Source organism: Rhizophagus irregularis, chromosome 18 (assembly GCF_026210795.1).
Source record: "Rhizophagus irregularis chromosome 18, complete sequence".
NCBI lineage: Eukaryota > Fungi > Glomeromycota > Glomeromycetes > Glomerales > Glomeraceae > Rhizophagus > Rhizophagus irregularis.
The window spans coordinates 1,483,103-1,547,500 of record NC_089446.1 but is presented as its reverse complement, the minus strand read 5'-3'; the positions used below and the strand labels follow the sequence as shown (position 1 = coordinate 1,547,500).

The following is a 64,398-nucleotide window of genomic DNA, read 5'->3' as shown; positions in this document are numbered from 1 at the left end:
AAATTACTCACTTATTCTTATCTGAATCACAAATTAAATAACAAATAATTATCGTTAAATACTTTACAGAAACCTTAAATTTTTGAACAATACCAAATTGATATAGTAATAATATTAAATATATATCATAATGATATCGATTTGCAAATAATATCATTATAATATTGCAATGATATCATTTCGATATTAATTTAATATACTACCCTCCTAAAAGTATCCGGTCAACATATAAAGATCATATTTTATTAATAATAATTAATATTTAGTTGGCTATCCATTGTTTTTAATGCATGCTTCAATTCAGCATGGCATGCTCTCAATTAGATTAATGTAAGTTTTGGATGGAATTCTTTCTTACTCTTCTTTTAGCCATTAATCCAGTATTAAAATTTTTGTATCGAATAATCGTGTCTGTAACAGTACTTTTTGGAAATTTTAGAACACGACTGATAGCTTTATGAATTCTCATCCTTTCTAAAGGCTAATAATTTTCTCACACTCACTCAATTCATAAGTTTTTCACATTTTAAAAGTAGCTGAATGGTACAGTAACAAAAAAAAGCAAATATCAGCATTGGCAAAATTGAGGTGTTATTATTTGTTTTATTGCAAAATCTGGTACAAGCATCATACACTGATCAAAATCAAAACTTTTAACCGTTAAGAGCTTTCAGCATAAATTTTGCCGATTGGTCATGTGATTCGTCACATTTTTTGACCAATGGTAAAAATTGGTAAAATCAATTACAAATCGACTGATACTGATTGTTAAATGAAAACTCGTTCAGTCTTTTGGTGAAAAATTAACTTATACTGATTATTATACCCCTATAAAAAATATGCACACTGTTTATATACTGTATATTCGCATCTTTGATACTGTTCGCAATTTTATATACTGCACATCAGTATTATGTATACTGTTCGCAAAATGCTAATAATAAAAAATGTAACAAAGTATACGGTGAATAGACTGTATGATACGGTATTTTAATTTCATACATTTGTAACGTATATTGTATAAATATATTTATACTGTATATCAGTATTTTGTATACTGTTCGCAAAATATGGATACAGTATATTAAATTCATACGTTTATAACGTATCATTCATTTCTGCTATAGATACGATATATTAAATCATACGTTTATAACATATTTTACTATGAATAATGGATACGGTATATTAAAATCCTTATATTCTACTACTTGATCTACCATTGCGCGAACTTTTCTTGCTATTGTTCAAAGTTAGTGCTCCTAACAGATCGGTTCAGACCGGATTTAGCTTTAAATCTGATCTGATCTGATTTTTATTTTAATAGATCTGATCTGATTTGAATCTGATCAGATCTGGTTCAATTTGATCCGAATCTGGTTCAGATCCATTTGAATCCGATTTGAATCCGATCTGAATCTGGTTCGGATCTGGTCCTTGTACTAAAAAAAGGAAAGGAAACGTTAATTATGTTCCTTAAAGTAAAAAAAAATAAAAATAAAAATAAAAATAAAAAAACGAACTTACCATAGTTCGTTCTTTTAAATCCTGGTCATTCAAGCTTCGTCTTGCGTCCAAGTTAAAGCTTTGAACGGTTCAGGCTAAACTGGGGAACAGATCTGAAACCGGCTCAAAATTCGGTTCAGTTCGGTTTGGGTATTAGAACCGAAAAACTGGCGGTTCGGTTCGGTTTAATCCGATTTTTTATAAAAATGCGAAAAATCGAATAGCCGGCCATCTAGTGATCGTACAAAGTCGAGCCATATATCATTGGATTCCTTTCAATGAGACGCGTCGAATGGTGGTAAGATCATGTCTCTAGCATTGATAGATCACACGTTAACCCACGCTAAATGATTTATAAATAATTGGAATTAGCAAGCTATCTATCGGTGCTAGAGACATTATTTTAACACTATTTGACGCGTCTCAGTAAGACGAATCTAATGAATATAAATTCGTTCGTGTATGACCACTAGATGGCGAATAATATCAAGTTTCACACTTTTTTAAAATTTTCGAGCGTTAAAAATTAAAAATTCCGATACATGAATTTATTCGTTGTCCAATGGTCGTACAAATATGAATTAGGACTCATTGGATTCGTCTCGATGAGACGAGTCGAATGGTGGTGAGATCATGTCTCTAGCATTTATGTTAATTCACGCTAAATAATTTATAAAAAATTAGCATTAGCAAGCTATCTATCGATGCTAGAGACGTGATCTTACCACCATTCGACTCATCTCATCGAGACAAATCCAATGAGTTCTAATTCATATTTGTACAACCATTGGACGACGAATAAATTCATGTATCAGAATTTTTAATTTTAACACTCGAAAATTTTAAAAAAATGCGAAACTTGATATTATTCGCCATCTAGTGGTCGTACACGAACGAATTTATATTCATTGGATTCGTCTTACTGAGACACATCAAATAGTGCTAAGATCATGTCTCTAGCACCGATAGATAGCTTGCTAATTCCAATTATTGATAAATCATTTAGCGTAGATTAACGTGTGTTCTATCGATGCTAGAGACATGATCATACCACCATTCGACGCGTCTCGTCGAGGCGAATCCAATGATATATGGCTCGACTTTATACAATCACTAGATTGCCAGCTATTCGATTTTTCGCATTTTTATAAAAATCAGATTAAACTGAACTGAACTGCCAGTTTTTCGGTTCGGTTCTTACAGATTTCGGCTCTAATCTGAACCGTCTATAATCTGGACTAAACCGACCTGTTCGGAGCTTTAGTCCAGGTTTCCTAAAAAAAGAAAGGGAACGTTAATTACGTTCCCTTAAGTAAATTAAAAAAAAAACTTAAAAAAAGAAACGAACTTACCATAGTTCATTCTTTTTTTAAATCCTGGTCGTTAACGACTTTATCCACGTCCAGGTTTCCTAAAAAAAGAAAGGGAACGTTAATTACGTTCCCTTAAATAAAAATAAAAAAAAAACTTAAAAAAAGAAACGAACTTACCATAGTTCGTTCTTTTTTTAAATCCTGGTCGTTAATGGCTTTGTCCACATCCAGGTTTCCTAAAAAAAAAAGGGAACGTTAATTACGTTCCCTTAAGTAAATTAAAAAAAAAACTTAAAAAAAGAAATGAACTTACCATAGTTCGTTCTTTTTTTTAAATCCTGGTCGTTAACATCTTAACGACTTCGTTCGTCCAGGTTTTCTAAAAAAAAAGAAAGGGAACGTTAATTACATTCCCTTAAGTAAATTAAAAAAAAACTTAAAAAAAGAAACAAACTTACTATAGTTCGTTCTTTTTTTAAATCCTGGTCGTTAATGACTTTGTCCACGTCCAGGTTTCCTAAAAAAAGAAAGGGAACGTTATTTACGTTCCCTTAAGTAAAAATAAAAAAAAAACTTAAAAAAAGAAACGAACTTACCATAGTTCATTTTTTTTAAATCCTGGTTGTTAATAACTTCGTCTACGTCCAGGTTTCCTAAAAAAAAGAAAGGGAATGTTAATTACGTTCCCTTAAATAAAAAATAAAAAAAAACCTTAAAAAAAAAGAACGAACTCACCATAAGTTCGTTCTTTTCTTTTAAATCCTGGTCGTTAGGCTTCGTTCGTTCAGGCTTCCTAATAAAAAAGAAGGAAACCGTTAATTAAGTTCCCTCAAGTAAAAATAACAAAAAAAAAGAAACGAACTTACCTAGTTCGTTCTTTTAAATCTTGGTCATCCGGCGGTCGTTCGTTCAGGAAAGGGTTTTTAAAAAAATGAATTTTTTTTTTTTAAAATTTAAAAAAAAAATCTGATCCGAAATCTGTTCAGATCGGATCAGATTTTCTCGTGTTTGATCTGATCCGATCTGAATCTGATCAGATCAGATTTTTTTTAAATTCGATCTGATCTACAGATCAAAATTTTGAAAACCGAACCGATCTGACTCAGATCAAATCTGCAGATCCCAGATCAGATCGGATTTTTTTCGGAGCACTACTTCTACAAAAAAATCATGGGCAACTTTTAATAGAAATTCGAAAAGTATTGCTGTAAATTTAAATATACAAGGGATAGTAGTTGAATTTGGTAATCGATGGGTTATATTTGTTATTAATTGTCGCCGAATCTATAAAAATTAATTTTTTTTAGAAATTTAACATAGTATTGTGTATTTTATATAAATAATACTTGCTATTTTCATTATTTGAACTTCAATATTTTTTTTATTACTTAATCGGTAGGGATTCTTAACGTATTCTTTGTGAAGGCTTTCGTAAGTCTCCGTAGTGTATCCATTAACTGCACCAAATGATCGAATCGAATCAATTATATGATATGCCCATGAATGCAGTTTTGGTAATTTTAACTCTGAGGGGGACATACATTGGAGAATTTTGATGAACATTTGAGACCAATTGTTTATAGATTCCTGAAATTATAATTTTAAGTATTAGTAGACAGCGTTGTTTTATAATAATTATGTAGTACATACCTTAAATTTGACCAAATCACTTTCTTTGAAATTTTTATATTGACTAATTGCATACATTTCATTCCAAGCTTCGTAAAGTTTTGCCAGATCTTCATTCTTTACAAAATTTTCATCATCCTCATTATTTACAAACAAATTGTCCACTACAAAAACCATTACTTTCATCAGATTGCAATACTCATTAGCTGTTAATCTGGCTATTAATTGTATGCCATTTGTAAAGATCTTCAAACTGGAAAATCTTGGTATTGCAGCTAATTAATGATCTACTTCATCAACTAAAGTTTTGCCACATTGCGCCCCTAAAAGTTTTTTCATATAATCAATTTGATAATGAAAGAGGCCTAAATCAAGATGATGCATTCTATCAGGCACTGTGGCTTGATAGATATTTATATTACTTGATATAAATTAATAAAAATAAACTCATGTTAGTGTAATGCTTGTAATGCTTACGTGCATTTAAACAATTTGCATACACTTTATCACGTGTACATGTATAAATAAATGTCAATTCTATTCTACATGCACAGGTCGAACAGATGTCATTGTCGCAAAATTTGCCTGGAATTTTTCTGGCAAATTGAGAATTATCCCAGTAAATTAGGGTAAATTGTGTTACAATTTTGGGATAATGGAGGTCTTACAATTTGGCAAATTTTGTCAAAATGGCGGAATTCCTACAGAATTCCTAATTCAAATGTTGAGAAATTTTTCAGTAAATTATCATTAAATTGTGGGAAATTTTAGGCAAATCTTTAGTAATGATATGCAAACGAAGTGCAAATTGTGGTGAATTTTGTTAAATTTTTAGTAATTTTATGCAAACATAATGTAAATTGGGGTGAATTTTAGGCAAATTTTTAGTAATTTTATGTAAACGTAATGCAAATTGTGGTGAATTTAGTTAATTTTTTAGAAATGTTATGTAAACGAAGTGCAAATTGTGGTGAATTTAGTTAAATTTTTAGTAATGTTATGTAAACGAAGTGCAAATTGTGGTGAATTTAATTAAATTTTTAGTAATTTTATGTAAACGTAATGCAAATTGTGGTGAATTTAGTTAAATTTTTAGTAATGCTATGCAAACGAAGGTCGTCAGGCTGGTAGTGTGTCTCGCTACGCTCACCCCACCTCGGCCTCACGGCCTCGCAGTACCTACATCCCCTTTCGTGGGATAGAGAAACCCCTATATATACTACCGCCATGGCCACAGTGGCCATGGCTGGTCACAGTACTTTCCAACTTCTTTTTTTTTCTCCATTTTTTCTTATATATAAAAACTACTATGACCACTATGACTACTATGACCAGACTACTAAAAAGTGGATAAAAACACGAATAAAGCCGAAATCAGACAGAATATCCGGTCATAGTACTGGCCATAGTTCGAAAAACTTATGATAATACTATGACCACCGAACTATGGCCACCGAACTATGACCACTGAACTATAGCCACCTTAGTAAGCTCCTTGGGCTCTAAAACCTGATTTATGCTATGATTATCCTTTATACACTTACCTAGATCTCCAAGTATAACCACCGAACTATGACCACTTGTCCTGAACTATGACCACCGAACTATGACTACTTGTCCCGAACTATGACCACTGAACTATGACCACTTGTTCCGAACTATGACCACCGAACTATGACCACTGAACTATGACCACCGAACTATGACCATTCTATGTCCTGAATTATGGCAGCCGAACTATGGACATCTTAGTCAGCCCCTCAGGCTCTAAAACCCGATTCAAGCTATGGACACCTGCCCCTCTATCTCACTCGAAAAAAAAAGTAATTGAACAATGGGTATACCATAAGTAATATACAATGATGAACTTACACGCAGCCACTTCTCTTGCCGAAGATCTTGGTCTCAATCTTATTGATATCTATGGAATCCATAAATGGGAAGCAATGAAAGCTTCACCCCTCAACGATCCAACATAGTAAGAGAGATGGTCAGAAACCTTCTGGTCAAAGAATTCGGAAAACATCTCAAGATTAACAGACTCTGGTACAACGGTTGTAAAGCCGAGTTGTGGAAGCGGCATAAAGAAGCTGAGGAGTCATACGACAGGGCGGTAAACCACTACAGGGAAGCCGTTGATGATTTCATTGAAGCCGATCAGAAAAAATACACCAAGTTTGCAGGAATGGTGGCAGTAGAAAGAGCCCTCCTCAGATGCGGCTTTATAACGCAAGAGTCCAACTGGGAGAAATGGACCCAAATGACATACAACATCCAATTGCTTAAAGAAGGTCATACTCTTGATGACTCGGATGATGAATCAGATGATGGAGAGGTATCTTTCGATGACTCAGATGGTGAGGAATACTTTTAGAAGGCAGTACTAATCCGTCTTCCTCTTTTTTGCCTCCTTAAGGCATTTATCAATACACTGTTTACACGCATCATCGGCCTCTAAAATTTTCTGCCCGAGTTTTTTGCATTGCCGATTGTACACCGTCTGATGTCTTTTAGCCGCGGTTTCTTTTTTCTTCTCCTTGATTTTCTTTTTGATAACCCAGTTTATCCCAGTAAAAGTATTCTTATGCATCCCACAAACTACACAGTCACCATGTAAACGATAGCAGCCATTTGTGGTCATATCTTGTATTTCACTAGCAGTCTCAGTTTCCTTCTTACACTTTAGGCAGTAAAATCGTGTTATCTTAAGATTTGAAGTCCGAAATCTTTCCTTTAATTTGTCGTAATATGTCGCATTTAGAGAATTATTACAAGTACTACAGTCTATCTGGAGTACCAGCACGAATTCTAAAAGGTGAGGAGCACTACAACCTATATAAAAAGCCCCTAAAGGAGAAGTCATCAGAGCGTCCACGAGTAGTTGTATGTAAAGTTGCTTGCCGAAATCAAGTAGTTTAGGCCAAGGCCGAAACTTTTTTAAAACCGAAAGTTTAGGCAATTAAAAGTAAATTTGCCGAAATTATACAATGCCGAAATTTTTACCGAAAGGCCAAAATTTGGCCGAAATTATTGGCCAACATTAATACTATAATTCTGGCCGGAATAATGATCGACATGTAAATTTCCTTTTATGGAAATTTGTGTAACATTTGTGTGACACATTTCTCCGATTTTACTGGGAAACAAAATTTCCTTTTTTGGAAATTTGTGTAACGTCACGTGACACAATATCATAATTTCGGCCGAATTTTAATTTTGGCCAAAATTAAGACCGAGTTTCGGCCTAATTTCGGCATTTTCGGCATTTGATTTGATTGGCCGAAACCTTTCAGAATTTCCTTTTTAGTTTCGGCAGGCAACCTTAGTTGTATGGAAACCAAATGCGACGCATCAGGCAGATCTCGCAGAGATGCCAGTCGACCCCAAAGGATTCCACTATTTCCTCGTAGTGGTGGAAGTCGTGGATAAACGAGTCGATGCAGAACCCCTAAAGGATAAGATCGCAAATAGGGTTCTCAATGGATTTGTTAAAATCTACAGAAAAAATCGTATTAAGCCACCAACACATTGACTGGAGACGGACTCTGGATCAGAATTTACTAACGACCAGGTACGCGATTTTTTCCTGAACAGCCTAGGGGTAATGATGAGGTTCGGAGAACCAGGAAGACACAAACACACAGGTCAAAAGATGTCAAATCAGTCATCAATCAGTCATCAATCGGGTATCCGATTTGTGGCTGATTGGCATCCGATTTCCGCCAAAATCTGACACCAACCGGGCTATACCGATTGGTGATCGATTGGTGAACGATTGGTGTTGGATTGGTAACAGATTTGTGACAGATTGGTGACCGATTGGTGACTGGTCAATCGATGGTCAACTTATGGTCAATTTATGGTCAATTTATGGTCAATTGATGGTCAACTTATGGTCAATTGATGGTCAATTTATGGTAGTCAATTTATGGGTTAATTTATAGTAGTAATCATATAACCAATAATAAAATTTATTACAGCATATTATAATATTTATTAAAATTATAAACTCTACAAACAATAAAATAATACATAGTGTTTTTATCTATTAATATTTAAAATAAAAACCATTCATAATAATCTTTTTTAAATACTTTATACTACAAAATGATGTAATATTTGATAAAGTTAGTAATATTTAATAAATAGTAAAGTGTAAAAGTTAGTAATCATAGTAAAGTATAAATACAAAATTAGTATTATGAAGAGTTTAATAAAAAAAAAAGAAAAATACGTGATGATGTTAGTAAAATATAAAAAAAAAGAATAACATTAGTAATATAAAAAAAAGAAATATATCATTACGTTAGTAATATTAAAAAGTGATAATATTATAAAATAAAATATAGTCAGTACAATAAATTTAATGACAAAAATACAATAATTAATATACCTGCAAAATGTAAAGAGAGTAAGAAAAAAACAGAAAAGAAAGAGCGTGTATATTTTTTGAAAAATAAATAAACTCTAGTTTGGTAATTTATATGCATGTTAAGATCAAGTCACGTGCATAAAGATCAGACCGAATTTTAATTGGTTAATAATAGATAAATATAGAATTTACTCGTCTCATAATTTTACCTTACATATAGTGACCTTTTAAATTTGACTTTCAGAGACCTAAATTTTTTTAAAATTGTTTAATAATATTAATTTATTTAATATAAATTTAATAAAAAGTATATTATTTTTCATTTAATATTACGAATTCTAAAAAAATTCTCTATTAAAAATATCTCATACAAATTCTTAGAAAATTTTAAAAAAAGAATCTCTATTTCCTATACGAATCTTAGAAAATCTCAAAAAAAAAATTTTCTATCAAAAACATCCATACGAACCCTAAAAAATTTCACAAAAAAAATCTCTATTAAAATATTCCATACAAACTCTTCCCATACGAACTATTAGAAAATCTTTATCAAAATATTCCATACGAATTCTTTCCATACGAACACTTAGAAATCTCAAAATCAAAAAATCTCTGTTTATCAAAAATATCCTATACGAATCTTAGGAAATCTCTTAAAAAAAAATTTCTATCAAAAAATATCCATACCCTTCCCATATGAATTCTTAGAAAATCTTTCAAAAAAAAATTTTCTATCAGATATCCCATACGAACCCTTCCATACGAACTCTTAGAAAATCTTTATCAAAATATCAAAATATCCCATATGAACTCTTCCCATGCGATCTCAAAAAAAAAAATCTTTATCTATCCTATCAAAAAAAATTTTTCTATCAGATATCCCACATGAACACTTCCCATACGAAATTTAGAAATCTCAAAAAAAAAACTCTATTTATCAAAAAATATCCCATACTCTTCCCATATGAACTCTTAGAAAATCTTTCAAAAAAAAATTTTCTATCAGATATCTCATACGAACCCTTCTATACGAACTCTTAGAAAATCTTTATCAAAATATCCCATATGAACTCTTTCCATACGAACTTTTAGAAATCTCAAAAAAAAAAAATCTCTATCTATTTATCAAAAAAAATTTTTCTATCAGATATCCCATATGAACCCTTCCCATATGAACTCTTAAAAAATCTCAAAAAAAAATCTTTATTAAAATATCCCATATGAACCCTTCTATACGAACTCTTAGAAAATCTTTATCAAAATATCCCATATGAACTCTTCCCATATGAACTTTTAGAAATCTCAAAAAAAAAAATCTCTATCTATCCTATTAAAAAAAAATTTTTCTATCAGATATCCCATATGAACCCTTCCCATATGAACATCTGATATCCCATACGAACCCTTCCCATATAAACTCTTAGAAAATCTCTAAAAAAAAAAATTTCTATCAGATATCCCATACGAACTCTTTCCATACGAAATTTAGAAATCTCAAAAAAAAACTCTATTTATCAAAAAATATCCCATACCCTTCCCATATGAACTCTTAAAAAATCTTTCAAAAAAAAATTTTCTATCAGATATCCCATACGAACCCTTCCATACGAACTCTTAGAAAATCTTTATCAAAATATCCCATATGAACTCTTCCCATACGAACTTTTAGAAATCTCAAAAAAAAAAAATCTCTATCTGTCTATCAAAAGAAAATTTTTCTATCAGATTCCCATACGGACCCTTCCCATATGGAGTTTAAAGAGTTTTAAAAACTGTATAAAAAAAAATATTTTAAAACATGTTATTAAACCCGTTATTGAAAAAATTAACTAAATATTATACAAGTTCTAAAATATAAACAATTTTACCTTAAATTACAAAACACCACTCCCCCTTCCCATATTCCTTACATTTCAAGTCCGGGTTCGTTTCCAAGAGTCCGGCGTCCTAGTTCTATAAAAAAAAGAAAGAAACGTTAAAAACGTTTCTTAATTACAAACACATAACCCCTTCTTCCACATTACCTTTATTATGTAGGTACAGTTTGACGGTTCGTTCTGGTCTCCAAGGGTCCGGCGTTCTACAAAAAATAGGACCTACAAAAAAAAATAAAATATATATATATATATATATATTTTTTTTTACTGTGTATCAACGAAATAAATGATCTGATCCTATAGCAGCGCCGAAGTCATATGACATACATATAGTTTGATAATCTGTAGATTATCTATTATAAAAAAAAGCCGCTGGATCAAACGTTTCCTTTTTTTTCAGGTTGCTAGACGAAAATTACGACCAGACTTTTGGATTATGTAAGTGGAAGGGGAATTATATTTTGTTTTTTTGAGAAATGTTACTAACGCTTCTCTTTTTCTTTTTTTTTAGGTTGCCGGACGAATAATACGAACCGGACTTCAGAATTTAGGTAAAAAAGGAGGTTGAGGAGTGTATTTTTTTCATTATATTCTTTAAGAAACGTTACTAAACGCTTCTTCTCTTTTTTTAGGTTGCCGGACGAAAACTACGAACCGGACTTTGGAATTTAGGTAAAAAGAAAGTCAGAGGTTTTTTATTAATTCTTTAAGAAACGTTATATAACGTTTCTTTCCTCTTTTTTTCAGGTTGCCGGACGAAAACTATGAACCGGACTTTAGAATTATGTAAGTGAAGGAGGGGAGGGATAACAATTTTTTTAAGAGAAACGTTCTAACGCTTCTATTTTTCTTTTTTTTTAGGTTGCCGGACGAATAATACGAACCGGACTTTGGAATTTAGGTAAAAAAGGAGGGTCAGGAAGTTGATTTTTTTATTATATTCTTTAAGAAGCGTTACTAAACGCTTCTTTTTTCTCTTTTTTTAGGTTGCCAGACGAAACTACGAACTGGACTTTGGAATTTAGGTAAAAAGAGGGTTGGAGAGTGGGTTTTTTATTAATTCTTTAAGAAACGTTATTAAACGTTTCTTTCCTCTTTTTTTCAGGTTGCCAGACGAAAACTATGAACCGGACTTTGGAATTATGTAAGTGAAGAAGGGGAGGGATAACATAATTTTTTTTAAGAGAAACGTTCTAACGCTTCTCTTTTTCTTTTTTTTAAAGTTGCCGGACAAATTATACAACCCAGAAATAAAAAATTTGTAAATCAGAATGCTATTCGTCTTTATTAAATGAATGTTTTTTTAAAGCAATCGGTCACTAATTAGCTATTCATTTGGTAGCCGATTTTCTTTCATTTTATATATTAAAGTAATAAATAAAAATCCTGAATTGCAAACCAATCAGTAACCAATCGGTCACCAATCGCTTATATCAGATTGGTGACCGATTGGTGACTAATTGTTAATAATAAACTTAATATATTTATCAGAACAAACTCAAAAGCTCAGATTAAGTATAATTTGACTTGCTTTACAAGACTATAATGCTAATTTTTTAACTTTAATACGTGAATCAAATATTGTAAATAAATCGGCAACCAATCAGTCACCAATCAGTCACCAATCGGTCATATGACCGATTGGTGACTGATTGGCAATTTATGCCTGATTTGTGACCGATTGGTAACAGATTGAAAGAATCGGTCACTAATAGGTAACCAATCAGCTTCCAACCAGTCACCAATCGGTCATATGACCGATTGGTGACTGATTTTTCATATTTCGACCTGTGACAGCAGTCATATGCCGAACGAGCTATCCAAGCTATTCAAGAACCTCTTCTCAAACGAATGGTGGCACAGGAGTTGAAGACCGGTAGGGATGGTAAAGTCCTAGGTCCTGGACCTAAAGACTTAGTCCTAGGACCGGGTCCGCAGATCTTTAGGTCCGGATTTAGGACCGATGAAAATCAGGTCCTAAAAAGTCCTATCCAATAGAATTTCAGTAATTATGAGATTTATAGTAATATGCCGATATGCTGATTATGCCGATATCTCATATCTTCAACACGTAATACGTAACAATGAGTAATTCTTTTAACAGCTCAGATGACGCGTTTATTCCAAATATTGATGACATAGATGATATAGATAATGAAATAGAAGAGCCTGAGCCTTTACGTAAAACTGCTTCAGTATGAAACTATGTAAATTGTAAAGATCCATCTCACACAGGAGTACCAGTATGTAAAACATGTGGTTATGTATTTTCTATTAAGTCAGGAAACTCTAGTATTGAACGACATCTTTTGAGTAAACATTGTATAGTAATCCAAAAAGTTCGAAAGCAAACTACCCTAAAATTTAAATGCAAGGATCCTTGGCCTGAGAAAGAGAAATTAGAGCGGGATGACGCTGTTGTTACTTGGATAATTGCTGACCAACAGCCCTTCAGTATTGTGGAGAAGGAAAATTTTATCAAAATGATGAATGTTTTTGATTCTCGTTATAAGGTTCCTGACCGCCACTAAATTAAAGAAAAGGTAGTCCAAGAGTTCAATAAACGACGTCTAAATATTCGTTATGATTTACTAAAAATACCTGGAAGAGTCTCCTTTACTGCAGATATGTGGACGTCAACATTAAGCAGTGAAGCGTATCTTGGTTTAACTATTCATTATGTTGATGAAAATTGGACTCTCTGGCATTTTTTACTTGACATTATTCCGTTTAAAACTCGTCACACTGGAATTAACATGGCAACTGCAATTAATAATGTTCTTTGCGAGTTCAATTTAGCAGGTAAAGCACTAGCACTTACTACCGACAATGAGTCTGCAATGCTAGTATGCGGTCGAAAGTTATCAGAAGAATTTGAGAGTGCTTTAGATGGTTTTTCATTTAGTCATTACCGCTGCTCAGCACATATTCTTAACCTCGCAGCTAAACAAGGGATGGAGATAATTGATGAAGAAATTCTTAATGTGCGTAAGTTGATGATAAAGATCAAGAATTCAGTTTTATTATGTGATTATTTACGCGAGTTATGTTCTATGGAGAAAATTGAATATCTTCGGCCTGAAGTAGATATAGAAACTAGGTGGAACTCCACCTACTATATGCTTTGTAAATTTCAAAGAATGGAAACGGCGTTAAAGATGCTTGCAATTAAACATGAAAACGTTCGAGATTTAATGCCATCTTTTATAGCATGGACAAAGATTAAGGTATGTTTGATATTATAATGATCAAAGATTTTCAGGATAACAGTAAGGATAGGAGCTCCCGAATCTTAGGGGAGGGCCAGAAATGACATCATTTCCTAAGGGGAGGAGGGGGTATCATGCCATGATGACGTTACACAATTCCTTATTAGGAAATTTCATAATTCTGGGCAACGTTAGGTTAGCCATTAATTTTACTGCGCCATAGTCTTAAATGTTCAGATGACACCGTTACTTAATAATTTACTGCGCCATAACCTTAATTTTTAGTTGTTACAATCTTACCTAATAAAATTTACTGTGCCATTTTAGTGTAACAACTTTTTAGAACAACGTTGAACAAATGTTACAATTTTAGAACAATGAGCATTTCACATGTTTCTAAAATAAAAATGTTCGCCTCACTTTGCCACTTTCTTCTTCACGTCAAAATCAAACATTTCGTAAAAATGTAGTTACGTCAGTACATTTATACTTAATATTTACAATGAAGCAAACATATTTTCAGGAACCAAAATATTCCAAAAATTACCTTATTTCGAACCCCCAAAATCTTTATGAACAGTATGTGAATGCTTTTGCATTCAGTGAAATGGTAAAGAGTCAGAGTTTGATGCCAAATAAGAAGGAACTACAATTACAAGCACAAAGTAGTTGGCGAAAAATCAAGTCAGAAAATAAAAATATTATTCAGAACTATATTTCTGAACTATTAAAGACTCCTGTTCAACCTCCTCCCTTCACTTTTTTTTCACAACAAAATTCAGTAGTTAAACCTTCAGCCCCATCTCCAAATATTATTCCTGAACCTTCTGCTAATATTCAACCTTCTAATAATGCAACAGCACAAAAGCAGTCAGATGCTAATCTTCAAAAAGCTAAAGCTGAATTGTGTGAATATGCTAATCTATCAAGAGTAACAACATCATCGGAACTTCATACACAATTTTCTTCAAAGATTAAGGATCTTGAGAAATCTATATTTTTAGAAGAAAAAACACTCAAGCGGTTAAGAGGTAATGCAGAAGCTCAGAAACGGGCTAGAAATAAAAAAAGGGAAATGTTAGAAAAGGAAAATATTGTGGAAGTGTATGATACACCTGGGCGTCCATCATTTCTAATAAATGAACCTAATCTTTTGGAGAATATGCACAATAGCATTGAGTTTGGAGCTGCAGATCATAAACGGCGTAAAGAAGTAATTAAAGTCCGAACAATTAAACATCTTCGTGAAAAAATGGAGGAGAATTATGGGATTTATATGGCAAATTCTACAACACAAAATTATTTGCAACCCCGACATTCAAACACAAAAGAAGCAAAACGGCATCATCATCCTGCACAAATACGTCTGGCAGCTGTTGGAAGAAATGAGATGAGTGATCATGTTGATGAACACTATTGCCTGGCATCAATAAAAGGCATAAAATCATTTGCATTAGCTTTCTCACAAAATGTGGTCCTGATTTCACAGGATGATAAAGCTAAGGTAATTACATTTATTTATTAATTATTTATAGCTATAAACTGATAATTAAGCTGTTTATATTAGGTTCCATTAGGAATTGCAGCAGTTGGAAAAACTTTTAAGGCTATACAAACGGTAAATGAACCTGTATCTGTGCCTGATCATGATTTCCCAAAAGGTTCTAAACATAAGCTAATACCGTTTGTCTACCTGGTGATTAATCCTGATAATACAAATGATTCCCTACGTTCTGGTAAAATGAGAATCTTTGGTTGATCTTATGACAATTACTGAAGAAGAACCCTTTCACGAATTCACACATCATGAAGGTGCAATAAAACCTATTTGGTGTTTATTAACAGATGGTGGGCCTGATGAAAACCCCCGATTTCTTGCAAATATTTTAAAATATTTGCTTATTTTTAAAAAGCTTGATCTGGATTATCTTTCAGTGAGAACACATGCACCAGGGCAGTCAGCTTATAATCCAGTGGAGAGAAGTATGGCATCTCTTTCTGGCAAATTGGCAGGCATTGTATTAAATGCTTTTAATTATGGCAACCATCTTGGCAATATGAATGGGCAAGCTAATACTGTAATTGATAAGGAGCTTGGACGTAAAAACTTTAAACATGCTGGAGAGCATCTTTGTGATCTTTGGAGTCGTGATCCTATTAATGGACAACCAGTTATTTCTACTTATATTGAAGAACATGATGATACTATATTTTCAAATGTTCAAGAAGAGGAATGGGAATGGATTGATCAGCATTCGCAAATTTGTAAATATTCTCTTGATTTACGCAAATGTGAAAATAGAAGTTGCTGTAGACCACCACGAGCTCCTGATGCTTTTGAACTGCTATCATTAAATAATGGCTTTCTTCCTCCTGTTGTGCAAGGTCAGGATAAACATTATCTCAGTTTGTTGCATACATTGGAATATTTTTGTAATCAGCTTCCTGGTTATGATGAGCATTGTCCAAGCATTCCATCTGAATTATATCATGAACTAGTATGTCAAAAATGTGGTAAGTATTTTCCAACAAAAGCATTTATGAAAAAACATGCCAAAGTTATGCATTCAAATAGAAAGGAGAGTGGGGTGCAGGGAATACAAAAAGATAGCCAATCTGCAATTTTGGAAAAAGGTCATGATATAGCAGAGGAATTAACATACAATGCAGATCAATCTAAAAATGATGGAACTGCAATAGTAAAAAATAGTAGGCAAATCAATAGAAAACAAAGTGGTAACAATGGGCATGTAAATGGTGATGTTAAGAATTTACGTCCTTGGAAATTAAGATCATCTAACGTTTCAGATTAATTTCATAACATGTAATTCTATAGCATAAAGTATAATAAATCTTGAATAAATGTTAATTGAATTAATTAAAAAAAGAAAAAAATCGTTTATAAAGTCATTTTTAAATTTTATTAAAATTTTTATCATTTAATTATTGATCGAACATATTAAAATAATTGATCACGTGATTAGTTGCACAATTTCTATAAATAGAATTGATGACAAGGGGAGGGGGTGGGCAAAATCTCCAAAAATAAAATGACGTCATTTCTGGCCCTCCCCTTATTTAATGAAATATCATATGAATAGAGGAGGGCGGAAGGTGATATTCTTCAAAGGAACGAAACTAAAAATCGAGAATATTATTATGTAAAATATTAAAAGATATTTCATGTAAATTAACAAATTTATATTTTAAAAATCAATAAATTAATTACATTTATTTCTGTAGTTATTTTAATAAAATCTACTATTATTTTGCAGGAAACAATAATCGTTTTAGAACCACTTGAAAGAGCCACCAAAAATCTTTCAGGTTCTAAATATCCAACCATTGCTGACGTACGATTCTATTTTAATGAAATTCGGGACCATCTAAAATACTGTATGGAAAGTGATCAATATTTGTTAGCCGATTCGATAAATCAAAAAATTGAAGAATACTGGACGATTCTTGATGATGCAACTATGATTGCTACAATCTTGGATCCACGAAACAAAATTACCCTCTTTGAATTAGGTGAATCAACAATGAAAGCAATTAATACCTTAAAAGAAAGGTTTTCTTTTTATTATAGCAAAGTTCCACGATCACGAATTTCCATACCTAAAGAAAACAATAATGTATCAGGAAGAGAATATTTCTACCAACTAAAGAAATGGCGTTTAGGAGAAACTACTGAAACAGCACAAGCTTCAACCCCGCCTTCAAACAATCCTGATTTCACAGAAATAGAACGATACCTAGCACTGCCTTGTAATGGGAATGTAGAAGTACTACTTTGGTGGCAAGCTCACACTGTTGAATTTCCAGTACTCTCATTAATGGCAAGGGATTATTTGGCGATACAATCCACAAGTGTTGCATGCGAACAGGGTAAGTTTATTAATAATAGTTGGCAAATAAATAACACATATCCATTTGAAATAATCAATAATTAATTGTTTTAATTGATTAATTCATTAATTTTGTGTTTATTTTTTTTTTTCTTATTTCAAAATTTAGCATTTTCTGTTGCTGAAAATACAATTACGAAAACTCGAAATCGACTGCAACCAGAAACTGCAAGGGCGTCATTATGTGCTAAGAGTTGGATAGATAATAATATTGGAGAAAAAAATGTGGCTTAGCCGTTTATTTAGAATTTTTGTAACCGATCAACAGTTCTAAACTAATTAAGGTTTTAATATGTAATAATAAACGGTATAACTAAATTTTGCTTTTTGTATTACTAATTTACAGCATTATTTAAAATTTTTGTAAATATACGTCAAGTTTTTAATAATTAATATGTAGTTTTAAATCGTAGTAACACTAATAATAAAATTTTAAGTCGTTTGATAATAAATTAAATGAAACCAATTTTTATATATATGACAAAAATTTATAAATAATTTAGCCCAGGATTAGGTCCTGGGACCAGGTCCAGAACCGGACTTAATAAAACTCAAGTCCTGGGACTCATTCCTTTAGGACCTGGTCTGCAGGTCCGTTCTATAGGACCTATAAGTCCCAGGACCAAGACCGGACCAGGACCGACCTAACCATCCCTAAAGACCGGGGTGACATCCGTGAAATGGTCAGAAGATTTCCATGATGTGGTTAGTAAAATAGATGAAATCTGGCAAAGAAATCTTCCAGACATTCCAACTGGGTTACCAAAAGTGTCAAAAAAGACGGACCTTCTCTCTGAAGGAACGCGTGTCCGAGTAAAGTTAGATGAACCTATCTCAGTACTCGGTAATAAACTTCATGGAAAATTTCGTACAGGAGAATAAGATGGAATCCCAATATCCGTGTCATCAAAAAAATGATACTCTCACCTGAACAGCCTCCTACGTATCTTCTTGATGGGCCACACGGGCGTCTAGGTGTATCCAGATGTGCGTACACCCGAAAAGAGTTGCAGATTGTTCCAGAAAATAAACATCCCCCACCTGACTCCGTGATAATAGGGCAACCCAAAAGATTTGTACCTGAGCGGATACTTCAGCATCGCATCAGGAAGGGTCAAGACCAGTATCTAGTCAAGTGGGAGCGTTATTCAGATACTGAAGCCACTTGGGAACCTGCTAACCGGTTGGAGGAGGATGTCCCCGATTTAATCCGCAAGTTTTGGGAATAAAAAATAAATATTCCCTATTTTTTGTCTCCTCGATTCACGTCAGAAACTATTGGGATAAAAATATTCTTTCCATTACAAGTAAGGGCAACATGTTCACGTGATTCATGGACATCATAATTGTAACGTTTCAGACACGTCCGGCTCAATCCAATCTCCCTATGCTTGTAATCGCTTAAAACCGCGAGATTCTCAGTGATTACACAATCAGGGGTTAGTTTGATTGACACACCTTTTACCATGCTGAATGTCCTACCAGATCCCGGAGCGCCAGATATGTTATGTGTAATACTCTTGTCGATATCCAACCCTAATTCCTCAGCGGCTTCCCTCTGAATAAAAGACGCATTAGCACAAGTGTCAGCTAAACATTGAATTGCTATCCCATTAACCTCCCCATCCAGTGCTAAAAGATCTTTAGTATTCTCCAAACGAGCTATGTCAATATCCATCGGGTCGTCTTCCCTGATATCCTCTTCTTGTTTTTCCTCAACTAGGTCTTCTGGAATCTCCGTACTTTTACGAGTAGACTTTAATTCTTCCCGAAGAATCTCGCGGAGTAATTTTCTAAAATCTGCAGACCTTAATAAACTTAATGAATCATTTTTGGTAACGGCTTTTATAAGTGTGGACTTACTACTAGTAACTTTCGCAGGAATCTTAATAGGAGTCATTTTAACTGATTTTTTTGGAACAGATTTAAGAAGTTTCGAGATACTTACACCCTTATCCGAGTTTACTTTTTTTTGTACTTCGAACCACACAAATCCGAAAACCACCTTCCTCATCGGGAACAAATTTCAAGTCATCAAAACTCGCGGTATTAGTATCAATATCCATAGCATCATCATTAAGATCGAGGTTTCTCATTGCTTGGGCTAATTCCAGATTATCGCGTCTATCTTTAGCCTTCTGAAGTCGCTTTGGAAATCTTTTAGACGTCTCATATCCCAAAATAAGATCAATAACATGTTGATCATCCTCCCTAGTCCACTCAGGAGCATCAGGGTCATCACCAACATCATGATCTATATAACCATCATCCCAATCGGGATCAGGATAATCATCATCTTGTTGGACAACGCGTGGCCGTGACTTCGGCCGAACAGGTTTAATCTGTTGTCTATAGACCGGTGGTTTACGAACTGGCTTAAATGCTTGTAATTGTTTAAATTGCGCCTGGAAATTCTTGGTAAGTTCCTCGGCCTGCGCCTTGAGCAATTCGAGTAATCGTTCTTGAGTAATAATGTCTGTTGACCTTTGTATTACAGCACCTTCGTGTGGAGTCACGGGATGAGTATAGCCAGCCAATTCCTCCTTTTTAGCTTTTTCAATACCCTGGCGCCTTTGTAATCCATAGAACATTTCACCCTTTCGTCACTCAAGATCACTCAATCTATCGATTAATATATTAAGAGGTGCTGCCCCGATTCTGGAAGCTTCAATAACGTTTTCTGGCAAAAGTCCTCTATAGAACTGGTCAGTAACCATGATTTGATTATATCCTACAATATCTCCAGTCCTCTCAACTCGCTTATAGTAAGATCGAACAGGTTCACCTTGTTCCTGGTAAAGGTTACTAAATCGTATCTGAAGTCTTTCTTCCACGATGGTTGGAAAATTTGTGCGCATATGCATAAATGCTTGATCCAGGAGAATCCCCTGTAAGACTCTCGGTTGATTCTGGACAGCAGCATTAAATGGACCTCTATGATTTCCCAACCCATTAACGGGTTGATAAGTAGGACGTCTACCCGCACGCCTCCACCGCTCTTCAACTTTAAAATTCGTTCTAACGATATCAGCGCGTGACGGGAAAAATGCATCTTCAACGGTTATCACCGCATTAACTGCAACCCTTGAATATGCATCAGCATCAGACCCGGATAAGTAAGTACCAACATGTAATCCATTAGCAACCTCAGGAACAGCCAAAGCTCTGAATGCTCGGCGAGTAGCACCGGCTCCACCATTTGCAGCAGCCACTAACCAAATATTCGAGAGTTCCCAATTTTTTCCAGTAAGTTCCGCATCAAACCACCTCGCCGCTTCATCTCTCATACAGCTACGAAGAACCCCCATCGCTCTCACTCGATCAGGAGGCGCACCGGCATCGTCCAATGGATCAATACCAACGGTATTAATATACCCTAAAAAGTTATCAATAAAAAGATTAAGATCTTCATCTTCCCGACTATGAAATATGGGGGCAGCTATACCAACGGCAGCCATATCGTATTTTGTGGATGGTTGAGAGGAGGTGGAGGAGGGTTCAATTGTCTAATTCGAAACCATTGTACTTGGATACGCAGAGCGGCTATTTGTTGAAAAAGTCGATTCCTAAGACGTCCCAATGTCCGAATTCCAAAAAGAACCCGATTATTGGCATATACAAGCCGATTTTGTGCCGCATTATGCTCGCCTATAGCTCTATTACGTTCACCTATAGCTCTATTACGTTCTCCTCTCATAAGATTATATTGCTGCTGAAGACGACGATTAGTCGTTCGCATACCACCAAACTCACGTTCCAATTAAGCCAAATTAGCTTCTAAACCAGTAATAGTATCTTGTACGATATTTAGCTCATCTTGTGTAAGACCTAACAAACCTGTTTGAACCTCGAGTTCGTCTTGTAATTCATCACGTTCTTTTCGAGATCGATCGCGTTCCGCTTTTAATATATCACGTTCTTCGTATGTTTCTCTACAGCGATGAATTAATAAATCAAGAGCATGTTTAAGACGATGGTTTGCATTTTGTACATCTCAATTAACAACCATGCGATCACTGACAGTTAAAAAATCTGTTAGATCCTTAATTACTGCAACTAATGGTATATTATTCATATCACGCAAATCTCTAGGAGGCGGTCCAGTAGGCTCTGAAGGAGTATAAATTGCAATTGGTATCGATGTCGACATCGTATTTAAACTAAGTTAGAATAAAATTCAAATGGATCTTTATGTATACAATTTGGACGAGTACACGACCGACTCGAGACAGGGTAATGAATTTGCCCTATCATGGCCTTTCCGTCTTGCCGTAGCAGGAAGTTCAGACTTGGGTAAGACAACTATGATCATTAATTTATTAATGGGAGACAAGAAGGTAAAGGAGGATGATGAAAAGTACATATTATGTGATGCGGTAATTCTAGTTGGCAGATATCTCGATAAACCGAAGTGGGCAGTCGTACGTGATTTCTTTACTAAAAATGGCCAATTTTTTGAAATGATTTTGTAATAATTTTGAAATACTACAAAAATACATTTAATACATCAAAATGGTTTTATTATATTTTTGTTATTATTTTGTAATTATATTGTATCTAGGTCTATAAAAATAACTCATAATAATATCACAATAATTTTTTAATGTTTTTGTTATTATTTTATTATTATAATATAATTAACTTTGATATTATTTTAATATTTTAATCTCAAAAATACCTCAAATATATCTTGATATATTTTAAAAATTTTACAAAATAATTGCACAATTGTTTTGAAAGCCATTGTATCTAGGTCTATAAAAATATTTCAAAAAATTGGCCATTTTTAGTAAAGTTTTTCAAAGAAGAAGAAATTCCGTTTACCGCAGTATCCCATAGTGAGATTCCAAATGTTAAGGACTTCAACTCCACCCAGGCTACTGTAGTAATCTTCGAGGATTTGATGGATGCGCCTAAAAAAACCCAGGATCTCATCACTGGATTTTTTACACACGGACGACACAAAAATATTTCATGTATCTATGTGGCCCAAAGATTCTTTACCATTCCCAAGGCTATTCGTGAAAATGTGAATTATATTTCCCTACATGGAGGTCACAGAAGTTTGACCGATACTAAGAGGATCATCCGCCAGTATACAGAAGAATCGGAGTCACTAGCTCCAGTAATCGATGACCTTACTCTACAACGCGAATTTATAGTATTTGATCTTAGAAGATCCAAGAGCGATCCATTATCTATTCGGGTTAAATGGGATACTAGTCTCAGTTCGATCACCGATCAATCTCAGTTTGATCCTAGTTTGATCTCAGTTCAATCCCGTTCGATCTGAGTTTGAACCCAGTTTGATCTCAGTTTGATCTGAGTTTGAACCCAGTTCGATTCCCATTCGATCTAAGTTTGAACCCAGTTCGATCGAAGTTTAGTTCTTATGGCCAGAAAGCTGTAGCTGAAGCAAAAAAGTCCTCCCAGCTAATTGAGTTTGCTCGGAAATATCTATCGCCTAAAGAGAGAAAACACCTCCTCGTATCTGGTGTTATAGCTAAGAACGCAGATACCTGGATTAAGTATGTCTTTCGGGAAGCCTACGGACTATCTGGTAAGACCCTGGAATCAGACTTCCAAAACTTCTTAGCGAAAGTACGGGATAGGACCACGAAAACTGAAATTCCAAAACCTGAGAATGTAAAGGAGTTATTCTCCCAGTATGAAACCCTGAAGTCTAGTCACCCTTTGGATAATAAAAAAATAATAGAAGACATCGGGGTTCTTTTACAGATCTTTTCTAAGGGTCATATGGACCGTCGAGCATTACGAGTAGGGATCAATAGTATTTTGTAAGAATCTGGTTGCTTTAGCAACCCATCTCGCGAAGTTCTTTCGCAGAAGCCCTAAGAATCATGGCACTTTTTTTACGTCCTTCGAAGTCAATCCGTAGCATCCTAGCTTTTAACCCAATAGCTCCTAAGGCTTGAGAAGCAAAGTTCTTAGTCATCGGATTTCTTACATGACTTACATAGTTCTCATAGAATGTAGTAAAGGGTTCGTCAATACCATCCAGGTATGTATTCCGTAAGAACTGATATAAGGCAATTTTCCCACTGTCACATCCAATGGCTATAAGTTGTTCAAGAAGCCACTTCCTAGTATCCTCGTATGAATCTCCATCCATAATTTTCATATCCAGTCTTTGTGTGAATAATTGCGTAAAATCCGCATTACTTACCCGACGGATAATCTGGACCAACTTATTCCTGGCAAGTCCCAAGGCTTGTAAAGGTTCACTCTCATCACCAATCTTCTTTATAATCTGTCTATACAACATGCTGGATAATCCTCTATATGCCGCTTTCGCAGAGAATACTCCACAGTTCTGACACTGGTTTATTACGATTGATGTTGACATGGCTATCTTTCTTTGATTATTCGCTCACTTAGTATTCTTCACAATCTTTTTTATATATTGTTATCTTTAAATACCTGTCATTTGTAAAAAAAAAAATAACTGGCATTAAGGGATCAACCGTTGGAAAGACCAGAAGACCGGAGGACCGGAAGACCGACCATTAGGAAGCGCAGTCCTTGCACAACTTGTCCGTTAAGTCATTTGGGCTTACAGGCATGAGACATTCCCTACACAACTCAATATTAAGCTCTGCAAGTCTCAGGGCATGGTCCTCCAAAGTTTGTGGACAACCGGAAGGACCGGAGGAAGGTGTCCCGTTAGTCGTATCTTGGTTTAAGATAAAATCATTATATTCATCTTGGTCAGCCTGAATAGCGGCCCTGATTTGTTGTATATCATTGAAAATTAACCGCTGGTCATCAAGATTTTCCTCATTATAGCGTGTTTCATTGATGATTTTCTCTATAAGCTTTTCCTCTTCATAATGAACAAGGTAGTAGTCCTCGACTACCTCGTAGTCACTCTCAACCAGTCTATGATACGTTCTAGTACCGTGTTGAATATAGCGTCCTGTATCTGTATTTAAATATACAGGTTGTTCCTGAAAGCTGAAGGCGGTGCGGTTTGTGCTCGATAAGCCTTCCATTGATATAATCATGGGATTCCATAACTATTCGATTAAAGGTATCTCCACCAACACGGATTGGACGTCCGGTTATAGGATTAATTATATAAGGCTATGACATGTCTTTTTTCTGTACGTGTCTACATACCTAATTGTTATCTTCAATTTACAATAACCAAGTGACATCGTCATCAGTCCTTATCAAAAAATGCAAGAATACCTGATGATAAGGTTACGTGGTCATCAGTCCTTGTTGCAAAACATGAAGATACCTGATGAATAAGTTATTGGATTATTGGCCTAAAAAGCATTCATGGAAAAACCGTGGAATTTTTCACAGTACCGTGTATAAAAAAAGTGCTAAACTTTGAGATCGGGACACGATGTCTCGATCTAATAATTTCGATGTCATGTGACTTCATGCGGGTACGTAGATCATTTCCTTTTTGGGCGATACACATTTCACAAAAAATCGATTTTGGTAAAAATGCGTTTGGAATCTTGTGTAACACAAATTTCCTTTTTCGGTAATTCGGGATTACGCGGTAATGCCGGCCGGATCTAAAAAATATGACTCTGCAGGGTAATTCCTACGAAAGTCAAGTACAAAATGCTTACTCCTGTTGAGTCCATTCATACCACTTCCAGTCCCCAAGGATCGCCTCCCCAACTTTGTTCACTTAATGCATACTCTATGGTTTCCTCTCTCAAGTGGGGTCCACGACCATCCCATTCCTAAGCATTTTCTCCATAATATAAAGCTGATCCTCGGTAAGGCGGTTTATCCATTTTTTATAGAGGTCGTTTACATCTTCAAACGTTATCCAGTCAATTTCCCTCTTTATATAATGCTTTCCGAGAGCTCGGATTTCACAGTACACATCCCCGATCGTAGTGGCATAATTTTTCCACCTCTTAAATGCCTCTCGATGAACTTCCTGCCACCACACTCTATCTACCTTACTCGCTGCAATAAGGTCAGTATCCGGGATCTTTGCGACAATGCGTTCGACTATTTCTACTGGTAATCGGTCCAACATGATGTTATGTTACTTATACTATAGCTATCTTCAATTACTGTATGCCTATTACACATGGATAAAAAATATAGACTAAATTCGTATAGGATCGTAGGACGCAGAAGCCGCTTATGCAAGAAGTTCTGTTAAGGTTTTCTCAGCCTCGTTTTTAGTAATAGCTCGCTTTGGGGGACCGGTTGATGAGTCCTTAGTCGCATTATAATACAATTCGAAGAGGGCCTCAAGCTTATCTAGGAGAGCTTGTTTATTCTTGTATGATTCGCAGATTTTTGCTATCTTAGCAGTATATGCCGCATTATCTGGGAAGAGTTTTCTGGCCACGAACTTCACATATGATACAGGAGAATTTGCCGTTTGGATTCGCTTGATATACTTCATGTGGTCCTGAACAAGGTAACTGGTTTTGCTAAACCCAGATATTAATGCGATTACTATAGTATCTTTTAATGCGCGGATAATCTTGGGGACAGTTTCGTCAGAGACAACATTAGGCTGAATGCGCGATGCCTCGTAAATAACCTCTTCACTAGTGCTGTCAGTGCTGTTAACAATGCTTGCGAATTCGGTATATGTCAACATGATTCTTTGTACTTTATAATAAATATGAATCTTCAGTTACCTGTTCATTAGAACGAGAAAAAATAAATATGAACCTCGGGGTTTACACTTGGGATACTGCAAGGCAGTAGAAGCGTTGCTTGGCCTTTTGTATCAATGGAGAGCCTGGTCTATACAACCAGGGGATAGCGACTTTCTGGATAATCCTAGCCACTTTATTGTTCCTTTTTTCTATATATCTCCTAAAGGCTTTCTGGATCATTTCAGCATGATAAGTATAATAGTCAAAATTAAAATGCTTTGGGCAACTATATAAATGTAGTCGTACTGCTTGATCCATGGAAGCGTCGGTTTCCCATCCGCGATCAATAAAAGATTTACAGTAGGTACAGTACCACCTATTTGGTAGTCGTGATACTATTCTCCTAATGTGCACAATATAAGCATATACATCTTGACGAGACCTTGGATAAGGTGGCCGCTTATGAAAACCTATTCTACTACAAGTCTCATAATATTGCACAGCATTCTGAATGCGCCTAGCCCACGTGTGGAAACTTTCGTCGTCTTGTCTACCTAATCCGTCAGTGTTTTGCATTTGGGTATCTCGTAAGATTACATGTTCTATAGGTTTATTCAATTATGCCATCACGGTATGTCAGTAAAAAATATACATACCGGTCCCTAGCAATCATGTTCAGATAACCTTGTTCACATTTTTCACATGGCAGTATCCCGCGGTTTCAAACTTGAAAGTCTTTAGAGTCGTATCTGCATTCTCTGAACAAGTGAAAAGCGTGAAGCTATCTGGCTGCTCTTCTAAAATAAATCCGTCTGTATGGATACGTCGTACTTTATCCTTGTATGGTTGAATTGCCTCAGATGTGATTTTGCGACCACGTGCTAATAAGAATGGGGCGATTCTGGGATACTCACCTTTGAAGGGATTACCCAGGTTTGTAAACTAGAATTGCCACTGGTCAGATCCTACTGGTATGATAGAGTCGAGTGTATGGCCCTCTGGAAATGTAAATGGGTCTGTTTGATCTGTGGTGAGTGTCTTGTAATTACGCTTCCTCTGGCATAATGCTCCCCATAATGTGTTGAGGACTCGCTTTGCCACGCGGCCAGCTACGCCACCCTGGTTTTTAATTTTGAAGAGGAACTGTACATACTCACCGAACATTACAGTCTCAGGGACTCTCGTTTCTCTATCATATATCAATGCATTTGGCTTCCCATCCTGTATTAACTGTATATTGAGACCAAGTTTTTTTGCTCATTGTAAGTCGATGAATGTATAGATTCCCCTTTTATTCTGTCGGAAGAGAATATTATTCCCACTTACCTTAGCACGGAATAATCCATACAAGGCATAACCCCTGTGGTCAACAAAGTCATTAAGTGTCTGGAATTTATCCCGTCTGATTGGAAAGTTTGCATTTGATTGTTGAATACTCGGATATAAACTTGTTGCGTCGTACTGTCTTCCATAGCCCTTCCACTCGTTATCTGCCCAGATTAATCCTCCCATCATTGCATCACTTAACCACTCTGCTTCTATCGGGTCAAGAGGATCATTGGCTGGAATCCCTACACTTAATCGTTCGAATAACCAGAAAGCCGTTCTTTTGTAAGACCAGTTATGGTATGATAAGTCAATTCCTAAACCGAACTTCTTTGTAGTCTGTAAGAAGACATCCCGCTCCTCGTGGATTCTCTGATATGCTTCTTCAAGAGTTTCATATATTCCCGTTTTACGGTTTTTCTCAACAGAGATAAAGGAACTCTTGAAATTCTTAGTTTTTTGAAACTGCCCAATTGTACAAGACTTAACTGTTTTGCCGTTGTATATTGTGACTACATTATTGGTCCCATCTTCATGGTATACAATAGGTAAATTACGCTTTCTATCTATTTTACTGGGGTGGAGTCTTCCGGGATTTAACGCGAGGGAGTAATGGCCTTCTGATAGGATGAGTGTTACATGTCTATCGGACTTACTCTTAGAGATTCGGGTAATGTCCCCCACAATATTAATTGCGAGACTTCCTGCGAGTTGTTCGACCTTGTCCATGCATGAAACTGGGATGGGAGCATCGCGATTGAGACCTAATGCCTTTTTGATATACTCGGGCTTTTCGATTGACTTTGGCATTTTAGAGAATGTGCTGTAAATATATTTCAGGCATTCATACAGGCAATCATTTAGCTCCCCGTTGCAACCCCCTGCAACCGGTGGGGCATCTCTCACATAAATTATGAATCGTTCAAAATAATCAGGGTCTGCGTCATCCGGTAGTTGTGCTTCGTCGTAGTGGTCCAAGAGTGAGAAGAGGCTGGCTGGTTGGTTTCCTGATGTCCATCCACTGGGTTTCCAGTTTTCATAGGGGAGCAGAATCTGAAATTTATGTGTCGGATACTGGGATTGGAGTCGCTGTCCAAGTCTTGCTATTGCTCCTCTGGAAAATCTTGCGCCTGAATACTGTAATTCTTTGATATCCGGTCTTGTAGGTAAAGCACAGACAATCTCTGAATAAACTATTTGATGTATTTATGAATTGTGTTCAGTTGTAATATAGGTTTTTTATACAAAAAATATAAGATAACTAAGAGGTGCTTATTTTATTAAAAGGAGTCAATCTTGCTACATACACGATCAAGATCCTCTTCATCCCAGTCATCGACGATTCCATTGGCGGCTTCCCATTCACGTTCCATATTAGTTTTTGAATATTCCTCGGGGATCTCTCGCGCTTTTCCCTTATCTGCCTTCATAGTTTCGTAACCAGAGGATTGGGGATAATTTCAGCATTACGATTCTCCTTGTATGCTCTTATTAAATCCGTGAGTTCTTTACGGCTAGATGTTTTAGGTAGGTTTCCATTATATTCGATCCAGTCTTTAAAGTGGTCTACTACCTCCCTAAGGTAGTACTGGTACTTGTTCTCAATACGCGTTGTGGGACATTCTTCTACTTCAAACGCGAGTATTTCCCAGTCATATTCGTCTGACGCGTCTTGGCACTTGGCCCATAATTCCTTACCTGTATTGTAGAGATCATCGAAGGCCTGGTCCTTTGAATTTTTAACCCATGGCTTGCGGTCCTATCGGTGTTATTCTTGCCAAGTCCAGTGTGCTTGAGTGCCTTCCTTTGGTTCAGGATCCCGGTCGACTTCTAATTCTGTGTCGGGTTCTGGGATAGGTAGCTCAGAAGCCGTTTCTACTATAGGTTCTGTAGAAGATTTGGAATCTGCGAGGGATTCTGATTTTGTGGAAGATTCTGCAGGTGGCTCGGGTTGTTGCTTAAGAACTGGGTCCACGGTTGTAGAATCCAAGTCTGATAACAAGTCGTCTAAGACGTCGTAGTTATCTGGCTCGAAGCAGACGGTTTTTCAGGAACTAGGTCTGCGGTTATAGAATCCGAGTCTGATAACAAGTCGTCTAAGACGTCGTAGTTATCTGGCTCGGGGGTAGATGGTTTTTCTTCCCTTAACTTTTGTAGACGTTCTTTTAAGTGATCAGGCTTGGGTGGAAGCGGTGGAGGAGCCCTTTTGGAAACCGGTTGCTCTTCGATAACAGGTTCAGGTTTTTCTTCAGCGGGTTTCTCAGCAACTAACTCTACTTCCTCTACTGGTGCTTCCTGTACGTCTTGTACATCTTGGATTACTTTACTAAAATTCTCCACGATTTTTGCTTTATCTAGTATGTAATAGTTTATTCAGGCACCTGAACGTCTTGGGCGGGTTTTAGGAATGAATTGTTTAATCTCCATGCCAAACTTATTATCACTAAGTATTTTGTTTTCACCCTTCTCACTGCACCAATTCTGGTAAGTGCTATAGAAATTTGTACACGGGATTTCAAGTGTGTCGCAATTGTCGGGCTACATCATTTCAAGGTAATATTGTATAAAACGCTGGGGATTTGGGATACTTGCTTCGATTAACTCCCGTTTTATTTGAGTATCAGGAATAGATCGGGGATTGAAGCTAGTTAAGTCTCGGCTAAGTAGATAGGACATGAAGGAACTGGCTGTATCCGGATTTTCTAATACTTTTACAAGAAAACCGAAGTATTCTCTATTGCCTTTATATTTGGCTGAAACGTTGAGAGCTATAAATCTTTCATCTCCCATTTCTATGCGGATTGGCATAGCATGATTACTGAGGATCATGTAGCCAGCAAAGTCATCAATAACCTTTACATCTATTTCCTTTTCCTCAATAGAGATGTAAGGCTCGGTGATTAAACTCTTGAGTCAGTTGTTTGCCCCGTGCCATTCCTTGCCTGACATATCGCATTCATTGAGGATAATAAGTTTTTTGGCACGAACAGCCGCATTGAACCTTCCCATTACATCTTCAAGACGGGTAGTGGAGAGGAAGTTTTCACGGCCGAGAATACGTTCTCTGATAAAATTGGTTAAGATATTCTTACCACATCTGGGGGACTGCGCATGATAATTGCTGTACCGGGTTTTTTGTCTGGATTTTGAATTAGAAATGCGAGCCAGTTGAGGATGTATATGGTTAATTGCTTGTTCTCTGCACACCATACCTCATGAACGTGTCGGATGATTGGATTAACTAGATTTGGTTTGATGCGCTCAGCGGGTTGGGCCCTGAAACCTAGGAAGAGATTGAAGAATTCAGGATTATACTTTGGTGCGTTTGGGGATAAGGCATGAAGTTTACATCTGTATAACAGATCTTTGCGATTGAGGCTTGGAGAAGAAGATCCTTTAATTTGGTGGATGTGGTCACGTCACTGTCTTCTTCGGTATCTGACCGAATAATTACCTTGTGCTTAATAGAAATCCCTTTGAGATCTGCGGCAAACTCGAAGTATATGCTTCCATTGTAAGCCTTCTTTTTTCTAATCCACATGCCAGATTTTGTGGTGATAAAAGCCACAGAAGCCGAGATTGCTGAATTGATGCTTTCTTTCGTGTGTGTACCTACACATTTTTTAAGAAATTCATCGTAGAAGAAACGGTTGTTGGGGTTAAAGATTGCTGGAACTTGAGCGGCCATTTTTTGTTCTATCAAATCGAGTACTAATTTATAGTTACCTAATCTTCAATTGCCGAATATATTTTTTCGAGTGAGATAGAGGGGCAGGTGTCCATAGCTTGAATCGGGTTTTAGAGCCTGAGGGGCTGACTAAGGTGTCCATAGTTCAGCTGCCATAGTTCGGGACATAGAATGGTCATAGTTCGGTGGTCATAGTTCGGGACAAGTGGTCGTAGTTCGGTGGTCATAGTTCGGGGCCAAGTGGTCGATTCGGTGGTTATGCTTGGGGATCCAGTGATGTATAAAGGATAATCGTAGCATAAATCAGGTTTTAGAGCCCGAGGAGCTTACTAAGGTAGCCATAGTTCAGTGGTCATAGTTCGGTGGTCATAGTATTATCATAAGTTTTTCGAACTATGGCCAGTACTATGACCGGATATTCTGTCTGATTTCGGCTTTATTCGTGTTTTTATCCACTTTTTAGTAGTCTGGTTATAGTGGTCATAGTGGTCATAGTAGTTTTTATATATAAGAAAAAATGGAGAAAAAAAAGAAGTTGGAAAGTACTGTGACCAGCCATGGCCACTGTGGCCATGGCGGTAGTATATATAGGGGTTTCTCTACCCCATGAAGGGGGATGTAGGTACTGCGAGGCCGTGAGGCCGAGGTGGGGTGAGCATAGCGAGACACACTACCAGCTCGACGACAAAAAATGGTTAGTAAACCATTCGTAATAATCAAAAATAAAAAAAGATTGAAGATTCGTACTTACTAATCTTTGGGTTTTCGTTCTTCGGAAGCCCACCCGAACCTATAAAAAAAAAGAACGGTTATTAGTTACCGTTCATATATTAAAAAAACAAAAAAATTAAACCAAGATTCGTACTTACTTACGAATCTTGGTTTCTTGGTTTTCCATTCTTCAGAAGCCCATCCGATCCTAAAAATAGAAAAGAATGGTTATTAGTAACCGTTCATAATATTTTTTTAAAAAAATAAAAAAAAAAATCCAAGATTCTTATGAATCTTTGGAATTTTCCCGTTCTTTGGAACACGGAAGTCCACCCGAACGGCTGAACCTAAAAAAAAGTAAAAAAAGAACGGTTAGTAACCGTTTATATTAAATTAAAAAAAAATAATAAACCAAGTTTTACGAAACTTGGTTTTTCCATACTTCGGAAGCCCACCCAAACGGTCAAATCTAAAAAAAAAGTAATAAAAGAACGGTTAGTAACCGTTCATACTAAATTAAAAAAAAATAAATAAATAAACCAAGTTTCGTACTTACGAAACTTGGTTTTTCTATACTTCAGAAGCCACCCGAGCCTTTTATATGGGCGTCTTGAATCTAAAAAAGAAAAAAACGAAAACGTTAATGAAACGTTTCGTTAAAAAAAGTAAAAATTCGAAGGTATATGTATACAGTCAACTCCCTCTATAGTCACTCCCATTATAGTCACATTCTACTATATAGTTACACCAGTTAAATGTTCAAAACACTTTATTATTAAAATCTATCCTATATAGTCACAATCTATCTATAGTCACTATCACACCTATCCTCAAAAATCTTATATTAAAAAGAACCGTTTATAATCACAGTTATATAAAGAATATATTAAATAACTTGGCATCTAATAATCGTACAAAGATGTATCATAGCTTGTTAGAATCGTCTCACTGAGACGAATCGAATGGTGGTAGTTTTATCCTTTTCCTTTGTTAGTGTTTACGGCCAGACCACCTATTGCCTCTTATGAGACTAATCTCGGGTCTGTGTTCTATCATCTTCACTGGGCAACCATTATACCGAGTACTTAATTCCTCAGGTAACAGCACCACTTTAGAAGACATCCTCCATCAGGCCATTTTAAGCTGATCTGAAGCTAGGTACACGCCGCCTACTCATCCTATATCCATTGCATGATACTGATACTCAATTTATTTTACGACCTTTAGAGAGCATCTACTTTCATGGAGGACTTTCGACAGGTAACATCAACCATCTAGTACCCTTCCATACCACCATTTTAGGTACTAAGTCTCACTCAAAGGCCACTACAGCCCGCGATTACCTAGCACCGATAGTACAGTTGTTTACCCCAAGTGGTATACTTTGTAGTGACCACTCAGACAGGAAGTAGCAGGCATCTGTCCAGGATCAAGTTTTATCCTTTTCCTTTGTAAGTGTTTACGGCCAGACCACCCATTGCCTCTTATGAGACTAATCTCGGGTCTGTGTCCTATCATCTTCAATGGACAACCATTATACCGAGTACTTAATTCCTCAGGCAACAGCACCACTATAGAAGACATCCCCATCGGGCCAAGTTTTATCCTTTTCCTTTGCTAATGTTTACGGCCAAACCACCCATTGCCTCTTATGAGACTAATCTCGGGTCTGTGTCCTATCATCTTCAATGGGCAACCATTATACCGAGTACTTAATTCCTCAGGTAACAGCACCACTATAGAAGATCCCCCACCCCCATCCGGCCATTATAGGCTGATCTGAAGCTAGGTACACGCCGCCTACTCATCCTATACCCATTGCATGATACTGATACTCAATTTATTTAACGACCTTTAGAGAGCATCTACTTTTATGGAGGACTTTCGACAGGTAACATCAACCATCTAGTACCCTTCCATACCACCATTTTAGGTACTAAGTCTCACTCAAAGGCCACTACAGCCCGCGATTACCTAGCACCGATAGTACAGTTGTTTATCCCAAATGGTATACTTTGTAGTGACCACTCGGACAGGAAGTAGCAGGCTTCTGTCCAGGATCACCCCTTATGGTGGGTATCAATCACCAGGGATCACCAACCAGGACCCAAGAAGTGGGGAATCGAACCCCATAACTATGCTACCTGTTCTGTGCACGAACACCTTGGTTGGTCTAAGACCTAACAGAAGGTCAAACTACCACTAAGACATTGCACCCTCAGCTTTACCATCTAGGACGACCATCTAGCCATTACTGACCCCAAGTGGTATCGTGGAGTGACCACCTGAACAGGAAGTCCTCCCAAGGTATAGTAGTGACCTCAAGGACACATACCAATGGCCTCATAGGAAACGTTAGAAGGACACCATGACCCTTAGTTGAAATGTGCGGCCTAACCGTACACACTAATTCACCATGATGCAGTCCAACTACACTAATCCCTGTACCTTCACGCTATTGGTTGTAGCGTTCGCAGTAAAATTCTTTTTATTTCCGTGGTCATAGGAATCGAACCTGCGACCTCACCATACTCAGGCTTAATGAGGGTCTCAGTGACTAACCACCGAGATAGGGTGACCAACCCTTAAGTTTTATTGTTTTCCTTTGCAAGTGTTTACGGCCAGACCACCCATTGCCTCTTATGAGACTAATCTCGGGTCTGTGTCCTATCATCTTCAATGGGCAACCATTATACCGAGTATTTAATTCCTCAGGTAACAGCACCACTATAGAAGACATCCCCCATCGGGCCATTTTAGGCTGATCTGAAGCTAGGTACACGCCGCCTACTCATCCTATACCCATTGCATGATACTGATACTCAATTTATTTAACGACCTTTAGAGAGCATCTACTTTCATGGAGGACTTTCGACAGGTAACATCAACCATCTAGTACCCTTCCATACTACCATTTAAGGTACTAAGTCTCACTCAAAGGCCACTACAGCCCGCGATTACCTAGCACCGATAGTACAGTTGTTTACCCCAAGTGGTATACTTTGTAGTGACCACTCAGACAGGAAGTAGCAGGCATCTGTCCAGGATCACCCCTTATGGTGGGTATCAACCACCAGGGATCACCAACCAGGACCCAAGGAGTAGGGAATCGAACCCCATAGCCATGCTACCTGTTCTGTGCACAAACACCTTGGTTGGTCTAAGACCTAACAGAAGGTCTAACTACCACTAAGACATTGCACCCTCAGCTTTACCATCTAGGACGACCATCTAGCCATTACTGACCCCAAGCGGTATTGTAGAGTGACCACCCGGACAGGAAGTCCCCCACAGGTATAGTAGTGACCTCAAGGACAGGACTGCGCACATGCCAATGGCCTCATAGGGAACGTTAGAAGGACACCATGACCCTTAGTTGAAATGTGCGGCCTAACCGTACACACTAATTCACCATGATGCAGTCCAATTACACTAATCCCTGTACCTTCACGCTATTGGTTGTAGCGTCCGCAGTAAAATTCTTTTTATTTCCGTGGTCATGGGAATCGAACCTGCGACCTCACCATACTCAGGCTTAATGAGGGTCTCAGTGACTAACCACCGAGATAGGGTGACCAACCCTTAGTTTTATCCTTTTCCGATCACTGGCTGACGAGTTATTCGACAAAATGTTAAACATCGGCATTATAATATTTCTTGATTTACGTTTACTGCGCCATTTAACATTTTGCTAGATTTCTCGGTACCTAGTGATTGTAAAAAGACGATTTATAGCTCGTTGGAATCGCCTCATCGAGACGAGTCGAATGGTGGTAAGCTCATCTCTCTGTGATCAATATTGACGGAGTTATTAATTAAAAACCATTTAATATTTTTTAATTTCGGAAATTGATCTAGTGATTGGATTTCGATGTATCTTATACCATTAGATTCGTCTCATCAAGACGAATCGAATGGTAGTAAGACCGTCTTTTTAGGATCAATATTGACAGAGTTATTACACAAAAACCATTAATACTTTTTAATTTTGGAAATTAATCTAGTAATTGGATTTCGACGTATTTTATACCATTAGAACCGTCTCATCAAGACGAATTGAATGGCGGTAAGATTATCTCTCTACGATTAATATTGGTGAAGTTACGACACAATAAAGTTTTAAGTATAATTCTGACTAAAATTATGTTAATTTTTGGCCGGAATTATGATATACAAATATAAGAAATTTTTTATATAGTCACATCTCTTTATAATCACCAAATATGAACTGTCCCAAATGTGTGACTATAAAGAGAGTTGACTGTACCTTCGAAAGAGATAAGTGACGAAAGGAAAGGGGAAAGGGTAAGGAAGGGAAAAGCGAAGGAAGGGAAAGGAGAACGAAGGGAGGGAAAGGGAAAGAAGAGAAACTGGGACGAAGGAAAAGGGGAACGAAGGAAGGGAAAGGGCGAGGAGGGAAAGAAGAAAATTAAAAAAGTTTAAAAAGGATCATCCTTTTTTAAACTTTTATTTTAATACGCATATTGCGTAATGCGTAATGTTTGATTAACATAATTCAACTAGGTTGAATATATGTCTAATTGTAGATCTTTACTAATTGAAGTTGAATTTTATTAATTCTAGTCGAATATAGGCCAAATTGTATTAAGGCCGAATATTCCTTTTTCGACTAGTGAAAGTAATATTTCAAAATTGTAAACAAAGATATTCTTCGAAAACTACCTGAAACCTATAAAAATAATAAGAACGGTTAGTATACATCCCATAAGATTAAAAAAAACAAAAAACTAAGATCCGTAATACTTATGAACCTTTTGTTCTTTCCTGTTCTTCAGAAACCCACCCGAAACTATAAAAAAAACAAGAACAGTTAGTAAACCGTTCCATAAATTAAAAAAAAATCTAAGATTCGTAATATAATACTTACGAATCTTAGTTCTTTCCATTCTTCGGAAACTATCTGAAACCTATAAAAAAAAGAATTAGAACGGTTAGTAAACCGTTCTATAATATTAAAAAAATCTAAGATTCGTTAAAGATTCGTAACAAATCTTAGTTCTCCTTTGAAATCATAAAAAAAATGATAAGTTTCGTAATGAAACTTACCATTTCCACATTTCAATGGTACCCGATCTAGCAAATCCTCAAGAACCCTACAAGAAAAGAAAAAGAAACGTTAGAAAACATTTCTATTAACAAATAAAATAAATTAAATTAAATTATGTTTCGCAACGTTTTGTTGCGAAACTTACCATTTTGGCATGTTCGATATTCTGAAACCGAAATCTACAAAAAAAGAAACGTTAAAAAACATTTCTAAGAAAAAAAATTAGAAAATGTTTCAAAGTTACAACTTCAAAACTTAATTTCCAAAATACCAGATACCGAAAAAACCTACAAAAAAAGAACACAAAACGTTAGTTACGTTTCGTTAAAAAAATTAAGTTTCGAAGTTGCAAATTCGAAACTTACCATATCTAATGCCAAAATTCGAAGCCGAAACCTAAAAAAGAAACAAAAGAATGTTAGACGTTTCTATTTAAAAAAAAAGTAAGAATTAAGCGTTGCAAAACTTACCGTCTTTATTTCCAGTAGTATCGCTCATTCACAAAAATCCAAACCTACAAAAAGGAATAAAAAAATGAAATGTTAAAAAACGTTTCGATAGAAACAATAGCTCATTAACAACATTCCTCCATCCTTACCGAAATCCATCTCCGAAGATCTGAAGTGCTAACCATCTGAAAAAAAAGAAAATTAACGAAACGTTAAGATCATTTCGTTAAAAAAGATGTTTTTCTTCTAAAAAAACAATATTCACCTTTCGAAATCCAAAGAACTGACTCGCCTACAAAATAAAAAAAATGAACTGTTAGTAAAGTTCGTTAAATTAATAAAAAATAAAATTACAAAAAACAAACCTTCTAATATTACCATCAGAATCCCACGCGCCTAAAGTGAAAACGCATAACAAAGTAATTCATTATTAAAAAAGACAAAGAAATGAAGTTCACATTTCTTTTTCGAAATTTAGGTAATAAATTCTTTCTTGCTCCAATAGAGCTCAATCCGACGTATTTACCTAATAGTCTGATGTCACATTTATAGTCCTCGTTAGGTCCTATTAATTGCGACATACGCCAATTCTCTAAGACGTCACTAATTGTTGTACCTTCAGTGATTTTTTAAATAATCATACTTTATGGTCACTATTCGATAATTTCAAGGTCGACCAGATCCACTGGCCTCTCACTCAAGCTTGGCTACAGCATAACCACACAGATGACATCTGCAGTTCAAGAAAGTCTGCATATGACGCTTTCAAGCTAAAAAATCTCAACCACATTCTGCCTTGTGGCGATATTCTATCATAAACACTATCCCAAGTTAAACCCTCGCCCGTTTTTTACCTGTGAAGTGACATATTGTATGGTGTATCGATCACCTGAAATGTGCAGAAAGATATTCTTGCTGAAATAATAGTGATAGTGTTGTACATTGAATTAATACCCGTGATTTCTTTTCTAGGTTTTGCACAGAATATCAACCAGCTCGAAAGGTCGTCGGGCTGGTAGTGTGTCTCGCTACGCTCACCCCACCTCGGCCTCACGGCCTCGCAGTACCTACATCCCCTTCGTGGGGTAGAGAAACCCCTATATATACTACCGCCATGGCCACAGTGGCCATGGCTGGTCACAGTACTTTCCAACTTCTTTTTTTTTCTCCATTTTTTCTTATATATAAAAACTACTATGACCACTATGACCACTATGACCAGACTACTAAAAAGTGGATAAAAACACGAATAAAGCCGAAATCAGACAGAATATCCAATCATAGTACTGGCCATAGTTCGAAAAACTTATGATAATACTATGACCACCGAACTATGAGCACTGAACTATGGCCACCTTAATAAGCTCCTCGGGCTCTAAAACCTGATTTATGCTATGATTATCCTTTATACACTCACCTGGATCCCCAAGTATAACCACCGAACTATGACCACTTGTCCTGAACTATGACCACCGAACTATGATCACTTGTCCTGAACTATGACCACCGAACTATCGACCACCGAACTATCGACCATTCTATGTCCCGAACTATAGCAGCCGAACTATGTACACCTTAGTCAGCCCCTCAGGCTCTAAAACCCGATTCAAGCTATAGACACCTGCCCCTCTATCTCACTCGAAAAAATATATTCGGCAATTGAAGATTAGGTAACTATAAATTAGTACTCGATTTGATAGAACAAAAAATGGCCGCTCAAGTTCCAGCAATCTTTAACCCCAACAACCGTTTCTTCTACGATGACCTTCTTAAAAAATGTGTAGGTACACACACGAAAGAAAGCGTCAATTCAGCAATCTCGGCTTCTGTGGCTTTCATCACCACAAAATCTGGCATGTGGATTAGAAAAAAGAAGGCTTACAATGGAAGCATATACTTCGAGTTTGCCGCAGATCTCAAAGGGATTTCTATTAAGCACAAGGTAATTATTCAGTCAGATACCGAAGAAGACAGTGACGTGACCACATCCACCAAATTAAAGGATCTTCTTCTCCAAGCCTCAATCGCAAAGATCTGTTATACAGATGTAAACTTCATGCCTTATCCCCCAAACGCACCAAAGTATAATCCTGAATTCTTCAATCTCTTCCTAGGTTTCAGGGTGCAACCCGCTGAGCGCATCAAACCAAATCTAGTTAATCCAATCATCCGACACGTTCATGAGGTATGGTGTGCAGAGGACAAGCAATTAACCATATATATCCTCAACTGGCTCGCATTTCTAATTCAAAATCCAGACAAAAAACCCGGTACAGCAATTATCATGCGCAGTCCCCCCAGATGTGGTAAGAATATCTTAACCAATTTTATCAGAGAACGTATTCTCGGCCGTGAAAACTTCCTCTCCACTACCCGTCTTGAAGATGTAATGGGAAGGTTCAATGCGGCTGTTCGTGCCAAAAAACTTATTATCCTCAATGAATGCGATATGTCAGGCAAGGAATGGCACGGGGCAAACAACTGACTCAAGAGTTTAATCACCGAGCCTTACATCTCTATTGAGGAAAAGGGAATAGATGTAAAGGTTATTGATGACTTTGCTGGCTACATGATCCTCAGTAATCATGCTATGCCAATCCGCATAGAAATGGGAGATGAAAGATTTATAGCTCTCAACGTTTCAGCCAAATATAAGGGCAATAGAGAATACTTCAGTTTTCTTGTAAAAGTATTAGAAAATCCGGATACAGCCAGTTCCTTCATGTCCTATCTACTTAGCCGAGACTTAACTAGCTTCAATCCCCGATCTATTCCTGATACTCAAATGAAACGGGAGTTAATCGAAGCAAGTATCCCAAATCCCTAGCGTTTTATACAATATTACCTTGAAATGATGTGACCCGACAATTGCGACACACTTGAAATCCCATGTACAAATTTCTATAGCACTTACCAGAATTGGTGCAGTGAGAAGGGTGAAAACAAAATACTTAGTGATAATAAGTTTGGCATGGAGATTAAACAATTCATTCCTAAAACCCGCCCAAGACGTTCAGGTGCCTGAATAAACTATTACATACTAGATAAAGCAAAAATCGTGGAGAATTTTAGTAAAGTAATCCAAGATGTACAAGACGTACAGGAAGCACCAGTAGAGGAAGTAGAGTTAGTTGCTGAGAAACCCGCTGAAGAAAAACCCGAACCTGTTATCGAAGAGCAACCGGTTTCCAAAAGGGCTCCTCCACTGCTTCCACCCAAGCCTGATCACTTAAAAGAACGTCTACAAAAGTTAAGGGAAGAAAAACCATCTACCCCCGAGCCAGATAACTACGACGTCTTAGACGACTTGTTATCAGACTCGGATTCTATAACCGCAGACCTAGTTCCTGAAAAACCGTCTGCTTCGAGCCAGATAACTACGACGTCTTAGACGACTTGTTATCAGACTTGGATTCTACAACTGTGGACCCAGTTCTTAAGCAACAACCCGAGCCACCTGCAGAATCTTCCACAAAATCCGAATCCCTCGCAAATTCCAAATCTTCTACAGAACCTATAGTAGAATCGGCTTCTGAGCTACCTATCCCAGAACCCGACACAGAACCAGAAGTCGACCGGGATCCTGAACCAAAGGAAGGCACTCAAGCACACTGGGCTTGGCAAGAATAACACCGATGGGACCGCAAGCCATGGGTTAAAAATTCAAAGGACCAGGCCTTCGATGATCTCTACAATACAGGTAAGGAATTATGGGCCAAGTACCAAGATGCGTCAGACGAATATGACTGGGAAATACTCGCGTTTGAAGTAGAAGAATGTCCCACAACGTGTATTGAGAACAAGTACCAGTACTACCTTAGGGAGGTAGTAGACCACTTCAAGGACTGGATCGAATATAATGGAAACCTACCTAAAACATCTAGCCGTAAAGAACTCACGGATTTAATAAGAGCATACAAGGAGAATCGTAATGCTGAAATTATCCCCACCCTCTCTGGTTACGAAACTATGAGGGCAGATAAGGGAAAAGCGTGAGAGATCCCCGAGGAACGTCCAAAGACTAATATGGAACGTGAATGGGAAGCCGCCAATGGAATCGTCGACGACTGGGATGAAGAGGATCTTGATCGTGTATGTAGCAAGATTGACTCCTTTTAATAAAATAAGCACCTCTTAGTTATCTTATATTTTTTGTATAAAAAACCTATATTACAACTGAACACAATTCATAAATACATCAAATGGTTTATTCAGAAATTGTCTGTGCTTTACCTACAAGACCGGATATCAAAGAATTACAGTATTCAGGCGCAAGATTTTCCAGAGGAGCAATAGCAAGACTTGGACAGCGACTCCAATCCCAATATCCGACACATAAATTTCAGATTCTGCTCCCCTATGAAAACTGGAAACCCGGTGGATGGACATCAGGAAACCAACCAGCCAGCCTCTTCTCACTCTTGGACCACTACGACGAAGCACAACTACCGGATGACGCAGACCCTGATTATTTTGAACGATTCATAATTTATGTGAGAGATGCCCCACCGGTTGCAGGGGGTTGCAACAGGGAGCTAAATGATTGCCTGTATGAATGCCTGAAATATATTTACAGCACATTCTCTAAAATGCCAAAGTCAATCAAAAAGCCCGAGTATATCAAAAAGGCATTAGGTCTCAATCGCGATGCTCCCATCACAGTTTCATGCATAGACAAGGTCGAACAACTCGCAGGAAGTCTCGCAATTAATATTGTGGGGGACATTACCCGAATCTCTAAGAGTAAGTCCGATAGACATGTAACACTCATCCTATCAGAAGGCCATTACTCCCTCGCGTTAAATCCCGGAAGACTCCACCCCAGTAAAATAGATAGAAAGCGTAATTTACCTATTGTATACCATGAAGATGGGACCAATAATGTAGTCACAATATACAACGGCAAAACAGTTAAGTCTTGTACAATTGGGCAGTTTCAAAAAACTAAGAATTCCAAGAGTTCCTTTATCTCTGTTGAGAAAAACCGTAAAACGGGAATATATGAAACTCTTGAAGAAGCATATCAGAGAATCCACGAGGAGCAGGATGTCTTCTTACAGACTACAAAGAAGTTCAGTTTAGGAATTGACTTATCATACCATAACTGGTCTTACAAAAGAACGGCTTTCTGGTTATTTGAACGATTAAGTGTAGGGATTCCAGCCAATGATCCTCTTGACCCGATAGAAGCAGAGTGGTTAAGTGATGCAATGATGGGAGGATTAATCTGGGCAGATAACGAGTGGAAGGGCTATAGAAGACAGTACGATGCAACAAGTTTATATCCGAGTATTCAACAATCAAATGCAAACTTTCCAATCAGACGGGATAAATTCCAGACACTTAATGACTTTGTTGACCACAGGAGTTATGCCTTGTATGGATTATTCCGTGCTAAGGTAAGTGGGAATAATATTCTCTTCCGACAGAATAAAAGGGGAATCTATACATTCATCGACTTACAACGAGCAAAAAAACTTGGTTTCAATATACAGTTAATACAGGATGGGAAGCCAAATGCATTGATATATGATAGAGAAACGAGAGTCCCTGGGACTGTAATGTTCGGTGAGTATGTACATTTCCTCTTCAAAATTAAAAACCAGGGTGGCGTAGCTGGCCGCGTGGCAAAGCGAACCCTCAACACATTATGGGGAGCATTATGCCAGAGGAAGCGTAATTACAAGACACTCACCACAGATCAAACAGACCCATTTACATTTCCAGAGGGCCATACACTCGACTCTATCATACCAGTAGGATCTGACCAGTGGCAATTCCAGTTTACAAACCCGGGTAATCCCTTCAAAGGTGAGTATTCCAGAATCGCCCCATTCTTATTAGCACGTGGTCGCAAAATCACATCTGACATCGGGAAATTTTTTGGGGAGCAGATCTGCGCAGATTTTCAGAAATTATATCTGCGCAGATCTTATACCCTGGCGCAAAACATTAGAGGAAAAATCCAATAAAAAACTGCGCAGATTTTATAAATAACAAAGTTCTGCGCAGATTTTTAAATAAAAACCTTCGAAATACCTCAACAATTTTTTTCAGTAAAAATCTGCGTCACAATAATACAAATTAATTTATTGCATTAATTACTAATTTATTTATATAATCAAAATTACTTTTTTATTATATATTAACAAGTTTACAAATACAATTGAAATCTATTACTAGTCATTGCTATTCATCATCTCTTTACTGCACATTTACATGTTGTTAATAGTTTGGACATTGTTCCAGTTGGTTCGATTCCAACAAACAACGGATACCTACAAACGAAAAAAAATTTCGAAGTAAGCAGCTTCGAAATATCTAACCCAGCAGTCTGGGACCTAAACATAGAAGAAAAAATGATCATTAGTATAACGATCGTTAAAGAAGTAAAAAAAAGAAACTTCAAAGTATTTACCTTTGAAGTTCTTTAAATGGGAACCCGGGACCTAAAATAAAAGAAATACGAACGTTACTAACGTTCGTCAAATAAATTAATAAAAAATAATTTTGGAAGGTTTTACCTTCGATATGGGAGTCCGGAATTTGTCTTTCGGCTTCCTTTACCTAAAAAAAGATGTACGAACGTTAGTTAACGTTCGTCAATAAATTAATTAATAAAAAATAATTTTCGAAGGTTTTACCTTCGATATGGAAGTCCGGCAGCATCCTGGATCTACAAAAATAAAAACAAACGTTAATGAACGTTCGTTAAAATAAAACAAAAAAAAATTATTTTTTCGAAGTTTTACCTTCGAAATTTCATCCAGGAGGCATCTGAAAAGCCGTAAAAAGGGAAAATTGAAACGTTAGTAAACGTTTCATTCAAATAAAAAAAAACAAAAAAAGTAAAAGAATTTCAAAGTTTACCTTCGAAATTCATTCCAGAAGACTCAACTTCTAAAGTAATAGTTTTTTAACAAAAATTTGCATATCGCCACGAAGACGGAGAAAGATGGAAGAGTGGATTCTTTTTGAATGTTGTAATCGGAAAGGTTCACAGGAAGCCGTCAACCTACAAAAAAAAGAAAAACGAAACATTAGTAACGTTTCATCAAAAATAATAAAAAAAGTAAAAGAATTTCGAAGTATACCTTCGAAATTCTTTTCAGGAGGGTTACAGGAAGCCGTCAACCTACGAAAGAATAATATCGAAACGTTAGTCTACGTTTCGTTCAAATAAAAAATGAAAATACAATAATTTCGAAGTTTCACCTTCGAAATCCCGTCCAATCCAGGTGGCTACCAGAAAACCTACAAAAGAAAAAGAAATCGAAACGTTAGTAACGTTTCGTTTAAATAAAATAAAAAAAAATAGTTTCGTAACGAAAAGTTTGTTACGAAACTAACCATGTTGAAAATTCTGTCCAGGCTGAAACCAGAGAGCCGAAAATCTAAAAAAAAAAGAATAAAGAACGTTAAAAATGTTCTTTAACAACAATAAAATAAAAAAAATAAAAGAATTTCGAAGAAATACCTTCGAAATTCCGTCCAGGAGAATTCAGGAGAGCCAGAAACCTAAAAAAAGAAATTGAAACGTTAATAACGCTTCGTTAAAATAAACAAAAAAAAATTAAATAAAAAATAAAAATAAAATCGAAGTTTACCTTCGAAATTAAAGTCCTTCAGCGTCCTGGACCTACAAAGAAAGAGAAAAATGAACGTTAGTGAACGTTCGTTAAAAAAAAAAGAGACTCCTTTTTTTTCGAAGTTATTTACCTTCGAAATTGAATCCGAGACACGTACTTTTGGCGTCTTGGACCTACAAAAATGAAAACGAACGTTAGTTAACGTTCGTAAAAAAAACTAATAAAAATAAACACTTTCGAAGGATATAAAGGATAATATACCTTCGAAATGGAGCCCACGAAGCGTCCGGAGTGCCGTAGTCCTACAAAAAAGAAAAACGAAACGTTAGTAAACATTTCGCTAAAATAAAAGAAAAAAAGTAAAATGAAATTTCGAAGCCTTACCTTCGAAATAGGAGACCGGAACCTGCCTTTCAGTTTCTTGTACGGTTGTACCTACGAAAAGTAAAAAAATGAATGTTAGAATTAGTAACGTTCATTAAATAAAATAATAAAAAAAAAATCGAAGATTTTACCTTCGATATGGAAGTTCTTTCGGCTTCCTTTACCTAAAAAAAAAGAATAACGAACGTTAGTGAACGTTCGTTTAAATAAAAAGAAAAAAAAATTCGAAGGTTTGTTTTACCTTTGATATAGGAGCCCGGAACTCAGTTTTGGCTTCCTTTATCTAAAAAATAAGACGAAACGTTAGTTAACGTTCATCAATAAAGTTAACAAAAAAAAAAATTTTTTTTTCGAAGGTTTTACCTTCAAAGTAAAGTCCGGAGCTGGTTTTGGCGTCCAAGACCTATAAAATATAAAAACGAACATTAATTAACGTTCGTTAAATAATAATAAAAAAAAATCGAAGGTAAAGGTTTTACCTTCGAAATTAACGTCCGGAGTTGTACTTTGGCGTCCAGGACCTATAAAATGTAAAAACGAACGTAAATTAACGTTCGTAGGTATAAATAAAATAAAAAAAAATTCGGAGGTAAATTTTACCTTCGAAATAAATGTCCGGAGCCGTACTTTGGCGTCCAGGACCTAAAAAAAAATAAAAAACGAACGTTAGCGACGTTTGTTAAACAAAAATATAAAAAAAAATTTTGAAGGTAAAGGTTTTACCTTCAAAATAAATGTCCGGAACCATTCTTCGGCGTCCAGAACCTATAATCGAACGTTAGCAACGTTCGTTAGATAACTTAATTAAAAAAAAAAATGTCCGGAGCCGTACTTTGGCTTCCAGGACTTAAAAATATGAAAAATGAACGTTAGTGGCGTTCGTTAAATAAAAAATTATTTTTTTAAAATAAATTAAGATTCGGAGGTAAGCATACCTCCGAATTCCAAAAATCATCAATAGGTTCCATCCGGAACCTATATAATATAATAAAAAAATTATTTTTTTTTTTGAAAATAAATTGATTCGGAGGTAAGCATACCTCCGAATTCCAAAAATCATCAATAGGTTCCATCCGGAACCTATATAATATAATAAAAAAATTATTTTTTTTTTTGAAAATAAATTAAGATTCGGAGGTAAGCATACCTCCGAATTCCAAAAATCATCAATAGGTTCTATCCGGAACCTATATAATATAATAAAAATTATTTTTTTTTTAAAAAATAAATTAAAGATTCGGAAGTTAATATACCTCCGAATTTCAAAATCATCGATAGGTTCCATCCGGAACCTATATAATATAAATAAAAAATTATTATTTTTTTTTTAAATAAATTAAGATTCGGAGGTAAGCATACCTCCGAATTCCAAAAATCATCAATAGGTTCCATCCGGAACCCATATAATATAATAAAAATTATTTTTTTTTTAAAAAATAAATTAAAGATTCGGAAGTTAATATACCTCCAAATTTCAAAATCATTGATAGGTTCCATCCGGCACCTATATAATATAAATAAAAAATTATTATTTTTTTTTTAAATAAATTAAGATTCGGAGGTAAGCATACCTCCGAATTCCAATATCTTTGATAGGTTCCATCCGGAACCTATATAATATAAAAAAAATTATTTTTTTTTAAAAAAAATAAATTAAATTTCGGAGGTAAGCATACCTCCGAATTCCAACTAAAATCATCGATAGCTTCCATCCGGAACCTATATATAATATAAAAAATTTTTTTTTTTTCTAAAAATAATTAAAGTTTCAGAGGTGATATACTTCCAAATTAAATTGACAATAGACTCTATTATGTTCTTGACTTACAAACTGAACGTTAACTGACGTTCATTAAAAAAAATTTTTTTTTTTTCAAAGAAAAAAAAGGAATACGACTCCTTTTTTAGTTCTAATTTCCCTGCATGTTGCAGATTATGTGCCGAATGTTGGACAAATTTGCCTTAAAGACTCTGAACCTTGCAAATAAATTTTTTTTTTTTAAAAAAAAATTTCTCTGATAAGTTTCGAAGCTTAAAAAATAATAGAAATATTTTTTCTTTGGAATCTTTAACAGATTATTTCCTAAAAGGTGTTGTAGAAAAATTATTTCACAAAGTTTTTTTCTTTAGTAATAAGTGTTGTAGAAAAAATTATTTTTTTAAAGTCTTGTAAAGTTTTTTTTTTAAAGAGTATTGTAGAAAAAATCATTTAGGTATTAAATCAAGTTAGAGTTAATTAAAGTTTAAATATTATTAAATCAATGATGAAATTGCAGATCGAACTGATATTTTAATGAAAAAAAAGCAAAAATCTGCAAAATTGCAGACTTCCGCATAAATTTCACATAAAAAAAAGCAGAATCTGCAAAATCGCAGATTACCGCAGAAATTCATACATAAAAAATCGGAAACTTGCAAAATTGCAGATTATTGCATAACTTTGTAAAAAATAAAAAGCAGAAATCCGCAAAATCACAGACTTCCGCATAAATTCACAAAAAAAATGCGGAGATCTGCTAATTTTACAGATCTCCGCAGTTCTGCATCTTAAAAAATTTCCCGATGGAGGCAATTCAACCATACAAGGATAAAGTACGACGTATCCATACAGACAAATTTATTTTAGAAGAGCAGCCAGATAGCTCCGCGCTTTTCACTTGTTCAGAGAATGCAGATACGACTCTAAAGACTTTCAAGTTTGAAACCGCAGGATACTGCCATGTGAAAAATGTGAACAAGGTTATCTGGACATGATTGCTAGGGACCGGTATGTATATTTTTTACTGACATACCGTGATGGCATAATTGAATAAACCTATAGAACATGTAATCTTACGAGATACCCAAATGCAAAACACCGACGGATTAGGTAGACAAGATGACGAAAGTTTTTACACGTGGGCTAGGCGCATTCAGAATGCTGTGCAATATTATGAGACTTGTAGTAGAATAGGTTTTCATAAGCGGCCACCTTATCCAAGGTTTCGTCAAGATGTATATGCTTATATTGTGCACATTAGAAGAATAGTATCACGACTACCAAATAGGTGGTACTGTACCTACTGTAAATCTTTTATTGATCGCGGATGGGGAACCGACGCTTTCATGGATCAAGCAGTACGACTACATTTATATAGTTGCCCAAAGCATTTTAATTTCGACTATTATACTCATCATGCTGAAATGATCCAGAAAGCCTTTAGGAGATATATAGAAAAAAGGAACAATAAAGCGGCTAGGATTATCCAGAAAGTCGCTATCCCCTGGTTGTATAGACTAGGCTCTCCATCGATACAAAAGGCCAAGCAACGCTTCTACTGCCTTGCAGTATCCCAAGTGTAAACCCCAAGGTTCATATTTATTTTTTCTCGTTCTAATGAACAGGTAACTGAAGATTCATATTTATTATAAAGTACAAAGAATCATATCGACATATACCAAATTCGCAAGCATTGTTAACAGCACTGACAGCACTAGTGAGGAGGTTATTTACGAGGCATCGCGCATTCAGCCTAATGTTGTCTCTGACGAAACTGTCCCCAAGATTATCCACGTATTAAAAGATACTATAGTAATCGCATTAATATCTGGGTTTAGCAAAACCAGTTACCTTGTCCAGGACCACATGAAGTATATCAAGCGAATCCAAATGGCAAATTCTCCTGTATCATATGTGAAGTTCGTGGCCAGAAAACTCTTCCCAGATAATGCGGCATATACTGCTAAGATAGCAAAAATCCGCGAATCATACAAGAATAAACAAGCTCTCCTAGATAAGCTTGAGGCCCTCTTTGAATTGTATTATAATGCGACTAAGAACTCATCAACCGGTCCCCAAAGCGAGCTATTACTAAAAACGAGGCTGAGAAAACCTTAACAGAACTTCTTACATAAGCGGCTCCTGTGGTCCTACGATCCTATACGAATTTAGTCTATATTTTTTATCCATGTGTAATAGGCATACAGTAATTGAAGATAGCTATAGTATAAGTAACATAACATCATGTTGGACCGATTACCAGTAGAAATAGTCGAACGCATTGTCGCAAAGATCCCGGATACTGACCTTATTGCAGCGAGTAAGGTAGATAGAGTGTGGTGGCAGGAAGTTCGTCGAGAGGCATATAAGAGGTGGAAAAATTATGCCACTACGATCGGGGATGTGTACTGTGAAATCTGAGCTCTCAGAAAGCATTATATAAAGAGGGAAATTGACTGGATAACGTTTGAAGATGTAAACGACCTCTATAAAAGATGGATAAACTGCCTTACCGAGGATCAGCTTTATATTATGGAGAAAATGCTTAGGAATGGGATGGTCGTGGGACTAGAGAGGAAACCATAGAGTATGCATTAAGTGAACAAAGATGGGGAGGTGATCCTTGGGGACTGGAAGTGGTATGAATGGACTCAACAGGAGTAAGCATTTTGTACTTGACTTTCGTAGGAATTACCCTGCAGAGTCATATTTTTTAGATCCGGTTGGCATTACTGCGTAATCCCGAATTACCAAAAAAGGAAATTTGTATTACACAAGATTCCAAACGCATTTTTACCAAAATCGATTTTTTGTGGAATGTGTATCGCCCAAAAAGGAAATGATCTACATACCCGCATGAAGTCACATAACATCGAAATTATTAGATCGAGACATCGTGTCCCGATCTCAAAGTTTAGCACTTTTTTTATACACTGTACTGTAAAAAATTCCACGGGTTTTCCATGAATGCTTTTTAGGCCAATAATCCAATAACTTATTCATCAGGTATCTTCATGTTTCACAACAAGGACTGATGAGTGATGACCACGTAACCTTATCATCAGGTATTCTTGCATTTTTTGATAAGGACTGATTTACCTACTTCTTTATCCACATGTAGGCGAAACGATTTTAAATGTTTATTAGAATCCTTAAAGACTATCTCCTGTGCCCTCCACGGCCTCCTTCTCCTTAAAGAAGAAGATTTTCAAGATTCTTCCATTCGTGCTAAATTGGATGATAGGGATAATAATTTTGAAACTGACATTTCTACATTTATTGATTCTGCCCTTTCACGAACAAGACGTCATATTACTTTGGATCATGTCTTTATTGACCACCCTACACAACCAAAGCTATTGACGGACCCACACGATATCGATGATGCTATTATTAAACACTTCCAGACTTCTGTACCCGTTAAGTCATCTCCTCCTGATAATATTTCTGCTCTCCCTGAAAGATGGTTTTCTGCTTATCGTCCCATAGACGATGTTGATTCTTCTATCTACAATTCCTTACTGGATCCTCCTACCCTTGAAGAATGGTTGTCTACGGTCTCCTCGATGCCAAATGATAAAGCTCCTGGTCCTTCTATGATTACTTATGAGATGCTTAAGCATTTGGGTTCCAACACCTTCGCTTTGGTTCTAATCCTGGTCCAATCATGCCTTCGCACTGCAGATATTCCTGATTTGTGGCGCCAAGCCATGGTTTTCCCTATCCCGAAACCTCATGAATGGAAATGTCAACTCAAGAATACCAGACCTATTACTCTACTTGAAGTAATTAGGAAATCTTTGGTCAAACTTTTTTATAATCGTCTCGCTTCCGTTTTGGCTTCAAATGAAGTTCTCAAAGGAGGAAACTTCGCCGGTCTCCCTGGAGGTTCCTGTCGCGATCCTATTGTCATTCTGGAATCTATTATCCATGATGCTTACGTCAACAAATCACCGCTTTGGATCCTTTCGCAAGATATTTCAAAGGCCTTCAACTCGGTTGATCTCAAGATGTTGCGTTTCGCTTTAGAACGCATTAAACTTCCTGCTTCTGCTACCAAATTTATCTTATCCCTTTTTATGAAACGCTCTAATCGCGTTTTCACTGCTCATGGAACTACTCCTTCTTACCGCGTCCGCATTGGTATAGATCAAGGCGAAGTTATCTCTCCTTTACTTTGGGTTATATATATCGACCCTTTATTGACTGTCCTTAAGAATGAAATGATGGATCCATATATACTCCACGCTCCCTCTTTATCTAATCCCTTGGCTGAGACTAATTCAGGTGGACTACGAATCAACAACTTGGTCTTTATGGATGATTCCACTTTAATTTCCTCATCCAAAACTGGAATGGAATCGATGCTTTCTATTACGGAAGAATTTTACCAAATCAATAATACTTCCGCTAATCACAACAAATATGTTTTAATTACTAATTCATTGCCTTCCACTTCAGTTTCTTCACCTTCTCCAGTCGTGTTTGACTTGCAATTATCTGGACTGAACAAAGTTCCTTCCATTTCTATTGTGCCTATCTCCATGAATAGCTCCTTCCGCTTCCTGGGCGTTTGGTTTAATGTCGCTAGTTCTCGTGATTTTGTCAAGAAACAAGTTGCTCGTGAATGCAATTCCTTCGTGGCTATCGTTCGCCTTGCCAAATTATCTGCAAAACAAGTTGTTTACCTGCACAATACCGTTCTTATTCCGAAATTGGAATACTGTATGCAAGTCACTCACCTCTCTGAATCTGAATGTACCTTGGTAACCAGCAGTATCCGTTCTTTGGTTAAACATAAGGCCAATTTTTCACGTGTACTCCCTGATTCTATTTTGTTTTTGTCTCAAGACCTGGGATTGATTAATTTATTTTTTCACCAATCACAAACACATTTAACTAATTTGTTTTTGTTAGCTAATTCTTCTTTTTTTTTTATGAAAAATTTGTTTTTATATAGATTACGTTTAATTCAATTTTCTTTTTTGATTCCTATTTCCCCATTGTTAGTTAAAGATTGGACTATATGGTCTAAACTTTTTGCTTTTAAACAGGATTATATCGCGTGCACTATTGCTCTCCTGACCACCACTTCTTTCAAGTTGTCGCGTTCACGACTTTCAACTTTGCCTGACCTTACTATATCTGATGGTCATACGCCTTTATTTGACGTTATGACTCCAAAAATTTTTATATCTTACTTCCGACGTCTTAGAAGTTTGCAACTTTATTACCTATCTCAATTTATCACGCCTCAAGGAACCCATATGATCACTTGAAATGTTTATTTATCCAATTTATCAAGTAGGAAAGGCCATCAAGTCCTCCCGCATAAATGGTTCAACGACATTCATCACTGTGTCACTATTCCAAATTCCAATTCTCTACTCTTGGATCAATTCTCTTCTGATGCTATTCCTTCAAATATTGACTTGATCCCAGCCTTTGATTCCTCTAGAAAATCCATGAAATAGATCGTGACTTTGGACGAAGATGGCTCTCCTCTTTTTGGAAAACAACTCAGCAAACAACAATATTCCTGCAAGATTGTCCATTGGACCTCTGATTGTGTGACTTGACCTAATGATGTTATCATGCTTTCTCCTTGTCCCGGTTGTACTAAGCATGTACCGATTACCCATACTAAAAGCCGTCCAACAGATGTTACTCCTTTATGTATCATCCCAAAGCTTTCTCCTCTTAGATCCTTACTTCTTCCCACAACGCAGGAGCGTATTAGACATGACACCACCACTATTACTTCTCCTTTTACTTGGGCAGACCTTGACGAGACTGTAAGAACATACTATGGTCGTCTGGACATTCAACCTAATTTTGCGCAAGTAGATGTGGTTGCTCTCCCTTCTTCTTCTTCTCCTCCCTCTTTGGGCTCGGCTACCTCCCTTGCCTTTGCTGCTTCTCCGTTAGCGACTCCTCCTAACAATCATTACTGCTTTTATACTGATGGATCTCTAATCAACCTTGGCACTCCTGATATTTCAATGGGTTGGTCTTAGGTTCAAGTCCTTGATGGCGCTGGTTTTTTCCAATCTATCGCTGCTCACGCTCATGGAGTTATTCACAATTGGCCTTCTTCTACACGAGCTGAAATTGCCGCCATACATGCTGCTTTGACAGTCACTCCTCCTTCTTCAACAGTCACTATTCATACTGACTCTCAATCTGCCATAGATGGTCTTCGTCTATGTGCTACCTTTTCTTATTCCAATAGTAGGCTTTATTACAAGACCACCAATTTCGAACTCTGGGCTATTATTGAACATCTTATTTCATCCAAATCTTTATCCGTCACGGCTGTTAAAGTGAAAGGTCACTCTAGTAATTTTTATAATGACTACGCGGACTCTTTGGCCAATTCTGCGCATACTTCTCCTTTCGCAATCCTTCTTTCTGATCTGGATCATGTATCTCCTCATGATTTCTTATTAAAATATGATGATATTTTATGCGAATCCAATCCTCGACGCCTTTTCAAGCAATATTCGCAAATGCTGTGGATGCATGGATTAACGCATTTATCGCATTTTAACTTTACCATTATTTTATCTTCCATTCCAGATTTCGTAATTGATCGGGATCTTACCTGGTTCTCGTTAAATTCTGAACCTCAGCATGATGCCTCCTTTACTCGTGCTCATGCTTCCTCTCATCGCACCTTCAAATTCAAACTCTTTTTGGAAGATTTACCTACCTTGGAACATCTTAAAAGAATTCGCCCGGACTTGTATATCGACATTTTAACATGTCGTTCATGCCTCGACTCCAAGGAAGATTTCACGCACTTGTTTATGTGCAAATGTAGACGAATCGCTATGGAACAGATTCTCCTTGCCTATCAAAAACACTTTATCAACAAACTCCAAGAAGCTGGTGATCTCGTTAAAAAGGATCCTTCTCTAATCATTAACAAATTTACATCTCTTCCTTGTTGGTCCTTTTCTTCTTCAAATTGGGCCTCATATAGTCTTGTCCGTGGCTGCCTTCCAAAATCTTTCGTCGAATTTTTTGAAGAACTTTCCACTCCACGAAACTCAGCGATAAAGGTCATCTCTGCTATCCACAATCACTTTATCCAAAAGATCAGAAAAAGAATTTGGCTACCGCGCTCCTATGATAAATCCAAATGGGAAGACGTGATGAATATTACTCAAAAACTCAAACTTTCTCGGCCTTCTAATTTGCCAAAGTCCTCGTACTTACCTTTCTCAACTTTACCTCCTCCGACCCTTTCCGACGCCGCACGTGACTCCGACGTTGATTATTTAAAGAACTCGATGAAATATGGTTTGCCTTGGTTTAATCACTATTCAGGTTTTATAGGTCGTCTAACGGTGCAACTTACTAACAGCTTTAGCAGGGTGGTGTGTCGATTTTAATAATGGGCGCATTGTTCGTTGGTTTGTTTGCATAGTTGCTTCTTCTTAGGTTAGAATATATCTAGGCGGGGGATCAGGATAGTTTTAGTGTTATGCGATTTTTTCCTTTTCGAAATAATTTTATAGCTTTATTACTGTTTTGGAGACTATATAGTTTTGTTTTTAGTTAATTTCATTTTTCTTTTTTGTACTTTAAAAATTTTATTTTATTTTTGTAAGTTTGTTAAATAAATTTAATAAAGATAAAGGCTACTATGCCATGTTTGCCTTGATAAGGACTGATCGACACTAAAAAGTTCCCGGAGGTCTTTGTGAAATAGGTTTGTTATCCATAGTATGTAGTCAAATAGGGGAAATTGAATTTTAGGCATTTTTGATAGTGCTAATGGTAGCTCGGAGGTTCTTTACCGATTCTAGGAGTGGGTACGGCGCTGGATGGGTTACATATAGCATAGTCGACTTTACTCATTTTGAGATATATTTGGGGGGAGTAGCCGTAGATAGTTATTTATATAGAGAGGGTGGGGTTTTTAATCTTAGCTTTTCTTATTTGTAATTTCAGAAGATTATTTGTTCTTTGTTTTTCTATTAGTTCTGCACTTGTTGCGGTACTTTTTAGATCACTCTGTGTTTCTCTAAAGTTACTTCGGCATTAATTAATAAAATTCAAATCGTGTATGTTTACCTTGATAAGAACTGATGACGATGTCACTTGGTTATTGTAAATTGAAGATAACAATTAGGTATGTAGACATGTACAGAAAAAAGACATGTCATACCCTTATATAACTAATCCTATAACCGGACGTCCAATCCGTGTTGGTGGAGATACCTTTAATCGAATAGTTATGGAATCCCATGATTATATCGATGGAAGGCTTGTCCGTAGACAAACCGCACCGCCTTCACCCCAGGAACAACCTGTATATTTAAATACAGATACAGGATGCTATATTCAACACGGTACTAGAACGTATCATAAACTGGTTGAGAGTGACTACGAGGTAGTCGAGGACTACTACCTTGTTCGTTATGAAGAGGAAAAGCTTATAGAGGAAATCATCAATGAAACACGCTATAATGAGGAAAATCTTGATGGCCAGCGGTTAACTTTCAATGATATACAACAAATCAGGGCCGCTATTCAGGCTGACCAAGATGAATATAATGATTTTATCTAGGGTTCCGATCGGTACGGTTCGGTTTCGGTTTGAGTCATACCGAAACCGAAACCGAATTTCGGTATCAGTAATCGATAATTTACCGAATTTTCGATATCGGTAAACTGTATAACCGAAACCGGCCGGTAATTACCGATTACCGATACCGATTTACCGAATTTACTACTCCTCGATGTATTTATTACAAAACCTATATAAAAAATAAATCCTATCAATAAACAAATTTAAGATTGAGATCCTTGGATTTAGTATACGCTAGGTGTTTATATAAAATTGTAATCTATTGTATGATTGTTATGAATTAATAATAAACGCGTTACTATTTACAGCAAATTTCAAAATATACGGGACACTTGAGAAATTTGATTGTCGGGTTGTCGGGTAGCCGGGTTACTCGGCAGTAGGTTATTATATAATCTGATATACTACTATTCATTATACTCGTCACGTGTTATTTATACTTTTCTAATAAACAACCTACTGCCGAAAGTAACCCGGCTACCCGACAACCCAACAATCAAATTTCTCAAGTGTCCCGTATATTTTGAAATTTGCTGTAAAAAAAAGAAAAATTAAAAAAAAACTATATATATATGGACTAAAAAAGATTATCAGTTTGCCAATCACAAAATATAAAGTCAGATCGGTAAATCGGTTCGATAAATGATAAAACCGATACCGAAAACCGAAATTACCAAACCGATCGGTAAATTACTGAAGTGTTAGGTCGGTAATTTTTGATGCAATTACCGACCGAAAACCGAAAACCGATCGGTTCGGTTCAGTAATTACCGAAACCGATCGGAACCCTAATTTTATCTTACAGCAAGATACGACTAACGGGACACCTTCCTCCGGTCCTTCCGGTCGTCCACAAACTTTGGAGGACCATGCCCCGAGATTTGCAGAGCTTAATATTGAGTTGTGTAGGGAATGTCTCATGCCTGTAAGCCCAAATGACTTAACGGACAAGTTGTGCAAGGACTGCGCTTCCTAATGGTCAGTCCTCCAGTTCTCCGGTCTTCTGGTCTTTCCAACGGTTGATCCCTTAATGCCAGTTATTTTTTTTTTCTACAAATGACAGGTATTTAAAGATAACAATATATAAAAAAGATTGTGAAGGATACTAAGTGAGTGAATAATCAAAGAAAGATAGCCATGTCAACATCAATCGTAATAAACCAGTGTCAGAACTGTGGAGTATTCTCTGCGAAAGCGGCATATAGAGGATTATCCAGCATGTTGTATAGACAGATTATAAAGAAGATTGGTGACGAGAGTGAACCTTTACAAGCTTTGGGACTTGCCAGGGATAAGTTGGTCCAGATTATCCGTCGGGTAAGTAATGCGGATTTTACGCAATTATTCACACAAAGACTGGATATGAAAATTATGGACGGAGATTCATACGAGGATACTAGAAAGTGGCTTCTTGAACAGCTTATAGCCATTGGATGTGACAGTGGGAAAATTGCCTTATATCAGTTCTTACGGAATACATACCCGGATGGTATTGACGAACCCTTTACTACATTCTATGAGAACTATGTAAGTCATGTAAGAAATCCGATGACTAAGAACTTTGCTTCTCAAGCCTTAGGAGCTATTGGGTTAAAAGCTAGGATGCTACGGATTGACTTCGAAGGACGTAAAAAAAGTGCCATGATTCTTAGGGCTTCTGCGAAAAAACTTCGCGAGATGGGTTGCTAAAGCAACCAGATTCTTACAAAATACTATTGATCCCTACTCGTAATGCTCGACGGTCCATATGACCCTTAGAAAAGATCTGTAAAAGAACCCCGATGCCTTCTATTATTTTTTTATTATCCAAACGGTGACTAGACTTCAGGGTTTCATACTGGGAGAATAACTCCTTTACATTCTCAGGTTTTGGAATTTCAGTTTTTGTGGTCTTATCCCATACTTTCGCTAAGAAGTTTTGGAAGTCTGATTCCAGGGTCTTACCAGATAGTCCGTAGGCTTCCCGAAAGACATACTTAATCCAGGTATCTGCGTTTTTAGCTATAACACCAGATACGAGGAGGTGTTTTCTCTCTTTAGGCGATGGATATTCCCGAGTAAACTCGATTAGCTGGGAGGACTTTTTTGCTTCAGCTACGGCTTTCTGGCCATAAGGACTAAACTTCGATCGAACTGGGTTCAAACTCAGATCGAATGGGGATCGAACTGGGTTCAAACTCAGATCGAATGGGAATCGAACTGGGTTCAAACTCAGATCAAACTGAGATCGAACTGGGTTCAAACTCGGATCGAACAGGGATTGAACTGAGATCGAACTAGGATCGAACTGAGATTGATCGGTGATCGAACTGAGACTAGTATCCCATTTAACCCGAATAGATAACAGATCGCTCTTGGATCTTCTAAGATCAAATACTATAAATTCGCGTTGTAGAGTAAGGTCATCGATTACTGGAGCTAGTGACTCCGATTCTTCTGTATACTGGCGGATGATCCTCTTAGTATCGGTCAAACTTCCGGTACCTTTATGTAGGGAAATATAATTCACATTTTCACGAATAGCCTTGGGAATGGTAAAGAATCTTTGGGCCACATAGATACATGAAATATTTTTGTGTCGTCCGTGTGTAAAAAATCTAGTGATGAGATCCTGGGTTTTTTTAGGCGCATCCATCAAATCCTCGAAGATTACTACAGTAGCCTGGGTGGAGTTGAAGTCCTTAACATTTGGAATCTCACTATGGGATACTGCGGTAAACGGAATTTCTTCTTCTTTGAAAAAATCACGTACGACTGCCCACTTCGGTTCATCAAGGTATCTGCCAACTAGAATTACCGCATCACATAATATGTACTTTTCACCATCCTCCTTTACCTTCTTGTCTCCCATTAATAAATTAATGATCATAGTTGTTTTACCCGAGTCTGAACTTCCTGCTACGGCAAGACGGAAAGGCCATGATGGGGCAAACTCATTACCCTGTCTCGAGTCGGTCGTGTACTCATCCAAATTGTATACATAAAGATCCATTTGAATTTTATTCTAACTTAGTTTAAATACGATGTCGACATCGACACCAATTGCAATTTATACTCCTTCAGAGCCTACTGGACCGCCTCCTAAAGATTTGCGTGATATGAATAATATACCATTAGTTGCGGTAATTAAGGATCTAACAGATTTTTTAACTGTCAGTGATCGCATGGTTGTTTATTGAGATGTACAAAATGCAAACCATCGTCTTAAACATGCTCTTAATTTATTAATTCATCACTGTAGAGAAACATACAAAGAACGCGATATATTAAAAGCGGAACACGATCGATCTCGAAAAGAATGCGATGAATTACAAGACGAACTCGAGGTTCAAACAGGTTTGTTAGGTCTTATACAAGATGAGCTAAATATCATACAAGATACTATTACTGGTTTAGAAGCTAATTTGGCTGAATTGGAACGTGAGTTTGGTGGTATGCGAACGACTAATCGTCGTCTTCAGCAGCAATATAATCTTATGAGAGGAGAACGTAATAGAGCTATAGGTGAACGTAATAGAGCTATAGGCGAGCGTAATGCAGCACGAAATTGGCTTGTATATGCCAATAATCGGGTTCTTTTTAGAATTCGGACATTGGGACGTCTTAGGAATCGACTTTTTCAACAAATAGCCGCTCTGCGTATCCAAGTACAATGGTTTCGAATTAGACAATTGAACCCTCCTCCACCTCCTCTCAACCATCCACAAAATACGATATGGCTGCCGTTGGTATAGCTGCCCCCATATTTTATGGTCGGGAAGATGAAGATCTTAATCTTTTTATTGATAACTTTTTAGGGTATATTAATACCGTTGGTATTGATCCATTGGACGATGCCGGTGCGCCTCCTGATCGGGTGAGAGCGATGGGGGTTCTTCGTAGCTGTATGAGAGATGAAGCAGTGAGGTGGTTTGATGCAGAACTTATTGGAAAAAATTGGGAACTCTCGAATATTTGGTTAGTGGCTGCTGCAAATGGTGGAGCCGGTGCTACTCGCCGAGCATTCAGAGCTTTGGCTGTTTCTGAGGTTGCTAATGGATTACATGTTGGTACTTACTTACCCGGGTCTGATGCTGATGCATATTCAAGGGTTGCAGTTAATGCGGTGATAACCGTTGAAGATGCATTTTTCCCGTCACGCGTTGATATCGTTAGAACGAATTTTAAAGTTGAAGAGCGGTGGAGGCGTGCGGGTAGACGTCCTACTTATCAACCCGTTAATGGGTTGGGAAATCATGGAGGTCCATTTAATGCTGCTGTCCAGAATCAACTGATAGTCTTACAGGGGATTCTCCTGGATCAAGCATTTATGCATATGCGCATAAATTTTCCAACCGTCGTGGAAGAAAGACTTCAGATACGATTTAGTAACCTTTACCAGGAACAAAGTGAACCTGTTCGATCTTACTATAAGCGAGTTGAGAGGGCTGGGGATATTGTAGGATATAATCAAATCATGGTTACTGACCAGTTCTATAGAGGACTTTTGCCAGAAAATGTTATTGAAGCTTCCAGAATCGGGGCAGCACCTCTTAATATATTAATCGATAGATTGAGTGATCTTGAGTGATGAAAGGGCGAAATGTTCTATGGATTACAAAGGCGCCAGGGTATTGAAAAGGCTAAAAAGGAGGAATTGGCTGGCTATACTCATCCTGTGACTCCACACGAAGGTGCTGTAATACAAAGGTCAACAGATGTTATTACTCAAGAATGATTACAAGAATTGCTTAAGGCGTAGGCCGAGGAACTTACCAAGAATTTCCAGGCGCAATTTAAACAATTACAAGCATTTAAGCCAGTTCGTAAACCACCGGTCTATAGACAACAGATTAAACCTGTTCGGCCGAAGCCACGGCCACGCGTTGTCTAACAAGATGATGATTATCCTGATCCCGATTGGAATGATGGTTATATAGATCATGATGTTGGTGATGACCCTGATGCTCCTGAGTGGACTAGGGAGGATGATCAACATGTTATTGATCTTATTTTGGGATATGAGACGTCTAAAAGATTTCCAAAGCGACTTCAGAAGGCTAAATATAGACGCGATGATCTGGAATTAGCCCAAGCAATGAGAAACCTCGATCTTAATGATGATGCTATGGATATTGATACTAATACCGCGAGTTTTGATGACTTGAAATTTGTCCCCGATGAGGAAGGTGGTTTTCGGATTTGTGTGGTTCGAAGTACAAAAAAAAAGTAAACTCGGATAAGGGTGTAAGTATCTCGAAACTTCTTAAATCTGTTCCAAAAAAATCAGTTAAAATGACTCCTATTAAGATTCCTGCGAAGGTTACTAGTAGTAAGCCCACACTTATAAAAGCCATTACCAAAAATGATTCATTAAGTTTATTAAGGTCTGCAGATTTTAGAAAATTACTCCGCGAGATTCTTCGGGAAGAATTAAAGTCTACTCGTAAAAGTACGGAGATTCCGGAAGACCTAGTTGAGAAAAAACAAGAAGAGGATATCAGGGAAGACGACCCGATGGATATTGACATAGCTCGTTTGGAGAATACTAAAGATCTTTTAGCACTGGATGGGAAGGTTAATGGGATAGCAATTCAATGTTTAGCTGACACTTGTGCTAATGCGTCTTTTATTCAGAGGGAAGCCGCTGAGGAATTAGGGTTGAATATCGACAAGAGTATTACACATAACATATCTGGCGCTCCGGAATCTGGTAGGACATTCGGCATGGTAAAAGGTGTGTTAATCAAACTAACCCCTGATTGTGTAATCACTGAGAATCTTGCGGTTTTAAGCGATTACAAGCATAGGGAGATTGGATTGAGCCGGACGTGTCTGAAACGTTACAATTATAATGTCCATGAATCACGTGAACATGTTACCCTTACTTGTAATGGAAAAAATGTTTTTATCCCAATAGTTTCTGACGTGAATCGAGGAGACAAAAAATAGGGAATATTTATTTTTTATTCCCAAAACTTGCGGATTAAATCGGGGACATCCTCCTCCAACCGGTTAGCAGGTTCCCAAGTGGCTTCAGTATCTGAATAACGCTCACACTTGACTAGATACTGGTCTTGACCCTTCCTGATGTGATGCCGAAGTATCCGCTCAGGTACAAATCTTTCGGGTTGCCCTCTTATCACAGAGTCAGGTGGGGGATGTTCATTTTCTGGAACAATCTGCAACTCTTTTCGGGTGTACGCACATCTGGATACACCTAGACGCCCGTGTGGCCCATCAAGAAGATACATAGGAGGCTGTTCGGGTGAAAGTATCATTTTTTTGATGATACGGATATTGTGATTCCATTTTATGTCTCCTGTACGAAATTTTCCATGAAGTTTATTACCGAGTACTGAGATAGGTTCATCTAACTTTACTCAGACACGCGTTCCTTCAGAGAGAAGGTCCATCTTTTTTGACACTTTTGGTGACCCAGTTGGAATGTCTGGGGAATTTCTTTGCCAGATTTCATCTATTTTACTAACCACATCATGGAAATCTTCTGACCATTCCACGGATGTCACTCCGGTCTTCAACTCCTGTGCCACCATTCGTTTGAGAAGAGGTTCTTGAATAGCTTGGATAGCTCGTTTGGCATATGACTGCTGTTTGTGTCTTCCTGGTTCTCCGAACATTATCATTACCCCTAGGCTGTTCAGGAAAAAATCGCGTACCTGGTCGTTAGTAAATTCTGATCCAGAGTCCGTCTCCAGTCGATATGTTGGTGGCTTAATACGATTTTTTCTGTAGATTTTAACAAATCCATTGAGAACCCTATTTGCAGTCTTATCCTTTAGGAGTTCTGCATTGACTCGTTTACCCGCGACTTCCACCACTACGAGGAAATAGTGGAATCCTTTGGGGTCGACTGGCATCTCTGCGAGATCTGCCTGATGCATCGCATTTGGTTTTAATACAACTACTCGTGGACGCTCTGATGACTTCTCCTTTAGGGGCTTTTTATATAGGTTGTAGTGCTCCTCACCTTTTAGAATTCGTGCTGGTACTCCGGATAGACTGTAGTACTTGTAGTAATTCTCTAAATGTGACATATTACGACAAATTAAAGGAAAGATTTCGGACTTCAAATCTTAAGATGACATGATTTTATTGCCTAAAGTGTAAGAAGGAAATCGAGACTGCTAGTGAAATACAAGATATGACCACAAATGGCCGCTATCGTTTACATGGTGACTGTGTAGTTTGTGGGATGCATAAGAATACTTTTACTGGGATAGACTGGGTTATCAAAAAGAAAACCAAGGAGAAGAAAAAAGAAATCGCGGCTAAAAGACATCAGACGGCGTACAATCGGCAATGCAAAAAACTCGGGCAGAAAATTTTAGAGGCCGATGATGCGTGTAAACAGTGTATTGATAAATGCCTTAAGGAGGCAAAAAAGAGGAAGACGTATTAGTACTGCCTTCTAAAAGTATTCCTCACCATCTGAGTCATCGAGAGTCATCGAGCTATGACTTATTTAAGCAATTGGATGTTGTTTGTCATTTGGGTCCATTTCTCCCAGTTGGACTCTTGCGTTATAAAGCCGCATCTGAGGAGGGCTCTTTCTACTGCCACCATTCCTGCAAACTTGGTGTATTTTTTCTGATCGGCTTCAATGAAATCATCAATGGCTTCCCTGTAGTAGTTTACCGCCCTGTCGTATGCCTCCTTAGCTTCTTTATGCCGCTTCCACAACTCGGCTTTACAACCGTTGTACCAGAGTCTGTTAATCTTGAGATCACTGGTCGAAATAGTCCAAATCGGCTAGAAATTGGATGTCCGATTTTAGGCTGAATTTGGTGATAAATATGGCCGATTTATTAATTTAGGCAAAGTTCTGATTGGCAGGCCGATCGATGCCGATCAGAATGTCTGAATTGTATCTGAATTGCTTAGTATTTTTAATCCGAATTGTTTAAAAAATATTATTCATAAATTTACCGAATTGCAGTGAATTTATTCTGAATTATGGTAAATTTGTGACAAAATTTTCTGAATTGTAGTAAAATTTATTCCAAATTGTAGTAAAATTTATTCTGATTTGTAGTAAAATTTATTCCAATTTGTAGTAAAATTTATTCTGATTTGTAGTAAAATTTATTCCGAATTGTAGTAAAATTTATTCCAAATTGTAGTAAAATTTATTCCGATTTGTAGTAAAATTTATTCCAATTTGTAGTAAAATTTATTCTGATTTGTAGTAAAATTTATTCTGAATTGTAGTAAAATTTATTCCGATTTGTAGTAAAATTTATTCTGATTTGTAGTAAAATTTATTCCGATTTGTAGTAAAAAATTTATTCTGATTTGTATTCTGAATTGTATCGCAAATTACAGTAAATTTTATTCTGAAATTTAAAATATTACATATACATATAAAACAATTTCACCAAAAATCATCCCAACTTTCT

General features: G+C 36.8%; 13 protein-coding genes across 13 annotated transcripts; 6 read left to right on the top strand and 7 right to left on the bottom strand.

Moving 5' to 3' along the window:
- Nucleotides 1-4,130: 4,130 nt before the first annotated feature.
- OCT59_009982 (uncharacterized protein) lies at nt 4,131-4,625 on the bottom strand (the record flags this gene model as incomplete). The annotated part of the gene is made up of 2 exons (XM_066132720.1): nt 4,131-4,406; nt 4,470-4,625. The coding sequence occupies 2 exons, from the start codon at nt 4,623-4,625 to the stop codon at nt 4,131-4,133; spliced, it is 432 nt and encodes a 143-aa protein (XP_066000336.1).
- Nucleotides 4,626-14,408: 9,783 nt separating this feature from the next.
- On the top strand, nt 14,409-15,106 carry OCT59_009981 (uncharacterized protein; the record flags this gene model as incomplete). The annotated part of the gene is made up of 2 exons (XM_066132719.1): nt 14,409-15,010; nt 15,100-15,106. 2 exons carry the CDS (start codon nt 14,409-14,411, stop codon nt 15,104-15,106), a joined length of 609 nt encoding a protein of 202 aa, XP_066000335.1.
- Nucleotides 15,107-16,446: 1,340 nt separating this feature from the next.
- OCT59_009980 (uncharacterized protein) lies at nt 16,447-16,719 on the top strand (the record flags this gene model as incomplete). The annotated part of the gene is made up of 1 exon (XM_066132718.1): nt 16,447-16,719. One exon carries the CDS (start codon nt 16,447-16,449, stop codon nt 16,717-16,719), a length of 273 nt encoding a protein of 90 aa, XP_066000334.1.
- Nucleotides 16,720-25,513: 8,794 nt separating this feature from the next.
- OCT59_009979 (uncharacterized protein) lies at nt 25,514-25,846 on the bottom strand (the record flags this gene model as incomplete). Its single annotated transcript, XM_066132716.1, has 1 exon — nt 25,514-25,846. The coding sequence occupies one exon, from the start codon at nt 25,844-25,846 to the stop codon at nt 25,514-25,516; it is 333 nt and encodes a 110-aa protein (XP_066000333.1).
- A 108-nt stretch (nt 25,847-25,954) lies between these two features.
- On the bottom strand, nt 25,955-26,425 carry OCT59_009978 (uncharacterized protein; the record flags this gene model as incomplete). The annotated part of the gene is made up of 1 exon (XM_066132715.1): nt 25,955-26,425. The coding sequence occupies one exon, from the start codon at nt 26,423-26,425 to the stop codon at nt 25,955-25,957; it is 471 nt and encodes a 156-aa protein (XP_066000332.1).
- Nucleotides 26,426-26,507: 82 nt separating this feature from the next.
- Nucleotides 26,508-27,002, bottom strand: OCT59_009977 (uncharacterized protein; the record flags this gene model as incomplete). Its single annotated transcript, XM_066132714.1, has 1 exon — nt 26,508-27,002. One exon carries the CDS (start codon nt 27,000-27,002, stop codon nt 26,508-26,510), a length of 495 nt encoding a protein of 164 aa, XP_066000331.1.
- A 366-nt stretch (nt 27,003-27,368) lies between these two features.
- On the bottom strand, nt 27,369-29,182 carry OCT59_009976 (uncharacterized protein; the record flags this gene model as incomplete). Its single annotated transcript, XM_066132713.1, has 3 exons — nt 27,369-27,656; nt 27,753-28,945; nt 29,056-29,182. The coding sequence occupies 3 exons, from the start codon at nt 29,180-29,182 to the stop codon at nt 27,369-27,371; spliced, it is 1,608 nt and encodes a 535-aa protein (XP_066000330.1).
- Nucleotides 29,183-29,520: 338 nt separating this feature from the next.
- On the bottom strand, nt 29,521-31,265 carry OCT59_009975 (uncharacterized protein; the record flags this gene model as incomplete). Its single annotated transcript, XM_066132712.1, has 5 exons — nt 29,521-29,709; nt 29,808-30,106; nt 30,341-30,626; nt 30,845-31,103; nt 31,207-31,265. The coding sequence occupies 5 exons, from the start codon at nt 31,263-31,265 to the stop codon at nt 29,521-29,523; spliced, it is 1,092 nt and encodes a 363-aa protein (XP_066000329.1).
- An 8,111-nt stretch (nt 31,266-39,376) lies between these two features.
- OCT59_009974 (uncharacterized protein) lies at nt 39,377-40,153 on the top strand (the record flags this gene model as incomplete). Its single annotated transcript, XM_066132711.1, has 1 exon — nt 39,377-40,153. The coding sequence occupies one exon, from the start codon at nt 39,377-39,379 to the stop codon at nt 40,151-40,153; it is 777 nt and encodes a 258-aa protein (XP_066000328.1).
- A 123-nt stretch (nt 40,154-40,276) lies between these two features.
- On the top strand, nt 40,277-41,298 carry OCT59_009973 (uncharacterized protein; the record flags this gene model as incomplete). Its single annotated transcript, XM_066132710.1, has 3 exons — nt 40,277-40,478; nt 40,713-41,011; nt 41,110-41,298. 3 exons carry the CDS (start codon nt 40,277-40,279, stop codon nt 41,296-41,298), a joined length of 690 nt encoding a protein of 229 aa, XP_066000327.1.
- A 572-nt stretch (nt 41,299-41,870) lies between these two features.
- On the top strand, nt 41,871-43,640 carry OCT59_009972 (uncharacterized protein; the record flags this gene model as incomplete). The annotated part of the gene is made up of 1 exon (XM_066132709.1): nt 41,871-43,640. The coding sequence occupies one exon, from the start codon at nt 41,871-41,873 to the stop codon at nt 43,638-43,640; it is 1,770 nt and encodes a 589-aa protein (XP_066000326.1).
- A 1,373-nt stretch (nt 43,641-45,013) lies between these two features.
- OCT59_009971 (uncharacterized protein) lies at nt 45,014-47,244 on the bottom strand (the record flags this gene model as incomplete). The annotated part of the gene is made up of 15 exons (XM_066132708.1): nt 45,014-45,062; nt 45,146-45,186; nt 45,415-45,430; nt 45,519-45,559; nt 45,642-45,692; nt 45,773-45,805; nt 45,883-45,924; nt 46,005-46,044; nt 46,134-46,162; nt 46,365-46,406; nt 46,577-46,616; nt 46,682-46,828; nt 46,895-46,933; nt 47,107-47,145; nt 47,213-47,244. 15 exons carry the CDS (start codon nt 47,242-47,244, stop codon nt 45,014-45,016), a joined length of 681 nt encoding a protein of 226 aa, XP_066000325.1.
- Nucleotides 47,245-48,488: 1,244 nt separating this feature from the next.
- On the top strand, nt 48,489-49,518 carry OCT59_009970 (uncharacterized protein; the record flags this gene model as incomplete). The annotated part of the gene is made up of 2 exons (XM_066132707.1): nt 48,489-48,968; nt 49,036-49,518. The coding sequence occupies 2 exons, from the start codon at nt 48,489-48,491 to the stop codon at nt 49,516-49,518; spliced, it is 963 nt and encodes a 320-aa protein (XP_066000324.1).
- Nucleotides 49,519-64,398: the final 14,880 nt, after the last annotated feature.